The sequence below is a fragment of the Talpa europaea genome, assembly GCF_964194135.1.
Source record: "Talpa europaea genome assembly, chromosome: 5".
NCBI classification, from domain to species: domain Eukaryota; kingdom Metazoa; phylum Chordata; class Mammalia; order Eulipotyphla; family Talpidae; genus Talpa; species Talpa europaea.
The window spans coordinates 112,895,969-112,968,057 of NC_140071.1; the positions used below are offsets into that span (position 1 = coordinate 112,895,969).

The 72,089-nt window shown below is 36.7% G+C and overlaps 3 protein-coding genes across 7 annotated transcripts in view; 1 reads left to right on the top strand and 2 right to left on the bottom strand.

Moving 5' to 3' along the window:
• Nucleotides 1-2,798: 2,798 nt before the first annotated feature.
• On the bottom strand, nucleotides 2,799-46,484 carry EXOC1 (exocyst complex component 1; the record flags this gene model as incomplete). 5 transcript variants are annotated; one of them, XM_084233734.1, is made up of 19 exons in its annotated part: nucleotides 2,799-2,951; nucleotides 3,360-3,554; nucleotides 5,737-5,936; nucleotides 8,333-8,516; nucleotides 9,590-9,818; nucleotides 10,594-10,670; nucleotides 11,758-11,865; nucleotides 12,398-12,561; nucleotides 13,788-13,832; nucleotides 17,880-17,985; nucleotides 24,586-24,735; nucleotides 32,127-32,236; nucleotides 33,167-33,299; nucleotides 33,499-33,726; nucleotides 35,464-35,651; nucleotides 37,361-37,381; nucleotides 40,084-40,243; nucleotides 44,126-44,256; nucleotides 46,361-46,484. In XM_084233734.1, the coding sequence occupies 19 exons, from the start codon at nucleotides 46,482-46,484 to the stop codon at nucleotides 2,799-2,801; spliced, it is 2,706 nt and encodes a 901-aa protein (XP_084089860.1). The 5 variants fall into 5 exon arrangements, with proteins under 5 accessions (XP_084089860.1, XP_084089862.1, XP_084089861.1 ...); XM_084233736.1 differs by lacking the exon at nucleotides 13,788-13,832 and adding an exon at nucleotides 31,508-31,561; XM_084233735.1 differs by lacking the exon at nucleotides 37,361-37,381.
• A 7,384-nt stretch (nucleotides 46,485-53,868) lies between these two features.
• LOC311171299 (large ribosomal subunit protein eL42-like) lies at nucleotides 53,869-54,197 on the top strand (the record flags this gene model as incomplete). Its single annotated transcript, XM_084234028.1, has 1 exon — nucleotides 53,869-54,197. The coding sequence occupies exon 1, from the start codon at nucleotides 53,880-53,882 to the stop codon at nucleotides 54,195-54,197; it is 318 nt and encodes a 105-aa protein (XP_084090154.1). The 5' UTR covers nucleotides 53,869-53,879.
• Nucleotides 54,198-71,815: 17,618 nt separating this feature from the next.
• EXOC1L (exocyst complex component 1 like) overlaps nucleotides 71,816-72,089 on the bottom strand; it is a gene marked incomplete at both ends in the record, with an annotated part of 13,227 nt that continues 12,953 nt past the window's right edge. The window contains one exon of the mRNA XM_084232882.1: nucleotides 71,816-72,082. Coding sequence (XP_084089008.1) covers nucleotides 71,816-72,082 — 267 coding nt within the window. The remainder of the gene's footprint in view (nucleotides 72,083-72,089) is intronic.

A 72,089-nucleotide genomic window follows, 5' to 3' on the forward strand; every position in this document is an offset into this window, starting at 1 on the left:
TTATTATGGTGATCTTCGTGGGTGCTGCCATGTGGATGCCAGTAGCACAGTGACTCATGTCCCACTTCCTTTACAAAGTTTTCCTTGATACCGGCTGTCTGTGTCATTCACCTGGCATCTATCATTTATGATCTAATATCACTTATTTGGTTTTTGTGTATATAGATGTTTTGTGCCTGCATCAAAGGCACAAAGGTCTGTTTACAAGGTACTAAAGCTAATTTCAGCAAATATAAGTCTCCCCGCTCCTCCCTGACCCCAATGTGGAAAGAATATTGGGTGATTAAAAAAAATCAAAGGAAAACAGAACCACTTAACCTTGGGAGGAATAGAAACCAGGACAACTCTGGAGCTCTTTTTAGATCATTTGATAGGACCATTGGAATATGGTTTAGCTCCAAGTGTCTCATCCCTAATGTCAGGTTCCTGGTAGAATCAGATCCTGATTGGTCCAGTTCTTATTATATTTGTATGTCTAATTCTTATAAAGCATGAAAACTATGATGGGTAGTTCTCACCAGAATCCAGAGTGATCTACTGATACAATTCTATGATATAGAATGAACAACAGTTCAATTCACTTCTAGAGCATTTTTAAAAATAAATTTCATACTCCCTGATGAAGAGTCATTTTTTTTTTTCGGAAATAAAAAATAAACTATGGTGCGAAGACAGGGCTAAGAGACATTTATTTGAAAGACAAGGGACCCTGAGAATAAGCAAGAAATCACAATTCTTAGGAGGATGCCCTAAGAAAGGTATATCATTTCAGGCTTCATCAAGGTTCAGGTATTCAGTACATAGTATCTCAGTAACTATACCTCCTCTCTCTTCTACTTACTGTGATGAATTTTATGGTTTGATCAATTTTACAAGATTACTTCTGAATAAACAATTATGGAAATGATTTTTTATGAGTAGTACTTAGAAGTAGCACATTTAAAAGTATCTTTTTTAAAGATTTATTTTATTTATCCATACAAGAGCTGGGGTGTAGGCCAGAGGTGTGGGGGGTGAGAGGATTCACCAGAGACAGAGTAGGGAGCAGAACAGGCGGATCTACTGAAATACACTGCTGAGGGGAGCAGCAGGCGAGACAAAAGAGGTCTGCTGCGCCATGTGGGTCAGCTCCCTGGCCGGGGATTGAACTTGTGCTGCAGTGGCTGGCAATAGCTTGATAGTGCTGAGACTTTAACCCCTGTGGCACCAGGGAGGCCCCAGAAGTAGCACATTTATAACCATAGTTAATTTAAAGTAAACTTGGTTTATAAATTCCAAGTAAAGTTATAAAAAGTAAATTATAATGCAAACCACTTCAAGACTTTTTTTTTCAAATTCAATTTTAGACCCTACAAACTTTCTTATAAAAACATGAAGTGTTTTGGATTAAATGTATCATTCCACTACTTAGAAATCCTTTTAGAAAGTTCTCTTTCCCTAAGTGCTATAATATTGACTGGTCATTGCTGACCTCAAAGTAGGTCAGCACAAAATCAATAGTGGCTTAGTTACAGCTTGGCAAAAGCCCAACCGGTAAACTAATAAGAGCTACTGGTCCAGAAAAACCATTCAAGGATAAAGAGCTCTTTTAAAATATAGCAAATGCAAGTTATGTTACAGTCTAATGAAACAATGTAAACTTTCTTTTAAAGAACTCTTAACTCTTAGGCCTCTTTAGTATCTTGTAACAGCTTTTTAACTGTCTATATAATTGTTTCCACAAAAGGTCTTATACCTCTTATATTAGACAGCTTAGACTGCCAAAAGAAAATACCAGATTGGGTGGCTTAAAAAACAGAACTTTATTTTCTCACAGCTTTGAGGCTGGCAGTCTGAGATCAGGGTGCCAGCATGGTTGGGTTCTGGTAACAGCTCTCTTCCTGACTTGCACATGGCTATCTTCTCCCTGTGTTCTCACATGCACAGAGAGCTGGTCTGTCTTTTCTAAGGGTACCAGTTCTATTGGATCAGGGTTCTATCCTTATGACCTCATTTAATGACACACTTAAAAAGACCCTCTCTCTAATACAGTCCTGGGGGGCAGGGGTAGTTAGAGCTTCCACCTGTGAATTTGGGAGCATACAATTCAGTCCAGAGCATATGTTTTGATTGATTTAGTCTAGACATTAATATTAATGGCTTTATTTTTCTGATATTTTTAAATGTCTTATGGTAGACATGTAATTAATTTTCATGTACTTATTTTTATAAGAACTTCTTTTATCTAAAAGATAGCATATAACATCTAAAAATACTATCAAATTTCAACTTTTTGGAAAATTTTTTTATTTCAGATTCATTGCTACATAGTCACATAATCCTTAAAATCAAATTTTATAACTGATCATTACAAGATCCCTTATCCACATACACGAGTTAGAGAGAAAAAAATTCTGTACAATATTATAGTGGTTACATGATTTGTAAGCAATACTGAATTAGTGAAAGTTGAATTCCTACTACATTTACATAGGATAACCACTCTCAAATACTCTCAAATACAAGAAGGTAGGCAATAAAGAAAAATTTCCTGTTTAGTCATAGAAAAATGCTAAACGCATGTTATGATGTGATAAGTGCTTTAAGTTAGTACACAACCTATCGGGCAAATAAAATTGCTACGCATGTTGGTACTTTTGCTCTTGAAAGTTCGTAGTATGTTATCACTCATTTATCTGACACTTTACACACAAGATTTCAGGTCTGGGTTCTTAAACAGCTGCTTGATATTTTTGAACAATGTATAGTGTACTTAGGAGTGCTTTTTTCATTTATCATTTTTTTTTCTTTCATAAGGTTTAGTGGGACTGTGCAATGCTGGAGAAATAATCCAGAATATCTTGAATAGTGAATTCCATTGTAACACCAGATCCGGGATAACAGCGAGCTATCAGACCTTCAAAGTGCTTGTATTGGCGTATAAATTCATCCTGCATGGAATGCCACACTACCTATTATAAAAATGAAAATAAAAGTTGTTAAACTGTGTTAGGAAATAACACATAATCAAGTATGTAGAAATAATGTCAAGACATATTCTAGGAATTTAGCATGGGACAGTAGTTAAGAATATACATTCTGGGGGCCTCCCTGGTGGCACAAGGGGTTAACACGCAACCTATAAGCTATCCACAGCCACTGCAGCACAAGTTGGATCCCCGGCCAAGGAGCAAACCACATGGCGCAGCAGAACTTCCCTGACTCGCCCGCTGCTCCCCTCAGCAGTGTATTTCAGTGAGTCTGCCTGTTCTGCTCCCCACTCTGTCTCTGGTGAATCCTCTCACCCCTGCCCCACACCTCTGGCCTGTACCCCAGTTCTTGTATGCATAAATAAATCTTAAAAAAAAAATTAAGCATACCTGAAGTAAATTCTCCTCTTCACATAAGTGTTTATCAACCTTCTTGTAGAGGTTATCTAAACCTTTTTTCACTTCCTTTCCAGGATATTCTTTAATAACTTTACGAAGTTCTTGCTTGTTAAATGCAAGTTGATAGCTTACTTCTTCCTCTCTGATACCCTGGGCTACACGAGCTTCAACACCTTCAAAGAAATGCTTTAAGGAAATGAAAAGAAATAATGGCTGAGAACTGCTTTTATTATCGCTAAATTTTTAAAAATCTGATTATAAAAAAGTAAATACTGAGTAAAAACAAGACAATGGATAGTAGCATAAAGGATAAAGCATCACCTACCATCATACCACTTAAACATCCACTGTTAACATTTTCAATTTCCTTTTGCTCTTTTGATGTATATACAAATGAACTATAATTTTACATTTTTAGTGGTTTCCATTTAATACTATATTTTTCCTATATACAAATTTTAATGCTGCTTGATAGTCTGTCCAATGACTGAGTCAATGTATTTATTCACTCCTTCAATATTAGATATTTAATATTTTTACTTGTTCAGAGTTGGTAAAATCTACTAAGATTTAAAAACATCTATTATAAATACAGTTGCCACAAATTTCTAGGACTGTAATTCCTAAGGATTGTAATTACAAGTATTCTGAAAATTTTTCATATTACAGATTGCTTCCCAGAAAAGTTCAATTTATATTTCTGTCAACAGTCCTATCAGACTACTACCTTACCATATCATCAACAGCATTACCTCAATTACAGAAAAACTGTTGCTATTTTGATCAGCGAAAAATGTTTATTTGTTGTTTTAGTTCGCAATTCTTTGGCTGACATTAACCTGCTTTCGTGTTTAGCAGTACATTCAGAATGCTTGTCCATTTATATACAGGGATTTTAATGCCTTTCTTAGTGATTTAAAACACACAAACATACCTTTTATAGAAATATACTGCCTTTGCTATATTATCACAAATCTTCTCAGGTTGTCCTTTCAGTATATTTATCTTTTTAATACACAGTTTATTGACTCGTATGCCTTTATTTGAACACTATATAATGATTTAATACTGACAAGTCAAATACCCTTTCACTACTTTTCTCTAGAATTTTTTAGCGATTACTATTTATTTTTCATTAAAGTATTAGCTTTTTGATAATAAATTTTTGATAAGTCTATTCCTGCTGCTTTTAAGTTTTTATTTCCACCTAAGTTTTTAACTAGTTATAGCTGACAAACACAAGAAATAAACTGGTATTTTTTGGTATATTTACTTTGACTCTTGCTACTTTATCAGATACCAATAATTTCAACATATCACATGTAGCAATTCTAATCTTTTTTCTTAATTGTTTTAATGTTTTTAGAGTTTAGGTCCCCCCCCCTACTTTTTAATTGCGGCATTACTTTACAGCACTGTATTGGTTTCAGGTATAATTTCTCATCTCAGTAATTGCATACTTCATATCACACCACACCATCAAATGTCCAATCCAGGTAATTATAATCTTGACTCTCTGTATTTTTATGTCTCACATCTTATTGCACTGCCTAAAGTTCTATAACTGCTAAATAATAAAGGATCTAGCAATGTTTCTGTTAAATTTGACTTCAAAGGGAATGCCTCTGATGTTGCAGTTAAGTATCTTATGAGACTTTTTTTTTTACCTTGAAGGAACATCTGTTTTAATGTTTTATAAGGAATTGATTCTACATTTCATTAAATGTTTATTTCTTCAAATTTTTGAGGATACATACTTTTTATTTGACAGTAATTTTAAGTTAAAAACCTATGAACCTATGAAAGACAACTAATCTCACTGTAAACAAAGTCAGTAACACGGAACCATTTAAGCTTCCACTATATTATGAAGTTCTCTAAAATCATCATTTCTTAAAGATCAGACTTGCTCTAGGGAATGATTTAAGTCAAGACAGAAAGAGAAAAGAAAAGGCAACTAACAAAACAATTTTGGTCTTCCTTTGATCTTAAAAAAAACTTTTGAAGTTGCCATCTGAACTTGGGATGTAGGCTGGCTGTTTACAAGGTTAAGAGATAGTAGACTCTGGTGTAAAGGAAAAGCTGCTTTACACCATTCCCTCAGCTATGTTCTGTATTGGCTACTATAATTTCAATCATGTTTATTTATTTTCAGTTTCTTCATGACTTATAAGAATTAAAAGAAGTAATGTGTTCAGAGTATCTAGCAGTGTCTTGGCACAAAGGCAGCTTCTGTAACTGAGTTTCTCTCCTTCGTTATCCTCCTGCATCAATATATGTGTAAATTTAACATAAATGTTATTCATATATAAATAATGTATACAGGTTTAAAACCAGGAAAAAAAATAGTGAATGAAAACATACATACATTTAATTTTTCAAGAGGTTGTCCTAAAGAGTAAATGACATAAGACTGAAGGTGATCTGTGTATTTTTGCTTGGCTTCTTTTTTTTCAGCTTCCAGACATGAGATTTTCAAACGAGAAAGTGTTGCAAAAATATGGTGAAAGTTTTCCATCATAACAACATCCCTGGGGGTCTTCTGGCTTTCATTTGCTACTTTCTCCACTAAAATCAAAAAGAAAAAAATTAATAAAATTCTGAGTATGAGTATGGCTATATTTTGCTTTAGAAATAGTTAAATGGGGCCTCCCCGGTGGCGCAGCGGTTGAGCACTGGGTTGCGAAGCTGACAGCAGCCTCTGCAGCGCCAGTGCAATCCCCGGCTGCTCCCCGGCCACTGGAGGAGGGTCCCGCATGGCGCGCAGACCTCTCCTGCCGCCCGCTGCTCCCCTCAGCAGTGTACTTCGGTCCTTCTGCCTGCTCTGCTCCCCGCTCTGGCTCTGGTGAATTCTCTCACCTTCCCGCGCTTCTGACTGTACCCAGTGCTGGTATAAATAAATAAACAAATAAATCTTTAAAAAAAAAAATAGTTAAATGATTGATTTTTTTCATTTTTAAGTTTAAGAAAAGTAAAAACAATTCTAGGCTTAATAAAATACAGTGTATTGAAGGTTCTTTACATCTACCAAAGCCTAATAAAAAGTCCCATGTACCTATGGAAACAATATGTAATAAAGATTGCTTTTCAAATCAGTAGAGAAATGATGAATTACTCAAAATGCATTAGAAAAACCAGTTAGTCCTTCTGAATACACAAAATTTGGATTCCTATTTCCACATTTTTCAGGCAAACAAATTCTAATTATTAAAAGGTAAATAAGTAAATGAACACAATCATAAATACTTAGGAAAATAAAGCCAATTAAAAAAATATTGTGATCATATGACCTTTTAAAAAATGGTACAAAACTCAAAACTCATAAAGGGAAAGAGATAAATTTGACATAAATTTCAAAGTTTTTGCAAAGTAAAAAGTACTTTAAACAAAATCAATTTTATAGCTGATTAGGTTTACAAAGAATGAAAAGATTGAGAACACCTAGTAATAGTCAGCATTGTAACAGATGCAATGGGCACTTTCACCAACTGCTCATAGTATAATCTCTATATGTCAATTTAGCAAAAACCATGAGATACACATAAATGTTTTGGCCTAGTAATTTTATTTCTAGTAATTTACTCTAAGGACATTATTGGACAAGTATACAGAAAGAGATATACAAGAAATTGGACACAAGCTAAATGCTGATTAATAGGAAATTTGATAAATAATACATGGAGTACTATGCAATCATTAAAATTATTATGGTTATATTAAATGACAAGAAAAAAAAAACAGAGGGATTATAGCTCTAGTGAGTTCCAAAACTATGTTAAGATATGATAAAAAAGGGCCTCCCCGGTGGCGCAGCAGTTGAGCACTGGGTTGCGAAGCTGCCCGCGGACTCTGAGGCGCCTGTTCGATCTCCAGCTGCTCCCTGGCCACCGGAGGAGGTCCCACAAGGTGCGCAGACCTCTTCTGCCGCCCGCTGCTCCCCTCAGCAGTGTACTTCGGTCCTTCTGCCTGCTCTGCTCCCTGCTCTGGCTCTGGTGAATTCTCTCACCCTCCCGCGCTTCTGACTGTACCCAGTGCTTGTATAAATATAAACAAACAAACAAACAAACAAACAAACAAATAAATCTTAAAAAACAAAACAAAACAAAACAAAAGATATGATAAAATATTTTATACTGAAGAACACACACATACAAACCAAATAATACATATATGTGAGGGACAGATACAGAAAGTTTTGAAAGGATAAAAATGAAACATCATCTCTGTATAATGAGATTACAAATTACATTGTTTCTTCTTGATTTTTAAAATCTGTTTTATGACTTTTGGGATTGTGGAATGAACATTTCTTTACAAACAGGCCAAAAGTTACTTTGAATTTTAAGAGAAATGAACATACAAACATTCAATCATGTAATTTATCTATTTTTCTCATAGGTTTGCTTCCACTGAAAACATATGTAACTGACAAGGTGATTCCATGTCATGTCAATTTTTTAGCTTTAAAAATTCCTGAATATATATGCAATCAGATCATTTATTTCAAATTAAATGACATGTATGTCCACACTTTCGTAATTTAATAGTAGGATAAGACAGGAAGATAGTGAATTAAAGTAAGCATTGATCTATCTTACAAGACATATATGAAAACTGAGAACAAAAGAAGTGAATTGATTTGCAAAAGGTAAAACAGATGTCACTGCCTATCCTCTCCAAAAGATTCTTAGTGAAATGCAAATATAGTTCGGGAAATCATTTTTGTGTTTAAGAAACTGTTTCAATTTTGCAGTGATAAGCCCATATGAACCCTAAAATATAAGTGGTTCTTGACAAATATGAATGGGTTTTTATTTTTTCAAATTTAAGAAGTCTTTAATTTCAGAAAATTTAAACAAGATTACAGAATATGGAAAATAATTGAAGATATCTGTCCCCACAACTTCTGAATTAACAAAATTAATGAAAACAAGCAACCAAAATTTGTTTAGAACAAAGCTTACCATTAACAAAAACTCCTCTGATAAGTTTTGTGTAAGCTTTATCCAGATCTCCACGACGCTCAGCATTTTTAAAGATTGATTCTGCAAGTCCAGCAAATTCTTCAAATTCAGCAACAAATGGAAGAATTCCTACTTTACTCTTCTTTGAGATCTTTACTTCTTCCATTTGCCTTATTTGGTTACTCTAGGTTAGGCAAAAGTGACAGAGAGAAAGTCAAGCAATTCAGACACAGCCTATAATTATAAACAATATATACAGCACAGAGGCAGGACACAATTTAGTAACCATAACATCTTGGATATTTACTAATAAAGATTAATACAATAGGGATAACTAAGAATAACTGTCTATTGGTTAAAAAGTACATCTGTCTTATTTAAGTACATAATTGTCAAGGAAAAAAAGCAAATTATTTAAAACAAGATGTCTCAAGTCTTCATTCAAAATAAAAATAATAAACATTTCTACCATTTATGAAAGATAAGTATAAGGTGATTGCCCATCTGGGCAGGGCAGATACCAGAGTGCACACAGGATCTCTCCAGGTTACTTTTGGCTGGTGGCCATGTGGCTAAGATTGGGAACAATAGCTATTTTCAGTTTTCAGCAGCCTAAAATTTGTTTGGATAGATAAATTCTGGATATTTTTGGGACGTTTAAGAAGAGATAAGAGAGGGAGAATAGGCATTTCTACTATGGATTTGCATAATACAGCTTTCCATGTACCTATTAGTTACTTATTCTATATTAGTTCAACAAAGTAGTTATGTAGGATAGTGACACAGTATAAAAGACCTATTTCATGTAGACAGAATCCAGACATGGAGGTTCAAAAAGATCCATGGGATCAATTATGGTCCTGCATACTTCTTGGGAAATTTAGTCTTAGTCACAGCAAGAATTATACTTGCAAATATTGTTGGATGATTTTTCATCTTCTACTTGAAATTTCCTCGTGTTGAGATTTTGAAAGTATAACTTGAAAACCATGACATATGGATTAGAAAAGAAATGGCTTTTAGGCTACAGGCATTGATATTATAAAGCTCTATGAAACTAGTAAAGAAAATAGAATAGAAACAGTACTATCCAACAAATTCAGTTCATGTATATATTGTAGCCAACATCTTGCTTCAAAACTTTGGTGGATGTGAACAAAAGATCCCCAAAGGAAAGTTGGAAATCTCTTGATTTAAATACATTTACCTATTTTCTTTTTACAATGATTAGAATTCTGAGTTATTTAAAAAACTTACAATGCATTTGTCAAAGTTTCTTTTGACGGTCACCAACACATTTCCTAATGTAGTACTCAGAAAAGAAGCAGGGTCCACATTTTGTGCAGTCCACACATGATGACTCATTTTGACTAGCATGTAAAGGGAGTTAAAGCTATCAATTTTGTCTCCTAGTGCAATTAGGTTATTCAGTTCTGGCTCAATGCAGCGAAATATTTTAATCATCATTTGGCGGATCATATCTTTCCTGTTCAAAAGACATACATAGAAAGTTATTATATGCTTCAGGTGTATTCATCTTTAACTTTAATCCTCTGAGTATATATAAAATGATAATTCTTGATTTCAATTAAAAATGTCCAAATATGATGAACTAATTATCTATAATAGTTTTCAATATAAAATATTTTTTGAGGGGCCTCCCTGGTGGCACACGGGGTTAAGACGCAACCTATGAAACTAACTGCAGAATGAATTGGATCCCCGGTCAGGGAGCAACCCACATGGCACGGCAGACCTCTCTTGACTTGCCCGCTGCTCCCCTCAGCAGTGTATTTCAGTTAATCTGCCTGTTCTGTTCCCTACTCTGTTGCTGGTGAATCCTCTTACCCCCCGCCCCCACACCTCTGGCATGTACCCCCATTCTTGTATGCATAAATAAATAAATCTTTAAAAAAATTTTTTTTTGAAGTTTCATCACTCAAAATAACTTTGTTATTTGTAAAGGTGGGTGTTGAAATGTACTTTGTGATTTCTGAGAGATACACTGCAACTCAAATACTGCTTCCTACTAGCAAACACCAGAATTTGCCACACATTTCATGAACAAAAAAAAGTTTAAGAGTCATAAGTGGGACCCATTTTAATCCCATAAGATGTTCCAAAACATAATGGACTTGGTCAGAGCTGAGTGCTTCAGGTTACTGACAGTCATCTGAACTCTTATTGGCAAGCACTCCTCTACACCCCACTTAAAGTTTATTTTTTTCCAAGAGAAACAATAGATTGTAACAAACACATACTCAGATGAAACAGGCAGTGGTGCACCAGAATTATATTGCCGTGAAAATGTGCCTCCATCAAGGTCCTCTGCTTCAGTCTGCAAAAATCATTCAGGTACTTTACATAATAAAAGATCAACAATTTAACTAGTTTATATAGCAAAAGGCTGCTCAGTCTTATAATTCCTAGGAGAGAATATATTATGAAAAAATAATGATTTATAAAGGTGGTACTACCTATAAAGCTATATAATTTAGTATGGGCTATTTAAGAATGTTCATTAAATACTTAGATTTTACTGTGGGATGAAAAGTTGTGTTTGTGTGTGTGCATATGAGGGAAGGAAGGAACAGGAGGAAAAGAGGAGGGTGGGATTGGGAGGAAGTTGAACAAAAATTAGAAAATATCTAGAAACAACATGAGAGAATTTTAAAATTTAAATAAATCCCATCAACCACTCTAATACAACTTCAGTACTTAAAAGAATGTTATCAAGAATTTTTACATAAGCCAGCAAGCAAATTTACCACAAGCGCCACTGATAAATTCCCAATCATTTGCGATAAGAATTTTTCATTCATTTTATGACTGCTTTTTATATGTTGAGGCTTAATTTTTTGAGATGACCTTAATTTAAAAACTATTCTATTTGCATTATGCTTAATTCTTTAAAATAGTTCACAAATCTTATTTTATCTTCCTACATTTATGCCACCAGAGAGGCATGCTGAAGAGGCATTACTGTATACATTTTACAGATGAGGAAAAGCATTGGGTTAAAGTCTCATAGTAGTTAGTAACAACGTCATGAAAAAGATTCAGATATGAGGTCTCACCTTTTTTTTCTCAACCACATCTTTCTTTTTTGAAAATTATACTTTTTTCTTGATAATGACTCAAATGTTAAAACTGCTTTTAAATTTTTTCCCCAAAGTTAATGCAGGTATTTTTCTCTCCCTTACTAATTTAGAGAATATTAAGGTCTATGATAATGAGAAGTATTAAATAAGATACTCAAACTCTATCCTTGTTTTTATTACCTTGTGGTATGAAAAATTATTTTAAAAATCCTTACATTGTAAATTATTTCCTTTTCTTGTCTTAATACTGAAATTGTGACAACATATCAATTGGGTTAATTACACTAGAAATCATAAATACCAACAAATAAACTCAAGCCATACCATGGTTCCAGGCATACTTTGATGTTGCTGTAGTTTGAAAAATTTACTTATGAAGTCTTGTTCCGCCAGACATAGGGGCTCCAGTTCACTTAGTACCTGTTCAAAGATCTGAAGAAAACCAAAATGATCTTATAATGAAAATTCACTTTGCTGCAGGGACCGTAGATACATTCTCTATAATTTCAATAAACCCTAAAGACAAAGTTTTCTATGACAGACAGGGCAATGTTATCAGGGGATAACAGTGCCAGAACTTACCCAAAATAAAACCACACCAATTACTCACTTCAAAGCTAGAAATAGGAACCAGAGATAAATTTTTAAAATTTATTTAATGCATTGTAGAAAACAGCTGGCTTCATAAAAGCTGTTATGTCCTCTTTACTTTGTAGTTGTTGAAAGAAATTTGAGTGCAAGCACTTTATGATTTATAACAAATTTTAATAAAGCTGTTCTGTTATTTAATTCTTTACATTTTAGTTGCCATGTGACTAGTATTTTTTTTTCAGATTCAGAACTGGAAAGTTAGACATGGTTAATATTTAAGAGAGCCAACAGATGCCAAACATTTGAATACACTTAACAATAAACTTCTGTTAGAAAACTAATATTCATGTTTAATTATTACTCATTATTTTACCTTGTCAAATTTAGTTCTGTCAGCAACATCCAGATCAGAGGCCGACATGTTTCCCATATCCAACAAGGAAGATGACTGAGATCTGCGATTCCCTGAACTCTGAACACTGAGTTTATTTAGACTAGAAGTTGATCCAGTTAATTTCCCAGAACTTCCATGAAGACCTAAGAAATAATAAAACTTTGAAAGTTGTGACCTGCATGAATTAAAGAGCCACAGCATAATTCAGGGTTATCTCCCACTGTCTGCTAGGGCCTATATTAGTGCACATGTCTACAACAGGGACAGGTTATAAAGTGTCCTAATCTTTCATTAATATTTGTGTCCTGTTCCTGAGAATATTGTGATGAGCGGTGAAATCACACAGATCCAATGAATAGGATTGAGAGGAACCATAAAGATCATATACTCTATGTCCTGCCCAGTCTCATCAGTAACATGTTATCTCTAAAGTAAAGTATATGAGGATTTCTTTCCCTTTCAAAAGACATGAGTATGGATGCAGGTCACTGACCCCCTATGAGTAGTATTTGCTAACATGACCTTAAGAAATGTTATATCCCAATATTACTTGTTGCCATTTTAAATCAATATATTAGGTTGAATCACATGAAACTGCCAATACTCGGTCATTCTTGCTCTATAAATATAAAAAAAGTCAATTACACATGATTCAACTTAATACAGAAACTCTGCTTTTACAGTAATTGAAGAGATTACAGTTCTTTAAAAGCTAAACAAAATGAAAAGAAAAAAACACACTGAAAACTTGTTATACTTAAAATACAATTAAAATGATACATTTTTAATCACATTAATATGAAAGTCATCTGTGTTTTGGTATAATCTGAGGTATCCATCATAGCCATGAGGAAAAATAAGAACAATGTGGCTGAATAATATCCTCCACACATCAAGGAATTAAAGGATTCAAATTTTATAAGAAAATATGATGTTTTGCTCAACATTTAAATTCAACAATACTTTTTTTATTATTCTTGAGTATGTCTCAGTTAACATGTATTATTTGCTGATGATCATAAGGGACAAATGAAGAGATGATAAGGATTCTTTATGCAAAATCTGACCACATCTAAAAGATATTTATAGTTTCTAGATACAGCCTGAAAACAAAAGTATAATGATTAAGCCTTTCATAAATTTTTGATGAAAAGTTTTACCATCTGCCATATATTATGAACTATGTGTATGTATGAATTTCTTGGCTGTGGCCATACCAATGCTATCATGTTGGTTCTCCTTCACCAATACCTGGCAACTCAGACCAATCAATATTTTTGGTGTAACTTTTTTCAAGACAAACAACGAATTTCTAGACATTAAACGGACATGCATTGACAATACCTACTGATACACTAAGCATACTCACTCTCTGTTTCCTGTTTGACAGCACTCTCTTTTCGAGGCAGTGTAGCTGTGATGGATTAGGTTGCAAGCATCAAAGACAAAGACAAGTTAATAAACTGCAATTTGCACAAACCATGCACAAGAGGAAGTTAAAGCTCTAGTTTAAAAGACACATGCAAAGAACCATGAGCATCAAGTAACGAGAGGTGCAAACGTATGTTTAGTTGGTCAGCTATGGTTTGAAATATGAGAAAAAACTTTAAAAGTCTTTTAATGTACAGCTTTTACTCAAATATTCAGGTAAAAATGTATTTGTAACCCCCCCATACTTTTAAATTACTTTTTAAAAAGTGTTTGAAGCTGTTTACTTAAATTTAAAAGACTGAAAGTTTTAGTTTCTGAAAAAAACATAGTTCAAGTAAATAATTTAATACAGTGGGAATTTATTAGAATGAAGTTGTAGATTTAGACATTAAGTGCATCAATAATCTTGTATTCCCTGAAAGCTCCTGGGAATCCCCACTGCACTAAATGATTTTCTACTATATCTGATTAAAAAAATACAAATAGGGCTTTAAGAACATTTCAAAATATCAATTTGAACTACTTAGTAATGGGTTTTTTGAACACCCAAAAGGAAACGTATCTACCATAATAATACTTATTATCAGGAGATGGAGGAAGGGAAGAGTAAAGCTGCCGGAACAAGTTTACTATAGGAGTTTGAGCTTTTTAAGGGTCATTTGACATTCTTTTTTAAGATTGATTTTTTTTTATTTATACAAGAACTGGGGTACAGGCCAGAGGCGCAGGAGGGTGAGAGAACTCACCAGAGACGGAGAGGGGAACAGAACTGGCAGAGTGACTGAAATACACTGCTGAGGGGAGCAGTGGGCGAGACAGAAGAGGTCTGCTGTACCATGTGGGTATCTCCCTGGCCAGCCAGGAATCAAACCCGTGCTGTAAAGGCTGCGGACAGATTCACAGCACTGTGCTCAACCCGCTGCGCCACTGAGGAGACCCTCATTTGACATCTCTTTTATGCTAAAACTATGTAATATTTTAGAGCAATTGTAGAGACCATTTTGTGAAACATTCTGAACTGAAATTAGAAGTTAATGTGAAAAGCAAAGAAAGAACTCATAGAATGAAACAAAACTAAAGAGTAAAACCTAAAAATATAAAAACTGAGAACAATGTGTCAGCTCTCACTATTCTTGCCAAATGTCAAGGTTAAAACCCAAATATAAGCTCTAACTTGTCATATCAGCGAAATGTCTATCTTCCCAGCCTTGCCTCCCTGAAGCTCAAGGGAATATGAAACAATAAGGCTGGACACTAAAGTGGCGATTAGAGATCGTGCTGGAACTGCCAGATTCCCAGTGCTGATGGTATCTACTGGTGGCTGGAAGAGTCACTGTGTTCACAAAGCCTAATATTTCATTTGCTTCGTTTTCTCTTTAAGTATCCCATTGCAAAGGTCTTTGTTCATTACTGTATTCTGATCACCAGCAATGCTTATTATATAGTAGATAATTGATAAATATTTATTGACTTAATTTCTAGTCAGCACTGAACTCAGTCTTGTATTCAAGATTCCCTATGTAAATCAACAAAATCTCTTAGTTTAGTGAAGAAAAAAATTTTTTTAAATGATTTTGACATAAGTTTTAAAGAATTTGGAATATTAAATATGAGGGAGGCAATAATTATGTAACTACATATGCTAATAGACTAAAATAATATCTATATATCTGTATCTGTGTTATTTTAGACATAGAAAGAAAAAAAATGGTGATTTTAAAAACAATTACTAAATTTCCCCTCTCTGCCACTTCATAAAATACACTTGTAGAATACAAAGAGAAAAAAAATTACCAAAATATCAATCGTGGGGGAGAAAATTCCATACTCCTGAGGATATCAAAGTAAACCTATCAATCAAAAAAAGGCAAGGACCTACATTATAAAGTAAAGATTTTCCTGGCATTTTAAACATTATTTTGAATTATTTGGACTAAATAGCTGTTAAAGAGTCAAGAGAGGTTCAAAAGAGATTATTCCCCTACACCTCTATGATTTATACTGCCTACACAACTTTTTATAAAATACATTCAATCTGACTTTCTATTCTTATTAACCTCTATCAACCAAAATTTTCAGACCCAGTAAAAAAATAAAACTTTTATTTATAATTACTTACTTTTGATTCATTGAAAAGTCATCTTTCTAAAATTTCAGTTTTAATTTATAATTACTATTAAAAATTAATTTAAGCATAATTTGAATCACTGAAAAAATATCTTTTCAAAAATCCTTGTTTATTTAGAACTTAAGTCATTTGTGGATTATTTTTAAATGTGGACTTTAAGTTAGTTTTCAAAGATGAACCACAGTTTTCAATCCTTTAAATGCTCTGCATTATTTAGTTTTTCTGCCTTTATAACTGATAATATAATAACTGAAACTAATTTTCTGGTGCTATCAACCATCACAAATTACTCTCCTATGCCTTATTATTTAACAAATACACAAAGGACTATTTTAACACTGTTTAAAACTATATAAGAGACTTCTAATCATGTATTAGGTTAATTTAAAAATGTTTTAGATAATTTAATAAGATAATTTAAGAAATGCTCAAAAAGTCAAAGGAGGAGAAAATTTGGACTTCAGGTTAATGCAACAATACCATTAAGATAATATTGTGTTTGATTTAAATTATATTGTTATTATGCTATTTATCTCAATGTAAATATTAGGCTTGATAAACTATGATGATACTGGGATTAATGACTTTCTTTTAGAAAGTTTGCTCTTTTACCTCCAGTTTTCATAAATTGTAGAGTTCTCTTAAAATGGTTCACTAACAAGTGGTGACAAATATACTTAATGAAAACATTAAACATGTAACTGCATTAATAGTATGCTATTTACTCAAAAAAAAAAAAAAAGCGTAACATATCCACAGTGAAACATTAACAAGGATATAAACACACTGCTGTTTGAGAACAATCAACCTTTAGGATGAGTTAGCATTTCCGCTTCCAAAAGCCTATTGCCCCAAGATTTTCATTAGTATCTTTACCTAAGTGTAACATATTCATACATAAATTAGAACTTTTTCGGAAGTAGGCTAATATAATCCAGTGCTGCATTAAAAAAATGCCACCACCAATGATTTACAAAATAATAACTCTTTGTATTAAAGAAAAGGATGAAAAGATGTGCTAGCAAATTTTCAACCTTGATTTCTTTTTACTGAAGTTACTTAGGGCATAGGTTCCTTTCAACAAGCAAATGCTAAACTCATGATTCTAAAGGGGAGCTATGCAGACACACTGAAGAGTACACATTTTAGCCATTTAAGGCCAGGTTTTGACTTGAATAGGCACAGAACTCCATCCAAAAGGAAGTCCAGAGATGGGTACATGCAGGAACAGAATGTGGCCTCAGCAAATCATCTTCCTCACAACTTGATACTTTCACTGGCTATCCTTTCACATCAGGTTTTGAACTCAAATTTAACAAACATGTTACATGTACAAACAAGTACATGTTTGGAGGTAACAATGTGTAATTACAGGAGAAAATTTGGTAATATTTTTATAGTCCCTAAGCAGGGGAGGGAGAAAATATTTGCAAACTTTTTTTTTTTTTTTTTGAACCAAAATAGCCAGTGAAGTAAGAAGCCAGGAATCATTTTCATTTCCCTGTGGAGAGCGATGACTTAGATCAGTGACTTGATCTCAGCTACAATAAAGGCCTTTTAGAATGTCAGAAACTGAACCCTCAACATGTGTCGCTTAGTCTAACACTCTCTAACAAGTTGCACTTATTTTCTGACCAACTGTTTTTCCTATTAATATATAATTTTAATTATAGCATAAATATATAACTGCTGTCAGATTCACACACCAGAATTTTAATTAATAAAAACCATACTTACATATAAATATTTATTCTATTAAATACCTACTAGATCAGACCAATGCATTAGGCTTACTTTCATTAAATCTTTTTTTGTATCTTCTTCCACCTTGCTGAAAAAGTCTTACAATTATCATAAATAAAGCCATTTTAATAGGAAACAATAACAGGCGCCTAAGCTTACCAAACTTCTTGCTTTCTTTAGTTGTCCCAGTCATCTTGATCTTTGCAACTTCAAAGAAATCTTTAATTTCTCTCTCATACAGTCGTGACAAATAATCCATGTAATTCTTAAAATAAAAGTAACATGTTCTTATTAATTAGACAAATATTACAATTTCCACATTTCATCCATCTCCCAAACCGTGTCTGTTTTAAATTTTTGTGCTTGATCTATTTCACAAGATAGAAAATGTACGCTATTTTCTATTGAGCAGCCATCATAATATTAACAACTCATAAAAACACAAAATTGAATATAAGCAAACATTTTTATTTTTATGCATAAAATTTCAGATATTTTAAATATAATTGCAGCCTTACTGTGTTGGATATCTGAGTCAGAGCAATCACATTTCTCTAGCTCACACTTTAATGGCTGCACAATATTATTATATTTTGCTAATATACCACAATCTAGTAAACCAATCTCCATAATACAAGCCAATTAAGTAGTTTAATGTTTTGCTATGATAGAAAATGTTACAATAAGTTTTTCCTGTCTAATGAATTGTTTTCTTGGAATAATTTCTGAAGGGTGGAATTATAGGGCGAAAAAGTATAGGAATCTTGATAACTCTTCCTGCGTACTATCACAGTGCTTTAAACGAATAGACAGTGTCAATAGTAATGAAGAAGAATATTTATTTTATTATTTTTTTAAAGATTTATTTATCTGGGGGCCTCCCTGGTGGCGCAGGCAGTTGAGTGCAGAGCTGTGAAGCTGTCCACAGCCTCTGCAGTGCCAGTTCGATCCCCACCGGCCTCGGAGCAACCCACATGGAGAGCAGACCTCTTCTGTGTCGCCCGCTGCTCCCCTCAGCAGAGTATTTCATCAGGCTGCCTGTTCTGTTCCCCACTCTGTCGCTGGTGAATCCTCTCACCCTCCCACACATCTGGCCTATGCCCCAGTTCTTGTATAAATAAAATAAATCTTTAAAAAAAAGATTTATTTATTTATGCATACAAGAGCTGGGGGACAGGCCAGAGATGCAGGCAGTGAGAGGATTCACCAGAGACAGAGTGGGGAACAGAACAGGCAGACTGACTGAAATACACTGCTGAGGGGAGCAGCGGGTGACAAGGAGAGGTCTGCTGCGCCATGTGGGTTGCTCTCTGGCCAGCTGGGGATCAAACTCGTGCTGCAGAGGCTGTGGATTTCTTCATGGAGTGGTGCTTAACCCCTTGCACCACCAGCGAGGCCCAAGAATATTTAATTTCAATGTACCCTGTTCAGCTTAAGGTATTACTCCCAAGCAGGTTACTTTCAGTAAGAATTAATTAGTGCCTCTCACAATTTTCATAAAGAAATAGCTTATTTTTAAAAACAAATTTGAAATTTTCTAGCTTAACTGAAATCATCTATTATTTAGCATATAATCCCATTTCTTTTTGCTTATCATTATAAACAAGTATTTTAAACCCTCAGGAAAGATTTTTCAACAGTAGGAAACTCTGTTTTTCCAAATCCAAAGTTAAATGTTGTACACAGAATATGACTAAGTTTAAGTAAATCCGGAGAAAAAGCCTATAACTAGTCTTTTAAATTTATCATGGAATTTAAGCTTTAAATTTCAAATTAATATGTTCAGTTTCAGAACATGATTACCTTGTTTAACATCAGGTGCTCCTTTCAAAAGGCATACTATGCAAAATTTGTATTTTGACTGTTTGTTAGTTCATCACTAATATTCTTAGGTATTTTATAGATAGATCATTATAAAATAGCATTTGGAACAAATATAATACAGATCCATTTTTCAAATCACAGGCCATATATAATTTCCCAAACCGTGTCTGCAAGAAAAGTTAATCAAAAGGGCAATTCTTTCTATGATCTTTGCATGATTTTAAAAGCAAATGTAAATAAAAATATACCCTAAAATTGCTATTTCATTGGGCTGCCTTATTTTTTCAATGACTCAATTTTTCAAGTTCAAATTCTCATAAAAATATTGATCACTGTAAATCAGCAAATGACTGATAAATGGGAAATTAGCTTCATGCCATTTGTAAAATCCTCATCAATGGTTTCCACTCAAATCACTCAACATGGAGATTGCATTTGATACCCTAATTGTTTAAAGTGTACATTACCACCCAAGCAATTTAAACAATTTCAAGAGAGTAATTTCAAATTACCTTAGAATCTAGTAGAGAGTGACTTGGGCAAATAACTGACAATCATCCCCTTTTCCAATGGGACTCAAATGACTGGATACCTTTTCCTCAGTATGCAACAGAACTCAGTGGTGGGAAAGGGCACAGAGAGGTGTGGCCATTCATTCATTTAGTAAATTCTGATATACATCTTAGTGTGCATATGTAGTCCTTTTAGCACCTTGTATACAGCACCTAACCTAATTTAAAATTTAACTACCATGAATTTAAATATTGTTATCTCAGTCTTTTCAACTTTACTTTCTGTGGACTATAGAGTCTTTTTCAAAAAATATTTATTTATTTATTGCATAGAAGAACTGGGATATAGGCCAGAGGTACGGGGTGGGGGTATAGCGGGGGAGTGGGGGGAGAGGATTCACCAGAGACAGAGTAGGGAGGAGAACAGGCAGATTCACTGAAATATACTACTAAGCGAAGCAGCGGTGAGACATGTCTGCTGCACCATATGTGGATTAGCTCCCTGGCTGGGGATCAAAGTGAGGCCTTAGCAGTGATAGCTCTGAGACTTAATCCCTAGGCCACCAGAGAGGCCCTGGACTGTAGAGTCTTACACCAAAGCTCCATGTTTTACCTTTTCTTTATATCATGGGGAAAATTCCACAGATGTAGAACTGTGGTTAAGAGATGTCTAAGTAATCTTCAAGACTATTATCCACAGGTTAGTAGGAGAGGAACGTTCACTTCCTACCCAAGCAAGGATGAACCTTCTCTATATTAGTTCCTCTACATGCATAACACAGAACCATGGAGAAGGGTCATAGTCCCGGGAGGCAAGAATCTGGGAATTACTGCTCATACGTGACCAAGGCACCCCTATTTTTTCATTGGCTCTAGTTACATATACCAAAAATCAGAACTTACTTAGATTCAGTCATAAGTAGAATGGGGGCAATGGTTAGTGATAACTTTTGGCTAAATACTTTGGAACAAGCTTTTCCTAGTCCCTGCCAAAAAGTGTGATTTATGAATAACAAAGCCAGCTTTTAAAATCTCTCTTTAGGTACAAACCCTCCCCAGTTTATTGCAGAATCTTTTTGGAACTAAAGCATTGGTCTTGCCTCACACTTTGCAGTCTTTGCTTGAGTAGTTTATGCTGATGAAACAGGAAATACCGTATGGTAACAGATACATTATTTCCAGTTTGGAGGTAGTTTTTATTGTTGAAAGTGCCTCTGCTGAAAACAACTATAAAATTTAAATCTTACTGATTAAACTCTTAAAGAACAAAAACAAGCCCACCCCTCACCCCTAGAAGTGTGATCTGCATACACCCAACCAAGCACAAATAAACTACCTAGATTTAACTGTTTTTTTTTTTCTTACTACAGAAACACTGGTTTGTCTGTTTTCTTTTTTCATATCTTTTTTCCTTGTTCTTTTTAAATAAAATTTCTCTTTGATAATAGTTTTGCAACCAAATTAGATTATGAGTTAAAATACATAGTCTGTCAAAAGTTCAAACCACAAGATCAAGTAACATTCCTGGGAAATAAAGTCAATTTCATTAAAAAAAAAAAAGCTCATTAATATTGTCAATCAAAAGTATACTGTGAGCAGAGATCATTCCATAAATTATCACTAGGTTGGCTATAATCTTATTTCTTTACTTTAAATTACATTCATGAATACTGCATTACATATAAGGATAGGCAGTAATACTCACTGAGACACAATTAGGCAAAAAGCTTATTGATTACTTATTTGAATATTCACTAGGGGACAAAGTACATGCTGGCACAAAACTCTTAAGGAGATATAATAATGTTTAATTATTCAAAATAATAATCCTCCTAAAACTTCAAAAGGCAAACAATTCCAGTAATGTAAATATTTTTCCTTAAGATATCTCCAAATCAGAATTCTGTTGAATGAAAACAAAACAAAACAAAATATAACACAACAGTAGAGTTGCATAACACTTAAACTAATTCTGAGGAACAAAAACAATCTTATCTAAAACAGCTAGCCAGATAAGATGTAATATAGACACCTCAGGATATTTATATTCTTTTTGAAAAGTATTTTTTAATTATAATTTAAAAATACCATTTATTTTACCAAGGTTTATGTCCCTTTTCTTGTAACATCAGTTTAGAAGTAGAGGGAGCCAGATTTTACCTTAAATGGAAAATGCACTTTGAAGAGAGAATACTTGAAAACTGATACATAGTGAAAGTCATATTGCCAAATAAGTTGATATTGATACACTGATAGGAATATGCCATCTGCCCTTTTCTTACTATCACACTCCATAAATTTCTACCTAACTCTCTGCCTTCTCATGAAGCATAAACCTATGAGACTGGGTAAGAGTTGAAATAATTAGCACTCTCAAAAAAAGCACCATTTTCTTAATAAAACTAAGCAAAAATTAAGGAAAAAAATCCCAGCAAATAAAATGACTTTACTATTTAAATTCTCAGTATGAAATTTTGGTTATAAACACTAGAGCGGGGCAGAAGAGTCTTTTTACATTAACATTCCAATATTTTCACTCCAGAGAGACAAACCACATCACTCTAATTCAAGAACATCATTTAAGGTCATATGTTCCACCTAACTAAATTATTGCTAATTTCTAAAATACCTTATGCATTACTTGGATTTTGTATTTTAAAATTTCAAATTCATAAAAACATAGATACAATATTTTAAATGTTTCTCAGGATATTTCAGAATTTTAAATACACTGATCTTATATATAAAAAATATATATATTTATATGTATATCACCATTTCTAAGTTTAAGTCAAATAGCAATTCTTTAGCTCCATAAGTGACATAGTCAATCCCAATACTAAAGGTCACAGAATACATGCCAGAAAAGTACTGTACTCATGGTTTCCTGCTATAAAGGCCACTTATTAAGTCTAAGTCAGATCATGTCATTCCACTTTTGAAAGTCCACCAGCACTCCCTTTCCCTTACCTCTCTCACAGTGAAAGCCAAATTCTTACAATGGTGCACGGTCCCTTCCAGATCTGCCCTGCCTAATCTTCTCCTGATCTCTCTCTCCTGGCCTTCTAAGGCACACCCCAAGATAGCTGTGCTCCAACTACATTAGTGTTGCTGTTCCTTAAGCATTCCAGGCAAGCTCTTGCTGTAGGGCACATGCACTGTGCCTACAACTTCCTACTAGTACTACTGCTCACTGCTGCTTATTTCTAAAATATGTGCTCAAATATTAATTTCACATGATGTCTTCGCTGCCCATCCTGTTTGAACCCCAAGTTGTCAGTCCCTGCTTCATTTTCTCCAGAGCATTCAGCAGCATCTTCTAATATACTTTGTAGTTGACTTTTTGGTTAGTCTTTCTCCATCAGAACATACATTCTGAGAAGTCGATATTTGCCTTTTTCCTGCAGTGCTGAAACTCCAATACTTACTTAGTATTAGCATTTAACAGGTGCTCAACTGTTTTGTTCAACGTATGGATGAATGAATGACTCTTCTCTTCCCCAACTGCTGATATTTAGTCAGTGATATATACTATGGCTCTACTCATCTCCAACCCTAGCAAGTATGGCATCATCCAGTACCTTCTGTCTTTGGAATCTCTCTTTTTGCTTATATTCTCTCCCTATCCTTACTACCATCTTCCTGGCTCGAGATTTTATTTCACTAAATTATTACATGAATTAATCGCCTCCATCTAGTCTTTTCCCATGTGTGAGGTCTCATGGCTGATCTTTTCCAACATAATTTTTCACTGCTCCAGAACATGAAATTTCTGCTTTAGTTAGGCCTGCCTCCTCATTTGCCCTGGGAAAAACGCTTATTTTTGCACCATTGTCTGCACATCTTGCTCCTTACCCTTTCTCTTATTTTGGTTTATTTAATTTCACTCATTATTTAAAACTCAATTTAAGTCCAATATCTAATGTAGGTTTCCCCACCATGGCTTCAGGGTATAGCGTTTCCCTTCTTCAAATTGCTATATCCTTAAATTCATTTCAATTTGAATTTTTTCAAATTGACATAAAACTGGCACAAGTTTTATATGTGTAATTGCTCTTTTCATTTAGGCTTAAAGCTCCTTAGAATTAGAGGCTTGTTTGTTAGGCCCCATGTGCTTGAAGTAGTGGAATGCTTGTTTAATAAAGAGGCACTCTGTACTTGCTTAACCAAAGAGATAATACATTCTTAGAGGGAAAATGCCTCACTCACACACCTTCATACTATCTCCCTAGTTTCTATATTGCACATAAAGACACTCAGAAAACAATCACAGTATGCAGCTAAATTGAATGATGCTTTAAGCTACAGCATGACCTAATATTTATTAAACTTAAGTTCAAAATTTAGCTCTTCTTTATTCAAGTAAATAAAATAAATGTTCTACCTGGTTAGTAAGCACTCAAAAATTTACTTCCTGCTTTATTAAGAATGTACTACAAATATCAAATATCACTTGGAGAACTGAACATATAACCTCTTGATTATTGAAGATTCTTCTCTATGGTCAGTAATTAATGTTGAATCCATACCTTTGTTAGTCCCTCATATTTTCCATAGTCTGTACTCTTTAACCACTCCATTAGCTTGGCATACCGGAGCAAGTCTCTATGAAATGGATGATGATTGGGTAAAGTGAGTTCAATTGAGTGTTGAGCAAGAGTTGAACTCTGATCATGACCCTACAATGAGTAAATATGTAAATAAATATCATTGACAATACAAACTGCTGTTAGTGAAAATTCTAAACAACAATTAAATGTGGCGAAGCAAAACTGACTGAACACAGAGAAATAAAAACCAAGTACTTATCTTTTATCATCCTGTGTAAATCAAATGAACATAATCACCATAAAATAATCAAAATCACGACAATGGCACTCTTAAGTCAATTACTCATTTCATCTTCTAAAGGACTTGCGATTGAATGTTTTTAATCAAAGTTGTGTCTCCCATACTTTATCATTTTATAATTTACTAAGAATAATAATTTTACTAAAATAAATTATGATACAAAAGCTATTAAGATACCACCAAACAGGGAAGTCATTTCAAACATGTCAGCTACATTTACTATTTCCAATGGAGTCTATAGAACAACAGACAAAAAATATGAAGGATAAAAGAATTTTAGAAATAAGATCTATAGGATGACTATATCCTGGGCTTTTCAGGATACTCCCTAATAAGAAAGCAATTTTAATTGTCCTTTAAAAGAATTTGTTAAAAAAAAAAAAACTACACCTGATTTTATTTTTATTTATTTATTTTTAAAAAAGATAGATTTATTTATTTATTTATTTATTTATTTATTTATTTAAGCACTGAGTGCAGTCAGAAGTGCGAGAGGGTGAGAGAATTCATCAGAGCCAGAGCAGGGAGCAGAGCAGGCAGAAGGACCGAAGTACACTGCTGAGGGGAGCAGCGGGCGGCAGGAGAGGTCTGCGCGCCATGTGGGACCCTCCTCCGGTGGCCGGGGAGCAGCCGGGGATCAAAACGGCGCTGCAGAGGCTTTGGGCAGCTTCGCAACCCAGTGCTCAACCGCTGCGCCACCGGGGAGCCCCTGATTTTATTTTTAAATCTTGAAAGACTTAACTCTATAAGCATGTTAATAAGTTATCAAACAGTCTTAGATGACTTATCCTGACTTTTCTTTTGGAAAATACAAACCCAGTAAATCATCTGATCCAGTAACTATTCTTCAATTATTGAAGAAGAACTAGTTATTTTCTAGTTACAGAAGAAGAAATTGAAACTTCAAAGGGATAACTGATTTGCTCAGGTAACACTGGGGGAAAGAGAGAATTGTGTGAGTCTCACTTGTGTTTTCTTTAAAAAAAGATGTCAAACAAAATCAATGTAACCAAATATGTCAACTGCCTATTGGTTATTAATATCTACAAAAAAAAAAAAAAATTCCTCCTAGCTGTCTTTTGAAACAATCTGCTCTCTTCTCTGTGACTTAGTCAACATTTGTCAGGGGATCTAAAGCCAGTGTCTAAGAGATGGGGAGTTGAAAGATTAAAGTAGCAGGTTCCTCCTAAAAATAGAAGTTCCCAAGATTAAGGAAAAAGTGAAAAAAAAGAGAGAGACAGATTTATTTATAAGTCATTCTGATTCTATCTGATTTGCCTACATAGTCAGAAGTTATTTGTTAGCATTTGTGAAAACTGTTAAAATGACAGGCTTGGAGTTTTGGGTTGGTTAACTCATTTCTTGGCAAAGCTACCAAAAGTTAACTAAATGTGTATTATACTAGTTGGAATGCGTTACCTTATAAAATTCTGGATTTAAATTTAAATTCTTTTAATGTAAAAGAGATTTTTTTCTTCAATCTAATTAATATGTTTTCTATATACACAAAATAAGAACATAGTGGTTATAGATTTTTTTTAATAAGCAAGTTCTTTCAAAGACATAGAATACAAAAAGAAAAGTTTCTGGCCTAGAGAAATGAAGAATTCTCTATCAATGGAGAAGTATCTTTAGAGTAAGAAATATGGAAGTACAAGATATACCAAGTAGTGAAACTAACATTTTCCAAGTCTCTTTCTTCGTTAACATTTTCCAATTGGTCTGTTGGGGAATTTTCTTGTAAGACTATATCCCCAACTTAAAAATGAAAAAAAGAAAAACAAGGACCCATTATACAGAAATTACATATGAAACTGTGTAGAACAATCAATGTAGTTACAAGATTAATTTCACTAATATCTCCTTAGTTTAACTTGGGAAATCAAACCAAAGATACAAGAAAAGTATAGGAAACTAGATTAATTCAAAATAACAAGAACCAGAAAGTAGCGACAACAGCAGTAAGTATTCAGACATACAAGATATAATATGTATAAAGGACCACAATCCCTTTGCGTACAATTCTAAAATATAAAAATCTCTGAAACTTCAGTTTACGATTGGTGCCAAAACTATTTTGATAGCAGAAGTGACCTTAACTGACACGAGGTTTTTTTATAGCGTATAAGGCGACTATTCACATTTTTCACTATAGAGACATCATGTGCTTGGCTAGAGAGCCCTGCTCTAGACCCTGCTGGGATGGTTATATAATGCACAGTATATGCACTATAGTACTTTTTTCTAAAAGGAAGATGTCTTTAAAACAAAGCTAACTCTAAGAGCTTTGGATATGAGAATTGGAGAGCTGATTGAATATCAAATGATCATATTTTCCAAAAGAATGGAAGAGCTATCGAAGGTCTAAGAGCTATATACTACTGAAAAATGGAACTATTCTGTAATGCCTAGTACCTATTGAAATGCCTAGGTACCTATACATCTTTTCTGTAAAGACTATAAACAATAAATATGAATAAAATTGATACTAAATAAAACATAGGAATTACACTGAACTATATACTCTATCTCTATAGTTACAAAAAGTCAAAACATTACATTATAAATATTTTTTAATTGTCACATCAGAAGGATGATTTAGATTGCATTAAATCACAAGTATTAGATATTAATCAGAGAGATACTATAGTTTAGTTGTCTTCATGTTGCCAAATTGTGTCTTAATCAGTTCCAGTGATTAAAAAGAAAGAATATTTGACAGACTTGTTTTAGCTTATAGATGTTTTTTAAATATTCTGTCATTATTAATATCAATATTAGATACTTTCTCATTATTCAAAAGAATCTTATTAATTTTCCTGAACGATTCAAGACACAAAAGTTATTGTATGTTTTTCTTGATGGCCTGTTTACTCAGGACCATAATATGTTGAGTTATTTAATTTAGTGTCAAGAAGGCTCTTCAATTAAAAGCTTTTCTCCTGAAAAACATAATAATTACTCATTAACATTTGTAGAAATAGCATATAAAACTTTGAAATAGTTTACTACCAAAAGCTTTTTCTGCAAACAGTATTTTAAGATCACCATCACCTGAAAAATTAACTTCTAAGATAGAGATTATTACAGGAAAATCAAATATTTAAATTGTTTAATTTAATCAACAGTATAGATAACTATCAAATCTAGAGCTTTAATGTGCAAGGAATGTCATTCTTTATGTACTTTTACCATAACCAAACACTATTCAAAGTGCTAAACACTATTCAAAGTGCTGAACATTAATCTGCATAACAATCCTATTTTTATTAGTCCTGGTATTTAAATAAGACAACTAAGATAGCCCAAAGAGATTAATTAACTTGCCCAAGCTCATCAGGAAGGAAGTAGCAAAATCAGGATTTCAAATCCAGGAAGTTTGGCTCCAGTATATATAGACCCTTAATCACTTAGCTATACTTACTTTCTAGCAAAATCATACATTGACATCAAATGTTGAATAAATTTTCAAGTTCTGAAATCTCTTTCTATATTATGTTTATTTTGTTATCTTTTTTTTAAAATTTTTTTTATAGAGGCATGTTTTATTTATTTGTTTGTTTGTTTGTTTTGTTTATACATGCACTGGGTAGTCAGAAGCGCGGGAGGGTGAGAGAATTCACCAGAGCCAGAGCGGGGAGCAGAGCAGGCAGAAGGACCGAAGTACACTGCTGAGGGGAGCAGCGGGCGGCAGGAGAGGTCTGCGCACCATGTGGGACCCTCCTCTGGTGGCCGGGGAGCAGCCGGGGATTGAACCGGCGTCACAGAGGCCACAGGCAGCTTTGCAACCCAGCGCTCAACCGCTGCGCCACCAGGGAGGCCCTTATTTTGTTTTCTTGAAGAAAATTTCAGCAAACATCACAGAAACCGATGTTAAATAACCACAATTCTTTCCAAACTTTTAACAACAGATTACCAATCTATGTTTAGAAAACTGTAAAATGTGGGCCTCTCCTGGTGGCACAGTGGTTGAGCGCTGGGCTGCAAAGCTGTGTGCAACCTCTGCAGCACCGGTTCGATCCCCGGCCACCGGCGAGGGTCCCACATGACGCGCAGACTCTCCTGCTGCCCACTGCTCCCCTCAGCAGTGTATTTCGTCAGTCTGCCTGTTCTGTTCCCCATTCTGGCTCTGGTGAATTCTCTCACCCTCCCACGCTTCTGACTGTACCCAATGCTTGAATAAATAAATAAATCTTTAAAAAAAAAAGTCACTTAAAAAAAACTGTAAAATGTGCTTAAGGAAAGAATTTTTGTGAAATAAACTGAATGTTGGTGGTCTGTTACATAGGTTTTATTTTACGATGATTTTTCTATAAATATATGTTGAAAAAATTTCTAAACTTATACATATAGCAAAGAACGCCTGCCACTTTAGTTTTTTCCTGGATACATATTTAGGTTATGTCATAATCAAATCAGTCTCATCATGTTGCTAAAGGAAAGTATAAAGTCAGGAGGTCTCTGTAGAACAAAAGGTAGGAAGTGGAAAGAGTACAGATCAGTAATCCTTTTAAGACAAATCTTTATAAAACCACCAGAATTTTTAAAAGCACATATTCTCTATGCAAATATATCCTCAAATTTACTAGCCTTAATTAGACAGCCTGCTTTTAACATCAGTCTCCTAATTAGTGTGACTGACCTGATGATTCTCTTAGATGAATATCTTTCTAGACATCTGAATCCTAATAAATGCAAAAATTATGGATAAAAAAATTCTTTCAATGGAAGCTGAGTGCATAAGAAGAGCTAAAAAAGCCAAAAGAATCTAGCCAATTATTCTCATACTATATTATAGGAAAAAGGAAATATTAAATAAAAACTGCATTTTAAGTTTTACTAAAATATACCTAAATAGAAGTATTAATGAGAGTCGCATCACAGATAGCACACTTTGGATCAGGGATTTCATATGCAGAGATGTTTTTACTGACCACAGTAATAAGAGAAAAAGTAAATGATGGGAGTGAATTTTTCATAAGGATAGAGAGTTTTAAAACTCTGATGATGTTCTCCCCTGTCTTTTAGTGCCAAAATATTACTTTAAAAATGAAAAGATAGTGAGAGTCAAAGTCAAGTATTTATTTCTGAAAGTTTTAACTTGGCAAGTAAAAAATGGTGACTTGGTTAGCCTACTAATTTTCTTTTAATTTTATTGATGTGTGAATTTTAAAAAGTCTGGGAATCAATGCTTTTAAGTTACTGTTAGGTTGTGTTCAATAGATAATTTCCACTGAATTCTTCTGTACCATAGTTATGTCATCACATCTATGCATTTACTATAAACTGTATTTCACAGACTGTTCAGTCCTGTCCTAACTGTATTAGCTATAATGCCATATATGACTATTGAAATCCCCAGGAAACTCACTTTTGGGTAAATCTCTCTTTCTCTTATACATATGAATACTATGTATGTGTATTTATACAAATTAATGTACATATTGCTGTAGAGCTCTTAAGCACATTAGCTTTAATGCCTCCTTAAAGCTGGGATCTTCAGGGTGGAAGACAGTTCTTATTCTTGGTGTTTTTTTTTTTTTCCTTTCTTTCTTATTCTTACATAAGGACAATGGTGAGCACAAAAAAAAAACTAACTCAGAGACTGACAAAGAGATGTACCATAATGTAGTAAGTAAAATTTTCGGCTAGTTCATCCCATAATTGGGGAAAGAAATACCCATGTTTCCCAACACTTTTATAATGAATTCAACACAAAGAAAATGTCTTTTCTATGCTTGGGAAAACCTCCCCCACATTGTTCAGCACATCTCAGGTTGTTGCAACATTCAGGTTTTAACATGCATCACTCACATGTAAGAATACATGTTAGATTTGCAGAACTGGGAAGCATTCATTTTTATCAAAACCATTAGTGTACAAGGCAAAGAAGCAAAATCATGAACTGCAAGTTACAACAAACAACAATGGGTGCAGAACAGACTAGGGGTATTTTTGTATCACCTGTAAGTGTGGATAATATCACTGTCAGGGTCACTGACAGTGTTAATGTTAAAAAAAAATCAATGTCATTTTAAAAATCTAAGAAATGATGTAGAAGTAGATATTACTCAAATGATAATATAATAAAAATGTGAATCTTTCTCAGGAATTTACTCTTTTCTTAATACTCTTAAGGTCAAGTAAAATGTTAAAAGTCTTCCCTGACATCCCCCCACAAGCTTAGTTAGGTAGTCTTCCTTTATGTTCCCACAGTATTACTATCATAAAATTTATTCTTCCTGCGTATACTTGTCCGTCTCTCTTTCCTAGCCTGGGAATTACTCAAGGGCAGATTCAGCCTCTCAGTAAATGTCTGATATGCATCCCTGTCAATTGACAAATAATATCTAAATAAATGAAGGAGTAAGTGAGTGAGTGAAAAAATGACAGGAAGAAAGGCAAGCAGAAAGATATTAAATGCCTTTTTGGCCCAAATAAGCTTTTTGGCATGGGACATAAACAAAAACTGCTATAAATATGGTTAACAGGTAGTTTAAATCAGCAAGCTATAATCTCTAGAGATTCTGCTGCTGTTAAGTTTAGCAAATAATATAGAAAAATAAATAAGAGAAGATTGAGCCAAATTCATGTACTCACAGGCACGGAAAGAAAGTAGGACCTGTTATAGAGTTGAAGGAGGGCCTGAGTAAACTAATCAGAAATAAAATACAGTGAATACAATTGTTTCAGAATACTGCAATATGAAAACAAAGTAACAATCAAATGTTTTAGACAGCATTTCCTAATAAGATTTCCCTCAATTTTTTTGCTTATGAAAGAAGGTTCCTTTCTCATGTATGTAAGTACACAAAGTAAATGAAACATAAGTAACACTGAATCAAGTCTTAGTTTTTACCTCAAAATTTTGAAAAATGAAACAGGCCAAGTTGTAAATATGCAGTAAGTTTGAACTTATTTTTATAAATAAGAATGTCTAAATGGTATATACAATAAGTAAGCATAGCTATTTATTTAATTTGTAGAATTAACAGTTTTAGCTGAAAGGAACTAGACTACCTAAGGAGGAAGCTGAGGTCCAAAATACATCTATGAGTAATCATACACATACTTAAAATTTTAAAGTCATATAAATGTGTGAAGGAATACACTGTGACCTCAATTAAACAAATTAATTTTTTTCCTGTTTGGGAATTTAAGCTTAAGGTAAATGAGCTTAATAGTAAGAATATGTTAGTTTTAAAATAAGATAAATTACCTGTTGAACAAAAACATTGTTGAGGTGACTGGCCAATCTCCGGGCAAATTGCTCTCTCAAATCACTGAAAAGCTGCTGTTGGTCTTTGACTGCCAGAAGCATGTCATGACCTGAAATTAGAATATTTTTTGACTGATTTACTGGGTAAAAAGGATTTCCTTGGCCTCCCTGGTGGTGCAAGGAATTAAGACGTAACCTATGAAGCTATCCACAGCCACTGCAGCACGAGTTTGATCCCTGGCCAGGGAGCTACTCACATGGCGCAGCAGACCTCTCCTGACTCTCCCGCTGCTTTTCTCAGCAGTGTACTTTGGTTAATCTGCCTGTTCTGCTCCCTACTCTGTCTCTGGTGAATCCTCTCACCGCCCCCCACCCTGCTTCTGACCTGTACCTCAGTCCTTGTATGCATAAATAAATCTTTAAAAAAAAAAATCTTTAAAAAAAAAAAGATTAAAAAAAAAGATTTCCTTGCTGTTTATTACATTTATGCTGGCATCCATATTTCAGTTTTGAAGAATCTAGTCTTGCTGGCTTATTCATTTGCTTAATAAAAGAAAGGTAAGCAGGAGGGGAAAAAAAGAATACATAGCACAGTCTTCTCCAAGTGTGGTCCTGCTTCATTCAGTATCATCTGGGAATTTGTTAGAAATGTGGATTTGAAGGCCTCAGCCCAGACAGACTGAATCTGAGGGATAGGCCAGGCCATCTATAGTTTAGCAAGCTCTCTAATGATTCTGATGCAAACTCAACTTTTGGATCTACTGGTCCAGCAAAACCTTATGCTCTTTTGCCTAACCAAAGCATCTACTTTGTCCTAAGGATAGTACTAAAGAAGAATCATGGTGTTAACTAGTCATTGATGGTTAATCAGGAGAAACTGAAATGAAAAACTTATTGGCAAAAGAAAAATGTATGGAAATAAATAAAACTTGAGTAATTGATAACAGAACTTTAAACCTCTTGCCCCAAATATTTCTCATTTAAAGTCTGATACCAAGTTCAGGCTTAGTCTCAGATTTTATCATTTCCAATGAGCATACCTGGTCGAAGAGCTACATTCATACACTGCAGGAGGGCATCAGCAGCATTGGTGCAGGCCTCAATGCCTCTGGAAGAAGCAAGATCTCCATCCTGAAGTGCCTTTATATGACCTTTGGCCAAGTCCATGTGGTTCTGGAATATATGTAAATATAGCATTTGCACATGTAGTTTTAGGATATTTATAGGTAAGACGGTATTCAATTCTATCAGTAGGTCTTTGGAATTATTTTATTATTGGTGGGGGGTTATTTTAAATCTTGGTTTCATGAGAAAAATAAGAAAATGTTTACAAATGGTTTCTATGTTATTGATAATTTAGAATCAGACTTACTACAAGGAACTCTATCTCAGACAGGAGTTTTACGTTATTAGTGTTGCTAAGATGAATTAGGTGGTTGCTTTCAGAGATCTGATCCATTTGTTCTTTGACACTTTGGAGCATTTCCTCATAACTGCTCAGTTTCGATTCAATTTGATCCACCTCCTTTAGAGCCTCATCCAGCAACTTCATGAGGATGTTCACTTGCTTTTCAGAGGCCATGATGGACTGGATGTTGGCCTATGAAATAAAAAACAAAAGTATTACTTCATATTTAAACGTGTACAAGAAGTGTAAAGATGAAAGACTGCTAAATCTCTTTAGCAGCAGAGTAACAAAGATTGATACACACCAACACATCTATTTTATAATGTTAATATTTATTATGTTAAAGTTCTTCTTTTTACATAATATTTCAAGAAAATACACTTGTGCCTCTATCATGGTTAGGGACCATGTGCAAACAGGGTTCTGCCCCCAAAGATAACATCAAGAACTGTATAATCTAACTTCTATAAATTAAGGGGCATTTAGACTATGTCATTGCTAATATTTCTTTCAATTGTACAGCTATAGAATTTCCCACACTTCTTAAAAACATTTACGTAAAATTCTAAATAGAAGCATAATCATCTATGTACTATCTTAAGAGGGCAGCAGTGACATATCAGCTTTTTAAGATTACATGGAACTAATTTGTAACTGTAGTTTTATTTATGTAACAGGATACTGAAGAGCATATGGCCACTGGACAGCTGGTTCCAGTGTCTTTTTTCTTTTCTCTTTCATTTACAAGTACATTTTTCCCAGGCAAAGCAGTAAAAAGCCACCATCACTTTATCACTGCTTTCTAAATGACTCTATTGATTCTCAATTCCCTGAAATGGAAGCTGACAAACCCAAAATTAAACTGCAAAGCAATATAATGATTTAGAAATATATGCAATATTAATTAGAAAATATAACCCACTAACCTAATTAAGAAGGCAGGTAAACTGGCATGAGAAAAGAACTGTATACAAGGAATTAAAAGCATATCACTGTACAACTGAGCTGTAGTCTCACATGTTCTTTCATACACTATTCATAATAATTCCACTGTAAGTGCCACCAAACTGTAAGAGTGAGCAGCAGGGCTCAGAAACACTGAATATGCTATTAAGTAGTAAAGCTGAAACTTGAAACTGTTTAGATTCAATTTCCACCTTCATATTTTGAAGTCTCTTCTAAGCTTTGCTTCCAATGAGTTTTGAAACTTGTAAACTTGGACATTTCATGTAATCACTGGGCCTCAGTTCAACTTCTCTGCCTTCCATGTATAAACTGCCAAAATTCCTAAAGTCTTTAAAAATATTCTCTGAAAATTTTTCTTTAGTGCTTGTTTACATAAAGTGAAACAAAACCACAAAGTTCTTGTTTTAGATATTTCTCACCTAAGTGGTACTACTCTTAGTTCTTTACTTTCTGAAGATGACACTTACAGACCTAGAAACTGTGTATACTACAAATTTAAAGGATCAATCCTAAAACATTTAAGCAGAGAAGTTTCTCCAGGTTCTCCTGTTTTCACCACATTTATTCTGGTTCCTTTGGACAAGTGATTCATTTATTTCAGCCCAATTTGTCTTTTTCTAACTTGTACCTATTTTTCATAAACCACAAAAATGCTATTCTTTTACATTCTGAGGTATTTCAGAGGCTGGGAGAAACCTACCCCCAAGCTGGTTACTGGCAGGCCACTTTTTTCTCCTATGACTTCTTATCCAGAATTTTCCAAATTCAGAACCTCAGCCAACTGCCTGCACTGAGCTGACTAATAGGAATGGCTCTGTCTTTAGAACAACAGTGAAAGACTGATGGCAATGCAGTAATATTCCCACTGTGAAGCCTTAAGAGCTGAGTCAGTCAAACAGGAACAAAACCTGTCTTCTTGATCCACTGTGAAGTACTCATTCATAGATTATAGGAGAGTCTTACCCCATCTAGCACCTGCAGCTCTCTGGACAACCTTTCTGCAAAGGCCTCAGCATTAGAGATTGCATATTCACAGCCTTCCATCATTATTTCAATATCCTGCTCTTCTCTTGCATTTAGTTCCTGGTATTCATCTACTGCTTCTTCATCACCTCCTGTGACACTCTGATTTTCTCCACTTGGAACAGATTCTTAAGGGTAAAAATTAAAGTAGTAAGAAAAAGTAGGAGGAACAATAAACATGGTACTTATAGATAAGGTCAGTTATAAGCACAGGTCAAATTTAGTAGCTGAAAAATAGGAAAGAATGGTTCAAAATATATGAAAAATAAAATCCTTATTTTTATAAAAACTGTATATGTTAATATGTTTATTATAACAAAAAGCATGCAATCTAAATCACTGACTAATGTTAAAACAGGTGTTAGTTACAACTTCTCCAAATATAAACTAAAATACAAAAACAAAAACAAGCACATGGAAACAATCCTAACATTTTTTCCTCCCTGAGGTGATTAATGTTCTAACAGATTATAAATTCAAAACACAAGAAAACAATTTGCTTTCCTTTTTCTCCTATGTAAACTTTTTCTCTTTTTGTCCATCTTTGCTATTTTTTGAAAATAACTTAATTAAAATGAAAAAACATAGCTATAATTCACAACTTATTTTGGGCACTGAAAAAATATTAATGAAATCTTCTACTTTGTTTAGAAAATCTTCACATTCATTGATTAAAATTGCTACAGATCAGCTATTGAAGTTTTCTCAATAATGCTATATAGTAAGAGAAACAGAAACTAGGTTGTTTGAAATGAAAAAATTGAATGCTTCATAATGAAAGACCAAGAGGCCAAATCTGAGGTACTTTCTGATAAAAGTTTCTGTTCAGTTCTTTGAGAGAATACATTTAGCATGTGGGGATTTCATATAAGGCTTGACGTTTGGAGAGATAAAATGATAAAAAAATAAATTTTAACCCCTAACTAAATTTCAAAATAAAGTTACCGATTTTCATAAACTTAATGGAACATGATTAAAATCACAAACACTGATGTTTTATCATTATTTTGTATGAAAATGCATCTTTATAATTAGCATGACTTGACATGTTAATTTATCCTAAAACAAACCAAAAAAAAAAAAAAAGCTAATTCAAAGCAACAAAAGATTTATTCTTAAGAATAATTCAAAAAGATGGGCCTCCCTCGTGGCGCAAGGGGTTAGAACGCGAAGCTGTCCGCAGCCTCTGCAGCACGAGTTCGATCCCCGGCCAGGGAGCTACCCACAAGGCACAGCAGACCTCTCCTAACTAGCCCACTGCTCCCCTCAATAGTGTATTTCAGTCAGTCTGCCTGTTCTGTTCCCCACTCTGTCTCTCACCCCCTGCACCTCTGGCCTGTACCCCAGCTCTTGTATGCATAAATAAATAAATCTTTATTAAAAAAAGAATAATTCAAAAAGAAAAAAGGTAGTTAGGCAGGTGTAGATAACATCCCTGAAGAAAGAAAAGGGGACTGAAACCTTTGACGCAGACAATTACAGATTACAGTGTATAAATACAAATTATTTCGAGAAGTATCACCTAGCTTCTAGTCCCTTGAGTAAGTGCATTTTAGTTCATTGTGGAAATGTTAAACTGTCATGTGTGACAGCTATTAGCTTCTAGCGGGCAAATCAACAAGTATTTTAAATGATCATAACTGCTTCCAAAGTATTTTCTTATCCACAACACAGTTCTTTGGAAGTCAATAATGAATTAACTTTATTACTATATGGATTTTGTAGCCATAAAACTTATCCCTGTACACAATTCATAAAATAATGCAACCGACAGTACATAACAATGGCAAGTAATAAAAATATATGGAATAGAGTAAGAAGAAAAGGTGTTACGCACCTTCAGTAACTTTAGGCAGTTCTGGAGAGTAAAAAGGTATGAAAAAAGCAGAGGAAAGTAAGCAAAGAATATTAGCTGGGTAGAAAAGTATACAGGCTTATAATTTTAAAATACTACCCATATTTCATTTGAGCTTCATGCTAAATTAAGATCTAAAAGACAATGTCAAAATCAAGTATAAAGTGGAAAGATTCATAGAGGTTAAATTTCCACAGTTCATATTTTTTTTTAAAATTCACTTTCTTGACAGTTACTAAAAATACAGTTATCTTTCTATTTTCTCTCAGTCTTTTCAAGAAACAGTACTGACTAGTCTTTGGAGAAGGAAACTGGGAAACAGGTGACTTCCTTGATATTATTTTTAGGTGAGTTGTGACTCATGCATTTAATCCAGATAAGATATTTTCACTCAAGGCCCCAAACCTTAACCCAGACATTCCTTCACAGTGGATTAGTTATGACACACTGTTAGAAAGAACAAGATTGAGGTGATTTTAAAACACACAAAATATCAGTTCAAGCTGGCTTTTAAGGATTCAAATCAGAGACTTCTTAAACATTTGGTTGTAATAGTAAAAATGAAAGGCCAAACAAAAACTTCACTCTACTTCAGTTGCTAAACAAGTTTACTTTTAAAAACCTTATTCTATTGGGAAGCCCCAATTATTAGAAGGAAACTTCAATTGTTACCAATAAAAAACACTGACGCTGTTACTGCTAGCATTCACTTCGAACAGCCTCACTTGGATCTCTTAAAAGATGGTGGTAATTTCTCATTTGTTTTCTAAATCACCCAAAGCATAGAGACATTTATTATTTTTTATAAATAGGTCTTAATGGCCATAATTTCATATTTCATTAAAACAAGTTTGTAGATATAAAAAAGCTATTTTCTAAACTCTACTGAACCTTAGCAACAGTTACTGACTTATAGAAAGTGATCTTAGCTCATGTTGTTTATGAAGATGCCCACAATTTTGCTTTATATCCTGAACAATTATTTTATTTTTCTCAAAAACAGCAATAATCCCTTTGATTTTGGCAATATTTCTTAATGAAGTAAACACAGATAGGGTGATGTATTTTTCCATATTATAAGTTTAGTAAAATATACTAGCTTAAAATACATCTTAGGCAATAAGAAAGCACTGAAAATACAATATTTGAAAAACTAAACAGCAAGTTTGCAAATCATTCACTCGTCAAAATATTCAACCTTGAGATAGTAAAAATATATAAACCACTCAAAGCAAATTAAAGCACCAATCAACGCATGAAAAATAACTACAAATTTAAAGGTCATTCCTTTAACATACTCAGTAGTCCAGATTTAGGGCCATATGATGCTAAGACGGCAACTGAGGGTTCCTACACAAAGCCATCCCCACTGGCAGAAGGAACACAGGTACTGACAGATGTGATTTGCCTCTGCCAGGTACAAGCTTAAAGCCTGAGTTCAACAATGGGCTCACCAGTTAATAAGTGTTGGAAAAGAATACAGAGAGAAAAAGACCTATGGCCATAAAGAAAAGAAACAAGTAAAACGAAATAGAGAGGACAGAGTCAATGAGTAAATGAGAGCTTGAAGTGTCTGAAACTGTTATTTTTTAGGTCAAAATGTTTCAACTTGGTAGCATATTTTTATAACTTAGCAAATTTAAGTTTTTTTCCTCAATAATAAGGAGCAATAATTATTTCTCAGTAAAACTAAATTTTAACCCTGCTCACCTGCATATTGTTATTTTAACTGCTTTCTTTGAGATAAGGAATATACACAAATAGCATCCACACGGCATACAGAATCATTTTCTTACAATGTTTATGAAAGATATTTCAAAAGAATAAAACCTCAGCATACATTTTCAATAATTAACATTAACATTTTTATCTAACAACAAAATATTTTATAACATACATAATACAGATCAAAAATACCTAAAAACCTCATGTGTAAGGATTTTACCCTGATAATATAATAATGGCTGACATTTAAAGAGTACTCACTATATACTTAACATTGTTCTAATCACATTCATTAATTAATTCAACCCTCACAACAACCCTAAAGGGTAGGTACTATTATCATCTCTATTTCTGAGATAAAGAAAACCAAAACATGGAGTTATTCAAGGCCTCATAGTTACTATGTGACAAACAGGATTTGAACTCAGCCAGAGTTGTGTTCTTAACCTTTACACCTATAACTGGCACAAAATACAGCTACAAGGATATTCGTTTCAGTGTTGGTTAAAATAAGCAAAGATTGGAAAATTAAAAATGATGAATTATGGTATATCATACAATGGAATACTATGGTACCATTAAAAATAAAGACAGAAGAAGTATTTGATAACATGGAAAATGTTCATGCTATATTATGTGAACTGTGAGGCAACAGAATGTAAATTTCTTTACATAAAAATTTAAATATACATAGATAAAAGACTAGAAAAAGATTTAACAAAATGTTATACTAGTTACCTCTAAGGATTAAGTCTACGGGTGATTTTTATTTAACATTGATTTTCGATAATGAACAAGCATCACTTCTGCAATAAGAAAAATGTATTTTAAATTCCTTTACAAAAATAATGCAGTATTCTAATTACTATGAATAATATCAAATTATAAATTCACGTATAGAAACGCTTGATTACATTTATATACATTATGTATACATTTATATACATAACATTTAGAAATACATTTTTATTTAACTTTACCTTCTAATAGCTGTGAGCTAACATTGACAAAATCAATTTTCTTCCGGAGATATCGCTGATTTAATTTCCAAATACATGAAATGAATGTATTCTTTTCAGCTGTACTGCTGGCAACCCATTTATATATTTTTTCAAAATGTAAATCAAATTCTGGATTTTCCTGAAATAAAAATATACAAAGATACTGTTTTTTCTCATATCCTTTTCATTATTCTGAAAACTGTATTTTAATAAAATGAAGTTGAAACTGTTATTGGAAAAATCACTATTAAAGATTTCTATTTGCAGAGATGTATTCAAAGAATTCAACTTATAGTAAAAACTTTGATTGCTTAGCAAAAGACGCTAGATAAAAAAAAAAAACAAAAAAACACAGTATTTAGTAATTTCCTTTCTATACCCTTAACTCTGTGAGAGGAAATATAGGATATCTATTTAATGGCTTTATGTATCAGTTTCCTACTCTGTAAGTTGACAGTGGTCTCCAGTATTGAATGTGGACCTAATTTTTCTGTTTAAATTGCCTATAAGGTTTTAGAGTTATATCTCTTCTTTAATAATGTACTATTATTCATAACAGTAAGTTGATAATAACTTCATGATAAAGAGTATATATTCTAATTATAACATATGAGAAAAAAATACAATCTATACCCTGATGTGGTTTCCAAGAACAAATAATGTGAAAGCAGGGACTGCTCCTAGTTTCAATTTTGAAAATTCAGAATGATTAAGGGTATTACAAAAGTAAAAATAATACTGAGGGGGCCTCCCTGGTGGCACAGGGGGTTAAGCGCAGCACTATGAGTCTGCAGCCTCTGCAGCATGAATTAGATCCCCAGCGGCCAGGGAGCAACCCACACGGCGCAGAGGACCTCTCCTGTCTCGCCCACTCTCTCCTCAGCAGTGTATTTTCAGTTGATCTGCCCGTTCTGTTCCTCACTCTGTCTCTGGTGAGTCCTCTCACCCCTCACATCTCTGGGCTGTACCTCAGCTCTTGTGTACATAAATAAATAAATAAATAAATAAATAAAATCTTAAAAAATAATAATAATACTGAGGTCCTTAAAAGTTTTTTCAAATGAAAAAGATGTAAAAGAACTGCAGTATGCTCTCCACATACTTCTTAGTAATAATTTCATGCCAAGCTAGTAATTCTCCCTTGAGTAGAATGACTTGATTATTACATAATGGATAAATACATATAAATGGATACTTTCTATCACATTTGAGGAAAAATATGATCAAATGTTTTTTAAAAAATATTTACTTTTAGCTGAGGTAGCATAGGGGTATCCCCATCAAGTACTACCATCATAGTGAACCCACTACCAACTCAGCCATATTCCACCACCACAGACCATTATGCCCACCTCCCTACCTGTTCTTTCCCTGACTCAACCCCTCCCCTTTGTGCCTCAGTCCTACAGTTAGTTATCTAAGGTTAGTTTTTCAGCTTGTCTTTATCTGACTATTTAGTTACTTTATATTCCACATACTAGTGATACCATCCAGTATTTTTTCTCCTTCTGATTGTTTTGCTTAACATTATCCTTTCAAGCTCCATCCCTGTTGCCACAAAGGGCATGAATTTATCTTTTTTGAGGATCAAATGTTCTTAATGTGGATAAAATAAACATTACGTTATTATATGTAATATATCTTATATATACATATATGCATTGTAATATATAATATATATACAATAAATAATAGAAGACTAATAATATGTTGGGTTAAAGTGTTGAGGACAACAAAATGTATTGATATAGGCCTTAAAAGAAAGGGATGTTATATCAGACTTTTACTATGAAGGGCAGGGGTAATTTAGGGATCAGGACTTGATCTTTGGTACAATATAGTATTACAGTAGCCTGGAACTACTAATTAGTTTAATTTATAGCTCAATAGGCAGAACTGATGTGTCAAAAGATGAAAAAGTCTCATTTACAATGAAAAGGTAATTGCATTATTACTTACAAAAAAATCTAAGAGTATTGGCAACTAATAAGAATCTTGATGGGAAATGATCTCTTCCCTGGGAATATTTCCCATAATGCCATAAAAGAAGTTGAGTGCTCCAGTGGCAACACTTACACAAATCAATGTGTGATACTAAATGGCTAATGTTAGGTTACTTATAAAAATTTTATGTTTTATATCCATATATAGTGTACTCACCCAAGGGTGTCTACATAAAATGAAGGAAAAAACAACAACAACAAAACAAAGTCCATTAAGCAAATCAGCAACAAAGCAAAGTTAGCTGTAAGAAATCATTCAAGTAAGCATTCTGTAACCATTAGTGAATTATGCAAAGTCAATGGGGTTATGAAGTGCAAAACTATTGAGGAGGAAAAGGCTTTTTAATAAAGATGCATTTCCAAAAAGTCCTTAAAGTCCTGTCTCTTAAACACATATCTACCAAAAAGGTGTCTACTCTTGAACTTTCCTTTTTGGTAACGGGAATTACTAATTTAGTAAGTGTTAAAAAAAATCCCATATTCTTTCCAAATAACACACACACTCAAAGCACCCATCAAATCCTGTTCCACTCTCCAAATTTCTTTAGGGATAAAGCAAAAACACAGTTTGTCTAAAATACCAAAAGACAGCTCTGTACCTGGAAGAAATCTGAATTCTATAGATAAGCAGGATTCTCCTAAAGTTTTTGTTTCCTTCATTTAAAAAATGACATCTGACTTAACTACTTGTCATTTTTCTCCAGCTTTTAGCTCCTCAGAGGTTTGCACCAGGTTAAGGGTAAAGACAGACTCTTATTTCACTAGATTGCTCTACAAAGTATACCTATCACTACATAAATGTAAATCTTGCTATTCGTCCCCCCAGTAGTACACATGGGAACAGTTCCTAGAATTCTGGATGTGTTTTGGGCTGCAAAGGAAGATGAAGAACAGAATTAAGAGGAGGAGGAGGAGGCACTTAATTTAACCAGACGAGTGCTACCTGATACCTTTGAAAACAAGGTATTACTGTGAAAAGCCTTAAATTATCAGGAATAAGGGTAGTTCTTTAGCAGTATCATATCCAACCTTTTTGTGCTTTGAGTATAGGTTAAGTGAAAGGTGTAAGATTTACATTCTTATCTCTTGTTATTTATATTTCTTAAATTAAGGGGGGTAATTTACTATCACTTCCTTTACTTGAGTCATCAAACTATGGCCTCAAAAGGTCAGCCTGGTTGCCTACATTAAACTGTGAGAGCTAAGGAAGACTCACTTTGGTTATAGTATAAACAAGATTCTCAACTAGGTTTTACCAAATCAATGATTTTTTTTAAAAAACCACTCACATAACACACCACTTTAAAATTCATACTAGGGCCTCCCCGGTGGCGCAGCGGTTGAGCACTGGGTTGAGAAGCTGCCCACAGCCTCTGCAGCGCCGGTTTGATCCGCGGCCGCTGGGTGAGGGTCCCACATGGCTCACAGACCTCTCCTGCTGCCCGCTGCTCCCCTCAGCAGTGTACTTCGGTCCTTCTGCCTGCTCTGCTCCCCGCTCTGGCTCTGGTGAATCCTCTCACCCTCCCATGCTTCTGACTATACCCAGTGCTTGTATAAATAAATAAATAAATCTTTAAAAAAAAAAGGTGGTTATTAAAATTGTATAATTAAAAAAAAATTCATACTAAATTTATATATAATATAAATTTATATATAAATTTATATATAATCCATAAATTTATATGTGTAGAATATACATATAAGAGAGTGTGTGTGTGTGTGTATATAATCCTGGTTATTTTGCTCTAGTTTATGTAGCTTATGTACAAACATAACTGTAGTCCACAAAAAGCAAAATCAATAATCAAGTATATATACATATATACTAATTTTTAATAGTCTGAGAGTGGAGAATGGGAAAATGAAAGATTGGATAATACATTTTTAAACTAATTCTTGGTTAGTTGGTGGACCAGTAGATCACAAAACAAGTTTAGATTACCTTAGAAGGCATAATACTATGTTATAAAATGAAAGACACTTTCTGAGCACAGGTCAAATAACTATGAAAAACATACTTTAATGGCATCCTTAGCATCTACCACAGCAAGATCTCGAAGAGCCCATGCAATCTGTCTTTTGTAGAAATCTCCTTTATCAGATTTTTTGACTTTAACCACCTTCACCTGCACAGGGCGTTCAGTAGTCACTGTGGAGCAAAACATACAATTTCATTAGAAATATTATTCACTCATTCTTTATTCTTTCACTTATTGCAAATATAGCTGTCAGGTGGCTTTATGTGATACCAAAACAGAGCTGTATTTTATAACACATACTATAACTGAGGAATGTACAGAATACTAATAGGAGCACCTAAATCATACTAGAGGGTAGTAGGCAGATTTCTTGAAAAGTAAAAGTTTCAGACCAGTTTTAAAGGAACAGTAAGATAAAGAGAGGTCTAAAAGATGAATGACAAATGTATAGCCAGAGGGGTTTGGAAAAGCATAACACCACATCAGAGAAAAATAGTTAAGTAGTTCAAGATAAATTATACATGTAATAAAGTGGATGGAAATGAAATTACTAAAAAAGATAGAAGGTCAGATCATAAAGAACCTTTATTTGAAGTTATGGAAATGCTCTAAGAGGATTTTTCACTAGGGAAATGACATGCCCTAATTTTCAGTTTTTAAAAAATTACTCTGGAGGCAGAATACAGATGGACTGAAGTGAATGCCAATACCTTTGAAAACTCAGATAAAATGGCTGAATTTCTAAAAAAAAAAGTAATAGAAAATATGGAAAGTTCCTATAAACATTAAAGAAATGTGTCGCTAAGTAAAAAACTCCTCCCCATCTCCAAAACTAGTCAAACAATTTTATTGGTATCTTTTGCCAAGCTTTTCAAGGAATGAAAAGTGCCAAATATACACAACTATTCCAGGGTACAAAAACAAATGAACATTCCCAACTACTTTATAACTTTGGTTATAAAGTCAGACAAAGATCATGTGAAAAAGAAAATTACAGGACCTTGAACTAAAGATAAAGAACATGGATGAAAAATCTTAAATACTATATTGACAAACTTAATGCAAGGATATACACAAAGACAATATTTCAATTCTTCAATTCCAAGATGTACATTTCTTTTCACACTTAAAAACCCCTAAAATCAGGAGAAGTTTGAAAACTGATGCAGTACCATAGCATATTTGTAGTGGTACATAAAATAATATGTGCTGACATGAGGTACATGAGCTTATTCCAGGATGTTAATTTGTATTTGACAAACCAAGTGTAATTATTCAACACACTAACAAATTAAAGGAGAAAAGTATATGATAATCCTAATGATTTGGAAAAAAGATAAAATTTAGCATCCACTCTTGATAAAAAAAGAAGGAAAAAAGGTAAGACAGTAGGAATGAAGGGAACTTCCTTAGCCTTGTAAAGGATAGCTACCAAAAAAAAAAAAAAAAAACACAAAAAAAAACCTTGGAGTAACTGTCATACTAAAAGGTGAAGTCATTCCTATGAGATCCAAAACTATTGATGGTCCTAACCAGCAGACTAAAGTAACAAAAATAAATAAAATGTATAAAGGCTATAAAGGAAGAAAACATCACTACTTACAGAGTCTATAGGTAATTGTAATAGATTCAGCAAGACTAATAAAGAAATTGATATAAAAAACAACTGTATGTCTAGATTCTAACAATAAATAATTGTAAAAGTATATTAACATTCATTAAAATTTAAACGTCCTGCTTTGAGTAAGACAGTATCAAAAGAATTATAAGACAACCCACAGATGAGGACAAAATATTTTCCAAAGATACATCTGATAAAGAACTATATCCAGAATATATTAAAAAAAAACTCTTAAAATTCAACAATAAGAAAACAAGAAACCAGATTTAAAAATGAGCCAGAGGCCTTAACAGATTCCTCACTAAAATACATGCAGATGGCAACTAAGCGTATGAAATGACACTCATTATCATGTGCTATCAGGGAAAGGCAAAATAAAACAAAAACCTGTTAGTATAGGGAAATTCCAGAACACTGACACCCCAAATGGAGCAGCAGGAACTCTTATACATTGCTGATGGGAATGTAAAATGGCACAGTCACTTTGGAAGATAGTTTGGCAATTTCTTATAAAACTAAACATACTCTTATTATATGATTCAGCAACTGTGCCCCTTGGTATTTATTTACCAAAAAGAGTTGAAAACATGTCCACATAAGGAACACAATGTCCTCATAGGGAATTTGAGAACTTTTTCTTACTAGATACCCACCTGTGGCACACAAAAAACAGTTTTTTTTCTTTTTTCCTGCTTTGCAGACATTGACAATACTCAGCAAGCGCTCATCATTGGGTGTAAAAATGTCTCTTTGTAGTGCATGCTTGATAGCTGTCATCTTTACTCAGCTAAAAAATTCAGAAATACAGGTAAGAGGTGCATTCTTAGAATGAGTCTATCTTATATTATTCAACTTATGATTTTAAAAATGACCTTATTTATGGCTAACAGGACTAGTTCACCAGTTTATCAATCTCTATAAAGTATTTTTCTCTCCACTTCTCTTGGGCAACCTATCATATGCCACTTAAAAAGGCCCCATGTCCACGTTCACTGCTTCATTACAAATACTATCTGCAGCCTCTGCAGCATGAGTTCCATCCCCAGCCAGGGAGCTACCCACATGGTGCAGCAGACCTCTCCTAACTTGCCCGCTGCTCCCCTCCACAGCATATTTCAGTTAATCTGCCTGTTCTGTTCCCCAATCTGTCTCTGGTGAATCCTCTCACCTCCCCACCACACCTCTGGCCTGTACGTCGGTTCTTGTATGCATAAATAAATATTTAATAACAACAAAACCAAACACTAAATCCAAACTTTTATGTTGATCAAAAGTTTAACAATTTCTTTAATGATTCCTTCTCTTTTTCCCCATCAGTGTTGCTGCAAGCCCTTACTTCTCCCCTTTAGCACCCAAATGTAGGGCCAGCCTCCTCCCTCTATGCAAATGATCACCTTCTACCCTGCAGAAAACATAGAAGCCATAAGTACAATTCTCCCCATTTGCTATTTTCTCCATCTCTCTACTCTCCACTCATCCGAACTTCTATTCTACCCAACACAAAATGTTCATGTTACCGATCCCTTGATATGTTCTAGGGTCTTGGTATTGTGTTATAAATTCTGCTCCATCTTATGCTCAAGACACACTGGATTCTGGCCAGTTTACTTTGCATCTCTGGGCTTTTGTTCTTGCAATTTCCACTTCCTGGAATTCTTTTCTCCCTGGGAAATTCCAACTCATTCCTCAAGATCCTACCAAGATCTCACCTCTTCTTTGAAGCAGTCACACATGTACAAAAAAAGTTAAATACTTTTCTACTTCTCCAACATTTTCCTTCTACTCAGCTAACATAACACTTATAGGCATATTTTTCTAGCCAGTTATATTCTTCCTCTCAACCTCCCCACCCCTTTAAATGTAGTTCTTTTCAGGCAAGGACCATGTCTTATTCATCTTTGTATTCCTTGGTAAAGACACAGCAAACATTTAATAAATTAATGAAAATGATAGCACCAAATAACACCACTAGTTCCCCTAAGATTCTCCCTTTCCAACTCTCATATCTGTACGTCCATGTTCAAAATCTCTATCTTTGTATATAGGAGATCTGCTATCATATTCTGCTAATTTCTCATCTATACATAATTTATTCTGTCTTTCTTATTTCTCATACCAAAACACTAACCCAGGTTCACAACTATATCTATCTAACATTAAAGTATCTGGCTATCTCTTTGCAAACTTCCACAATCCCCAATCCCTTGATACATATTAAAATATAGTTTTCATCACAAAACACTGTTATTCAATATTTTCAAACGTTCCCAAACACAAACCTTCCACTCCAAGCCCTCTTATTTTTTCTGGGAGTTAAATCTTTGCTTAGATGCTTTTCCATGTAGGGATTATCATCCTCTCCCCATCCAAACTGTGATTACACGTCATGGTTTATATGGAATCAATAAAAACCTTAATCAAAATTGATGTCTCCTCTCAGTTGCTACAGCACTTACTGCATTTACTAAAAAGTCAAGCACTTCCTGCCTGATCACAAGCTCCTGGATCTCAAGAACTCCCCTGGGAGTGGGGGTAGGGGAGGGCAGAGAGACAGTGACAGGAGAGACAGAGAGAAAGATGCTCTGTATTGTGTTCTTAGTATTAGTAGGAACTCAACATAACCTCCTGAAGTAACCTGAACTGAAAAGTAAAATGAATCAAAAAGTCAAATAAATAGTGTCCAACCTTTACCACACAGTAGTCAAATGCAAACACGGTGAATGTTAGGTGGTATTTAAAAAAAAAAAAAAAAAGAGGACAGGGCATACCTCATAAAGGAGTAAGGCATGAGGAAAAACACTATGACTCTCATTCACTCCGCAAATATTGATGCCTACTGAGTGTGCAGCACTATGGTCCAGGTTACTGTGCTGAGTATGACAGACTATGTTCATAAAGACAGAAAGGGCATTTACATTCTGCATTTGCATTCCAAGGATGCAGTGATTAATTCTCCCGTCTTTACAGTGCTTCTCTATTAAGTCAGTGAACAAGTCACTAGAGGTCCTTTAAAACTATATTCTAGGTTTAAGAACCCATTTCTGACCCAGTTCCTGAGCCTGTGAGCCACTGCTTCCCAGTGTTAGTTCTTGTTTCCTTAAATTCATTCAGCCGGGCCATCACACTGCGTGACAAATAGCCTGTCAATGTCAGTCCCCGTGTGGACTGAGCCCCGTATCTACATCGAGACGTCTTAACGCATGGAGCACTGTCCTCCAGAAGAGACAGCGGGGCACGCAAACAGGGACTTCAGAGGTTAAGAAAAAAATGGGGATTTGGAAAATAAAAGGCAAAACGCTGTCCCGTCTTCCTGTCCTGGTCCACATCAAAGAACAAAAACGCCTTAAGGCTGGTTTGCACAAACGAAATCTGGCTCCCACCGCGGAACTGAAAACGGACCTGTGAAGGTGGCCCCGCAGCCCCCAGGGCGGCCAAGGGGCGGGAGATGCTCCCGCCGGAATCTGTGCTTTAGCCAGACCGGCGGGGAAGGGGACGGGGCCTGACGGCGGGCGGAGAGGCACCAAGCCGGGCGCAGGGCAGCAGGGCCGTCGAGGCTGCACGTCAGAACCTGGCGCCCGCCGGTCCGCCGCCGCCAGGACTACTGGGCAGCCGCGGCCCATCGCTTACCCGCAAGGCCGGACCGAGCCCGGCTGTGCCGAGGCGGGTCCTCTAAGACGGAGAACGGGTGGGGCTGGGACGGCCACCGCTACTAAGCTGCGTCCCCTTAATGGAACCGTAAACGGGAAGCGACCGTTCCGCCACCACTTCCCATATCCGGGCACGTGACAAGGCTCCATGCCGGAAGTGACCCCGCAAAGAAGGGCGGGGAGGCGGTGGGAAAAAGGCAGCGACCAATACACGCGGAGGGGGCGGGGCTCCGCCCAATGGGCCTGGCGAGGTCTGGCCAGTCCTCGCGGGAGGGGTGTGTAAAGGAGGAGCGGGCGCCTTTCCCGTGGAGTCTGACTGGGGCCTTGGGGATTTGGTGTGACGGTCTCTAGAAGTTACTTGTTGAGCTTTTCGGCAGTTGTTTTCTTTTTTGCATATGTAGAGCTTTGTTGATTCTAGATCCTTGCTACTTTTGTCATGGGAAGCGTAAATGAGTTAAAAATCTCTAGGAGGGGCCTCCCTGGTGGCGCAGGTGGTTGAGCGCAGTGCTGTGAAGCTGTCCGCAGCCTCTGCAGCACTGGTTCGAATCCCGACCAGCCGGGGAGATACCCACATGGCGCGGCAGACCTCTCCTGTCTAGCCCGCTGCTCCCCTCAGCAGTGTATATGGGTCCCTCTGCCTGTTCTGTTCCCTGCTCTGTCTCTGGTGAATCCTCTCACCCTCCCACACATCTGGCCTGTACCCGGGATCTTGTATGAATGAATAAATAAATCTAAAAAAAATCTGTAGGAGAGGGACCCAGACATCAATGTTTTTTATATAGTCCAAGATGATTCTAATATGTAGCTAAGGTTGAGAAGGTGTAGTGACCTTGATATTCAAAGTGTAAACCAGCTGCTTGGGCATCATCTGAGGGTTTTGCAACAACAAAAAAAGACTAGAGCTTATTTCAGATACACTGAATTGGAATTTGAATCTTAAAAAAATGATGCCTATGCACATTTATTTGAAAAGCACATGATGTTGCTGGCTGCAAAGCAAGTGATTCATTTATTCCATATTTCTGGCACCTATATTATGCAAGGCACTTCCAGATCCAAAGGTGAATTGACTGAATCCAACCCTGAACAAGTTAACAATACAGTAGGGTTAAACAAGGTGTAGATACATATACATATAATATGTACAAAATAAGTGGCCAGAGAGAGTTACAAGTCAGATGAGGGTTGAAAATTCAAAGGAGTGTTTTCTTTGCTTCACAGTCCTTTCCAGGGGTTCTGCTTTGCAAGGGTTCTGCAGGGATCGTTTCATGCAAGCATTCACTTATTTTACAACCAACCAGTGCTGCATTTGTGCCAAACCCTGTATTAACTGCTGGAGATACAAAGACAGGAATTCCACTCAGAAGGGAGGGCTTTCTCTTTAGGGAGACAGTGTTAATTAAATGGATAAATTATAATCCAGTGAGGCAAACTCAACAACAACAAAAAAGGCAAAATGCCATGAGAATACAAGAGAGGGAGTAACACTGTAAAAAATGTCATTGAGAAAGCGATATATGAACCATGCAAAGTATCTTTCAGTGTTTATCTGAGATATAATATGCTGAGAAAATCAGCAGAAATAGTGGGGGCCTGTTTGCTAATGAGATAAACATGCTGTAGTCAACACTGCTTGGGATGCTTTTCAATTTCATTGAATGACTTCTCTTTTAAAAGCAGGATCTGTATCTAGTCCTGTCTCTACAGAGACCCTTGAGATCCTCCCTCCCCCCACGGTATGTTGGGGGGTGAATTGCATTTCAGAAGCCTGGACATCTTCTCAAAACTCCAGATTTGTGTATCCACTGCCTCTACAATATTTCCACTGGGGTATCTGTTAGGTATCATAAACTTACACGTCCAAAAATTAAAAATTAAATTCTCCTTTCTCCTCCTGGATTTCCCCAAAAGTAGAGGTTAAAACAAACTTATATGCAGTAATTTCATTGGGACACTGGCCCAAGGGAGCAAAAGTGAGAGAAAGGGAAGGATAGTAAAATAAGGAAGAGGGAAAGGTCATATAAGGATGTATTACGGAGTTGGCTGCTAGCATGTTTGAATGTTATCTCTATCCTTTACAACCATTTGAGAAGCATTCTGATATAAATCTCAAAACTATCCACTGAAAACTGGAATGGTGGAAGCCTTTACCTGTTAGCTCCTGTGTAAGTACCATTCACTAACCGATTGCCTTACCAGAGCTTCTATCTGTTACTTCCTGTCCATCTTTGGTCAACGGTTACTTCTCTGAATATTAACTACTCCACACCTTCAAATTGCACAATTATGAATGTCCTGCTGACTCTCATATCAAAGGAATCCAGAGGCAGGAAGTGAGAGGAGAGGTTCTGTCGTGTTGCACTTGCTGAATCAGCTCATGAAACTGTTTAGAACAGGTGCTGCAGCAGTAGTTGAAGTGAGACCACAGGGATTTGAAGTAATGACAGGAGGTACACAGAAGGACACAGAAGGTGTCCATTTCAGCACATTTCTTGCAAACCCTGTAAATGTTTTTTATTTTAGGTTAATATTTTCTATACATAAAACAAACAATGAAGAATATTGCTCCACACTCTACTAGGAATTCCCCTTCACCTTTCTTCTTTAGAGCTTGCAGTGAGTGGGAATATAGTGCATCAGCAGACCAATTTTGCTCAACAGTCAACATAACACGCCAGCCCATGTGTGTGCCACCTTGATTTTTTGATTCTGTGTTAGGTAGTCACAGGAAACTCCCAAGAGTCCACAGGAGTAAGTTGAGGAAGAGATGTCACTGCTATAGAAGTAAGTGCGAGGGGAGTCTGAGTTACCTACTCATGATATTTGTGTTTTCTGCACCTGCTCTGGACAGATTCAACCCTATACTATTTCATACTTCAATTGATTACCACTACCCCCATGCACTTATGACTTGGTGGATCTGATAATATTTAGCTCATGAAAAACAGCTCTATTTTTCCCAGTGGAGAAAAGTTCTCTGCCTCAAAAGGCATGACTTGCAGAATGCTACAAATTTGTGCTGCAACTTTCTTACTTGGGGCTTTCCAGAAATTTCATCTAGTGCTCTTATCCATCAGAGATCCCTCTAGGACCATTACTTCTGCTAGAACAAATGGCCTAAGCATTAGGCAACTTGCATCATAGCTGTTCTGGGCAACATATCCAAGTAATGGATACTTTAGTTTCATAATAAGTTCATTACTAACATCCTTACTTCTGGGAAAAATGTTCTAATGGTGGTTCTTTAGTCTCACATAATAAATTCATTATAACATTCCTGCTTCCCTGAATCTTTCGAGTCTTTTCTCAATACTTGTTCAAAATTGTTCTAACATCTCATTTAACATAGGCCTTCATCAGAACCAAACTTTTAGGAGATGAGAATGCTGTGTATTAGGACTAACTCCAGATGTCCTCGGCAAATATTAAATTCACAATCACAGGTAAATGGCCCTATATGACAAATTCTTCCCTATTCATCCTTATAATGATTCCTCTATATTAACACTCTAAACAGTCACTCTCACATGACTTCCCCTCATCTCTAGTGGTATGTTTGCCAGTTATTCAAATCCTTTAGTTAGTCTAGTTCGGTGGTTATTAACTGGGGATAATTCTGACCCAACATTTGGTAATATCTGAAAATATTTTTGCTTGTCATTACTGGGAAGGTGCTACTAGCATTTAGTGGACAAATACCAGGGATGCTCCTAAACAACCTACAATACACAGGACAACCTGCCACAACAAAGAATTACCCAAATGTCACACTGTCAATACTGAGAAGTCCTGGCCTAGTTGTCCTTTGATTAGGGAATTGCAATTCTTTGTAGAGGTTGTGTGACCCTGGTTAGATACCTTGAGGTAATGAGAGTAATGTGGATAGACATTGAGGAAAATAAGGCTATATTCGGAAACGCTTGCCTCATGTATTCTTTAGCATATTTCTGACAAGGAAAGGAGACTGTCTTTTTCAAAAGAAAAACTATTGACATAGAAGATACCAAAAAAGTCTAGGGGTTGAAGGTTACAAGCCATGTCTACACAAGTATCCTCATTCTAGATCTCAAAATCCCATCATTTTCCAATTAGGGCCCTGATTTGACATGGGTGATATTTCCAGGCTGTGCATTCAGACTTCTTGACAGCTCTGCCCCCCCCCCTTATATTGCTAGAGTCTCGTATCTCTTAATGATGAAGAAAGTTTCTGAGAAATGCATCGATAGTTTATTTCATCGTTGTGTGAAAGTCATAGAGTGTGATTACACTAACAAAGATGGTATAGCCTATTGCATACACAACTCATAGAGCATAGCTTACTGAGACCACCATTGTATATGCAGTCAGTCAATGACTATATACTGTGAGGGATTTTTAGTACAGTCTGCTCAGTGGCTACCCTGCCCTAGAGGCCTTCTGACTTTCACAGTGCTCAGTGATTGAATTGCTGGCTGAACTGAGCCTATCCTTTTCTTGTGTTAAGATTTACTAAGCGCTTTTCCATGCGGATAGCGCTCTCACAAGCATGGTGAACATTCCTAAAACCCGCCAGACCTTCTGTAAGAAGTGTGGCAACCATCAGCCCCACAAAGTGACACAGTACAAGAAGGGCAAGTATTCTCTCTATGCCCAGGGACGGCAGTATGACAGGAAGCAGAGTGGCTATGGTGGACAGACCAAGCCAATTTTCCTGAGAAAGGCTAAAACTACAAAGAAGATTGTGCTGAGACTTGAATGTGTTGAGCCCAGCTGCAGATCTAAGAGAATGTTGGCTCTTAAGAGATGCAAGCATTTTGAACTGGGAGGAGATAAGAAGAGAAAGGGCCAGGTGATCCTGTTCTAAGCGTCATCTTTTATTACAAATAAAATCTTGAGAATTACGTTTACTTCAAAAAAAAAAAAGATTTACTAAGCAATTAACTGAAGCCAGCCCACCTTTCATTTTTTTAAGATATATTTATTTATGCATACAAGAGCTGGGGTACAGGTCAGAGGTGTGGCTGGGGGCAGGGAGGGGGCAGTGAGAGGATTCACCAGAGGCAGAGTGGGGAACAGAATAGGCAGACTGAACAAAATACACTGCTGAGGGGAACAGTGGGCAAGACTGGAGAGGTCTGCTGTGCCATGTGGGTAGCTCCCTGGCTGGCCAGGGATCGAACTAGTGCTGCAGAGGCTGCAGACAGCTTCATAGGTTGTGTCTTAAACCCTCACGCCACCAGCAAGGTCCCAGCCCACCTTTTAATGACCATTGTTTCCATAATGCTCGAGCACCACAGCCACCATATAACCTTATATGTCATCTCCTGTCTTTATCTCATTCCAATCTGCTGCAGTTGAGAGTTTTGGTAATTGTGTTGCTACTTCACACCACCAATTATCACCATTTGCAATTTACCACTAACCACTTACCACCAGCAGGGGGCCTTATTGTCTTGCTATCAGTGTTGTGGGTTCAGCATCTCAAATCCCATAGGGAAGGTTTGCTTTTTCTAGAGCTACTTTTTGGTGCCTTGGGATCCCCTGAAAGCGCAAAACAAAGGTTTATGTGCTGGTAATTTATTTGAGAACGTGAATTCTGGTAATAGAGTAAGGGAATCAGGGAAAATAAAATACAGAGGGAAGAAAAGCTATTACAAGAATGCATTATTGAGTTGACCCCTGCTGTGGGCAACCAGTTGATTGATCCTCAGTACCTTTGAGAATCCTTATGAAATGTATCTCAGATTTCTGCACTGGAGTGAAGAAGAAGAAAGGAAAGCATTTCCTCTTTCAACCATTGGTCAAGGTCACTCTACAGGCTTCTAGTTGTATATGTCCATGGAGGGCTGCTTTCTACAGTTACCTCATGCAGGGGGTGAGAGAGACAAGGTGCTGTCGTACTGATCTTGAGAAAAGCTGATGAATGCCTATCCAGAACTGGTCACTGCAGCAACACCTAACATAGAGGTGACGCTGAAGAGACCTAAAAGGATGCATGTAAAATTTTGAAACATTGCTTTGCTCTAGATTTCTCTCCTTGGGTGGATGGTATCTCTATCTTTTTAGCTGCGCAGGTCAATCCTTGACTCCTCTCTTTCAACATCTAATCTTTGAAGAAATCTTATTGCTTCTGTCTTCAAAGTTATCTGGAATCTGACCACTTCTCACTCCATTTCTACTCTTTATTATGTCACTCCTGATTTACATTTATGTTCCAAATGGTCCTTTATAGCCATCCATACGCTGTTTTTCTAACCAAATGTTCTTACAGTCTATTCTTAACACAATTGCCAGAGCGATCCTTTAAAAGACATTAGTCAAATCACGGTATTCACAAAACCTTCCAACAACTTCAGAGTAAAAGTCAAAGTTCTTACATTGACTTATAAGACCTTTGACAATGTGGCCCTTCTCCTAACCAATGGTCTTCATTTTCTCTTACCCACCCAATCTCCTTCTGTACTACAGTTTCTTAGACCACCTTGTTGTTCCTTAAAAAATTTAGGCAAACCTTTGCACTGGCTTTGTCTTCTCTTTGGGACAATTTCCCATTAAGTATCTGCATATCTCACTATTGCATTCATTTGAAATTTTCACTCAAATATTACCCCATGAGACCATTCTATGATAGCCCTATTTAAAGGTAGCATTTTTTATCTCCCTTCTTTGGTTTGTTTTTCTTCATGGTTCTTGTTACATCCTGAAATATATATATATATATATATATATATATAAATTTTTATTCTATTTATATTTTTACACCATTTTTCATTTTTGTACAATGTATGCATTTTCATCTTGGTTATAGTCCCTGTAAAATTCCCATCCCCCTTATTTTGATCCTACTCCCTTCTCCCCCCTCCTGTAGTGTGTCTCTGGTTTATAGTTGCCTGGTCCCTTATTTAGGTTTCCTAAATTCCTGCTATGAGTGAGACCATCGGTATTTTTCTTTTTCTTTCTGGCTTATTTCACTGAGCATGATCCCTTCTAGTTCCATCCATGTTGCTGCAAATTGCATGAGTTTATCTTTTTTGATTGCTGAGTAAGATTCCATTGTGTATATAGACCACACCTTCTTGCTCCAGTCATCTATTTTTGAGCATTTGAGTTGTTTCCATAGCTTACCTATTGTAAATAGTGCTGCAATAAACACAGGGGTGCAGGTGCCCTTTTGAATTAATGTTTTTGTGTCCTTTGGGTAAATACCTAGGATTGGGATTGCTGGATCATATAGAAGCTGACCTATATATTTTTTGTTCCTTTGTTTACTTGCTCTTTCCCTTTCTCTAAACAAAGCTTTATGAGGGCAAGGACTTCTATCTGTTTTGCTTACTGATTTATTTACAGTTCCTAGAACTCATGTCAATGAACTTTATTATGTTCTATATATTACTTGAAGTCTTTTACTTGTATTAGCTGATTTAGTTCTCATAACAATCCAATGAGGTAGAAGTGATTTAGAAATTTTATTATCCTCATTTTGAAGAATAGAAAACAGGTGCACAGATTACTTATTTAAGTCAAAGACACATAGCATGACTGTATCTTTATGTTACTATTGTCTTCTGCATAAACAAGGCTTGGGAAGAAGACCTGAGTTCAAATCTGATTTTTACTTATTCAAGAACCATGGGGCACTTTGTTTTTCTGAACCTCAATTTCCTCATCCTTAAATTCAAACTGAAAATCCCCATCTTCGGGGACTATTGCAATTTGCTGAGATATTTCTTATGAAGTCCTTGGTATATAGCTTGGCACATAGGAGTTACTCAGTATATGGTAGCTATTATTACATGCAGTTTGGTTTAAAAGATTAAATCTTCTATGTTCTTGAAATCATAATAGTCACTTAGACCCTGAGGCCCTGCTTCCCTTTCATAGACAGAAGGTCACATGTATTAATATATGTCATATATGAGGTAATCTTATACTTGGATTACATGAAATAGTTTTTCGATTGTTTACAGGCTCCAAGGGTCAAGATAAATGAATATTGATGATTTAACAATATTGGCAATATTATTAAAGTTAATTGTTCTTTCAGAGGAAATCACTCTTGAAACTGTGCTCCAATGAAAGCAGGGTGTGAAGCTTGTGGAGAGCTGATGTGCTCAGCACACTCAGGGTAACCAGCTTGCATTCCACTCTTTTGGAGGGGGAAAGAGAAGGCCTCTCTTCCTCAGCTTGAAAGTCCACAGAGGGAATGGAAAAGAGTTTCCTACTGCTCCAGGCTCTGCCTAATAAAGCACCAGTGGGTGGGTAGCTCCACTGGCTTTGGTATAAGAAACCCAATTGGGGGGACTCCCTGGTGGCACAAGGGGTTGAGATGCAACCTGTGGAGCTAGCCTCTGCAGCAGGAGTTCCATCCCCAGCTGGCCAGGGAGCAGCCCACATGGCCCAGCAGGCCTCTCCTATCTTGCCCGCTGCTCCCCTCAGCAGTGGATTTCAGTCAGTCTGCCTGTTCTGTTCCCCACTCTGTCTCTGGTGAATCCTCTCAGCGCCACCCCCACACCTCTGGTCTGTACCCCAGCTCTTATATGCATAAATAAATCTTTAAAAAAAAAGAAACCCAATAGATCTCACAAAAGTGGACTTCCATATGGTTCACTTTTACTGCAGTTCACACTGTCCCTTAATTTAAGTCTGATTGCTTTTTTTTTTTTTAAAGATTTATTTATTTATTTATTTATTTATTTATTTATTTATTTATTTATTTATTTATTTATACAAGCACTGGGTGCAGTCAGAAGTGCAGGAGGGTGAGTGAATTCACCAGAGCCAGAGCGGGGAGCAGAGCAGGCAGAAGGACCGCAGTACACTGCTGAAGGGAGCAGCGGGCGGCAGGAGAGGTCTGCACGCCATGTGGGACCCTCCTTCGGTGGCTGGGGAGCAACTGGGGATCAAACCCACGCTGCAGAGGCTGCGAGCAGCTTCGCAACCCAGTGCTCAACCACTGCGCCACAGGGGAGGCCCAAGTCTGATTGCTTTTCAGTTGAGTATAAGCCAAGAAGTCTTTAAATGTTTGAAGAAATCATATGGGTTTATATAATTTTATTTTTCTCTTATTCTTAATTTTGGGCACTTTTATTACATCAGTTACTTTGGTTTGTCTTTTTTCTATTTTTTTTTATTTTTTTTTTAAATTTCTTTTTTTTATTTTTATTTATTTATTTATTTTTAATAGAGGCATGTTTTTATTTATTTATTTATTTGTTTGTTTGTTTGTTTTTATACATGCACTGGGTACAGTCAGAAGCGCGGGAGGGTGAGAGAATTCACCAGAGCCAGAGCGGGGAGCAGAGCAGGCAGAAGGACCGAAGTACACTGCTGAGGGGAGCAGCGGGCGGCAGGAGAGGTCTGCGCACCATGTGGGACCCTCCTCTGGTGGCCGGGGAGCAGCCGGGGATCGAACCGGCGCTGCAGAGGCCGTGGGCAGCTTCGCAACCCAGCGCTCAACCGCTGCGCCACCGGGGAGGCCCTGGTTTGTCTTTTTTCTATTTTTTAGCATTGTTTTCTTAGTCAATTTTGCACATTCCTATCTGAGAAAGGAAGAAAAACTTTTCAGAATGTCAGACTATTGGTATTGCAACCTCTCCCTGTCCTATAACAGTATCAACACAAAGACAATTATTATTTGAGGTTGTGAGAATTACTGAGCTCCCCTTTCCAGATTCTTTCTTTATAAATGTCTCTCACAGTGCCAGGGTGAGAGAAGAGTTCTATTGTTATGCACATAAAACAATGGCTGTTTGTTTTAGATTTCATTAGAAACCTTTGTAAACATCCCCATGCAAGACCTTTCATTTCTTTGTAGCTATATCGGTCAGGGAACCACTGATGAGAATGGTAATTAACCTGTAGCACCATTAGTTTAATTGTTTAAAAGAAATATTAATTAGATCATAGGTGCACATTTGAGCAACATAGAAAAGTAATAAAATAATATATACAAATATAAGAAAGGCAAAGTTTGGCTTGAAAAATCACATTGTATCTCAAAATTCCATCTATGCTGCTGCCTTTTTTGATGTACAGAATGAAAGGTGCTAAGATTTCTATACACTTTTGAGATTTTTTTGCAGAAGTATAGAGGTCATCTCTCATCTAATTCTGAATCTTTTCTGGGAAATGGCTACTGTACAAAAATGTACATATTTTGGCTAGAAGTAAAGGTTAATAACTCTCAGCATTGACTTTGTAATACACTTAGGTCAAGCGCCAGACACAGGATTTCTCCACCTTGCACTTGAGGAATTCAGGAGCAATGTTGCTGGCAAGTCTAGACCTGCACCCTGGAAGTGTAAGCAAATCAAGATAAATATAAATGACTACGTGGGCTAGGCTGTATTATATTTTATTAAAAAATCAGATTTAATATTGAATACTCTGCTTTAAACTTATATTCCTCCTTTTTCCCAGAGAGTTGTTAAATTGTTTACCATTCATATGGATAACTATATTTTCACACATGCAAAATAGTAAGTAAACAATAGATTGTAAACAGCTTTCTGGTGAGTAGCACTTAAACTATACAAAGATCAGGCTGTTGTTACTATTGTTGCTTAGTGACATGTAGCATAGATAATTCTTTTTTTTTTTTTAATCATTAAGGAAGGCCCTCAAGGATGAGGACTTCCTAGAAGAGGCATGGAATCAATCCCTAGAACTGTTGTTCCCTTAGAATTGCATATAATCAGTTACTTCTCTAATGTACTTCACTTAATCTTCTATCTTTCAGGCAAACTATTTGAAGTTGGTAGTAGTCAAAGAGGAGTAGACTATCCATAAACATAAAATTAAAAGTAAAAGTGAATGTAGTAAGTCATCCATCCTGGAATTTTTTAATGTGCAAAAATTTGATGTTAGGGGGCCTCCCTGGTGGCGCAAGGGGTTAAGATACAACCTGTGAAGCTGTCTTCAGCCTCTAAAGCACGAGTTTGATCCCTGGCCAGCCAGGGAGCAACCCACATGGCACAGCAGACCTCTCCTGACTTGCCCTCTACTTCCCCTCATTCAGTAATCTGCCTGTTCTGCTCCCCATTCTGTCTCTGGTGAATCTTCTCACCACCCCCCCCCCCCACACACACACACTTCTGGCCCAGCTCTTGTATGCAAAATAAATAAATCTTTTTTTTAAGATTTATTTTTTATTTATACAAGAACCGGGGTACAGGCCAGATGCGCGGGAGGGTGAGAGGATTCACCAGAGCCAGAGCGGGGAACAGACCAGGCAGACTGATGAAATACACTGCTGAGGGGAGCAGTGGGTGAGAAGGAGAGGTCTGGCTTGCCATGTGGGTTGCTCCGAGGCCAATGGGGATGGAACCAGCACTGCAGAGGCTGCGGACAGCTTCACAGTGCTGCACTCAACTGGCTGTGCCACCGGAGTGGACCAATAAATAAATCTTCAAAAAAAAACTTGATGTTAGGATTAGTCATCAATAAAAGGTTAGTTTATCTGCAACAAATTTCCAGCAGCATGTTTGAAATAAAAGATTAATGGGCCTCCCTGATGGCACAAGGGGTTAAGCACAGCACTATGAAGATATCCACAGCCTCTGCAGCACAAGTTTGATCCCTGACCAGCCAGGGAGCTACCCACATGGCACAGCAGACCTCTGCTGTCTGGCCCGCTGCTCCCCTCAGTATTGTATTTCAGTCAGTCTGCCTGTTCTGTTCCCTGCTCTGTCTCTGGTGAATCCTCTCACCCTCCAGCGCATCTGGCCTGTACCCCAGTTCTTGTATGCATAAATGAATGAATCTTAAAAAAAAAAAATAAAGAAAAGATGAATTTCTGAAAACTGTGGGTGTCTTCAAAATTCACTCTATGTTTTCTTGCCAGTGAAACATAAATGGGACTTGTCAATATCTGTTTCGAGGCAAATTACAAGTATTTTTACATAACTTATTAATTTTCAGAGGACAGCTTATGATTTTTATATTGTTAGGCAATTTAAGGGTGGGGAAATGTTTGAAACTGCAGTGAATTGTTTACTTTCTTAATATTTTCATGGATTTTCCCCCAATTTTAAAAATCATGGTAAAAATACATGTAACATAAAATTTTCCATCTTAACTCTTTTTAAGTGTCCAGTTCAGTGGCGTCCAGCACATTCAGATTGTTGTGCAATCAGCACCAACATCGATCTCAAAACTCTTTCATGTTGCAAAAGTGAAACCCTATACCCATTAAACTATAACTGTCCATTCTACCCTCACCCTGCTCCTAGCAACACTATTGTACTTAGTGATGTTTTCTTTTAATATGATTTTTGGGTATAGAGAATTAGTTTTTAAAACATTATATAAGATTTAAAAGCACTTTAAGCACTCTTACAGTATCTTTGGGAAAGAATTATATTAATTAATATTTTCCAGGTTCAAAATTCCCCAAGAAGGAAAAACATCTGCTCTCACCTCATAAATTAGTTTCTTTCAGAAATTATGGAAACAAGTAGCCAAATTATCCATCAGTTCTTTTGTAGCAGCACCTGGTTCTACTTACCCCAAACATAAAGTTTTTAAGCTTCCCCCACAACCAGTCTACAAGGGTAACACATCAATGGACTTGCAGGATATTTGCTTGCAATTTGCTTAAGGACAAAAAAGTGTGTATCTGCAAATAGGATGTTTGACAACTGTCAATCAAAGAATTACCTTTACAATTTAGATCTCCTTGTTCCAAAAAATAAATCTGGTCTTTCAAATGAAACCTCATGTCTATGAGGAACCCAAAGATAAACCAGATTTCACCATGACTTCAGCACTTTGGAATGAAAAGTGACACTGATTGGACATCTACCTATGGGATTACCACTTTCTTGCCCATGCAATGCTTTCGTGAGAATGGGAATGAAGCTTTGCTTTTAATTTTTTTAAGTAAAAAAAATAATATTTAAGGCAGTATAGTATTGGATAACCTGAATAACTCCCCCTAAGGGAGATTTCCAGAGTGCAGGCAGGCAGAATATATTGTGCTACCAGTCTTCAGGTGGACTCAGGCCACTGAATAGCAGGTGAGCAAGAGAAGCCATCTGAGAAGATTGTTAGATTGAGTTTTTCGTCTCTATTATTCCATTGTATTCCTATTATACATTCATATCCTTGATATGACCTCATGGTTTGTAGAGTAGGCATCCTTGTCCTTTGACTTTGGACTTGGCTTGCTGACTTGCCTTGATCAGTGGGGTTGCTAATGGAAATGGTGCAAGCTGAAGTTTGATATGTGCTTGAACCATTAGCCTTGTCCTTTGTTTACCTGTCTTTGACTGTAAGAAGAAAAGGTTTTGGGCAGTAGTTGGTCCAAGGAGGAAGAGAGATGTGAAGCAAACCTTCACTGGACCTGAAGCTTGGAGCCCAGCCCAGTCCAGCCCAGCTCAGCCCAGTTTAGGTCTGTGAACCCAAAGTTGCATAAGCAAGTGCTAAATGCTTTATGTTTTTAACCCCTCAGATTTATAGTTGTTTGTTATATGACGTTGTTGTGAAACATCTAGTTGACACATAGAGATGCTCATAATGTAGTCCAAAAAAGGTGTGGGAGTTGGGATGTGAGGCTGAGAATGCCACCAGGTGTCCTTCCTGAGTGCTGATGAGGTCTGTGAAAGAGGGAGCTTACCGAAGGCTCCGGATCTCAGAGGGGGGTCCTGAAATTACAGGTTATCTAATTGTTATCTAAATTAATTTATGACTATGATAGGAATTTTTCTCCTTTACATGTAGCATTTGTGTGGTGTACAACGTGAATGCCTGTGGGGTGACTCTGTCAGTCTGAACAACCAGGCCCTAGAGTTTCAAACTATTTACAGTGGCCAAAGCAACAGAGGAGGGGGTAGAGGATACCTAAAAAAAGATATTGTGACTTGCAGAGAAATTAAAAAGAGTAGGGGGAAAAAAGAACATAGAGAAGCCAAAGGGGAGAGAGGATAAACATAAAATAATGCCAAAAATGATCAGGTTTTCGGTACATACCTAAAAAGTCTGATTTCCTTTTTAAGGATTACATGCCTCCTGTGTACAATCCAAGGTGATTAAGATACTATCTTTCTTGTCTCTATAAATCCATCACTCCAACATTGGAAATGGCCACTCATCACATTCTGAACTTTTTACCTGAAAAGCAAACACAAGGGTTTTATGGGTAGATTTTTAATAGGTGGAGAGGACAATGCAAGACTTGGCATGGGATATGTGATTTTTCTAACATATTGAGACAGGGCAAGCTAGGGTTATTAGGCAGTTTTAGGGATAGTGCAGGAGGGGACCTCTGAAAAATTTAGGGAGGCTTCAGAGATAAGGACAAGCAAGGGAAAGTAACCCATTCCATTAGGAAAAACAAACATGCCAGGACCAAGGACAACATTGTTAATGCTGGTCCTGGTTTCCTTCAGGTGGTAAAGGGAGGCCGAGATTGGAGAAATGGAGAGTGGTTTAATTTATGGTCACATTAGAAGGGCAGCTGTTTAACTTCAATGCAGGGATGCCCATCCAGAAGACTGGGCCATAAATTTAAAGATGCAACAAATGGGGAAAGAGAAAACTGTTAGATAAGGAATGTGAAGATCCTGCACTCAGTAGCAAATTAAGTGAGACAGCCGAGAACTAACCAATCACAAAGAGACTGGTGAAGTTTTAAAATAATGAGGGAAAAAAGGTATATATTCCCTAAGACACGACTCTACTTTGGCTTCCTTGCCCCTCCCAGGCCTGGTTCCCTGGCCTGGGAGTCCCACTTTATTTCTGTTCTTTTTTCTCCTCAATAAACTTTTTCTTTCTCTAAACAAACTGCCTCTTCTCGCTTGCTTGCCTGAGCGTCTGCGAAGTTCCTGCTGCGGCTTCGTGAGACACCAACCCGTGGGGGTCTAGCGGCTGGGGCTCAGCACTGCCCTGCAGCCTGGAATCCAATCCCGGCTGGGAGACTAGGCCTGACAATTCCGGTATCAATATCATTTGAACACCTGCTTTGACCAAAAAGGTTATTTCTACTTGTCCCGGCTACAGGGCATTTCATGTTGAACTTAACTAGCAACTAGATGACTTGGTTTTAGGGTGTGAGCTGCAAGTAACTCACTTTTTCCACATTTTGCTTGTTGTCTGCATGTGATGATCTTTATCTTGTAGCTACTTCATAGAAATCAATTTAAATAGGTCTTTCATTTGGGGGAAGGGGAGGAATTTAGCATCAAAAAGCAATTGCAAAAGGAATACAGAACTCTTCCACACGTGCCCTGCCCTCCTTCCCCCAGTGCTAACATCTTGCATAACCACAGTATATTTATCAAAACTAACAAATTAACCTTAGTATAAAGTCATTAACTAAATTACAGACCTATTTCAGATTTCCTTCATTTTCCTACCAACATTCTTTTTCTGTTCCAGGATTCAATCCAGGAGCCCACAATACATTTGGTTGTCACGTCTCCCTAGACCTTCTCCAATCTGTTCCTCAGTGTAATGGGTTGAATTTTCGTCTCCCCCTCTGCTAGTTGTATGTTTAAGTCCTAATCCCCAGTGCTCGCAGAATGTGACGTTATTTAGTGATAGGTTCTTCTTAGAGGTAATCAAATTAGGTCATTAAGGTGTAGGCCACAGGCATATTGTCCTCATAGGAGGACACAGATGCAAGCACAGAAAAAAGATGATTTGAACACTCTAGGAGAAGACAGCTGAAGAGAAATGCCTGAAACAGTTCCTTCCCTCTCAGCTCTCAGAAGGAACCAGTCCTGCTGACATCTTGGTCTTAGACACTGGCATGCAGAGCTGGGAGACAATTAACTATTCTTAAGCCACCCAGTTTGTGGTACTTGGTTTTAGCAGCCCTAGCAAACCAATACACTCAGTTTTTCCTGAAAGTCCATGACCTTGACAATTTTTTGTTTTTTACTATTTTTAGGAGTTAACATTGGTTTAGAACACTGTACATGTTTTAGGAGTACAGGTTCACACCTCTCCAAATGTATGTTACCATACCACACCCACCTGCAAAGCACCAAAAATCCTGCACCACAATTCAGGTTGCTTACAGGTGAGAATCCCTCTTTGGTGGTGCTGTGTACACTTTACTGCATCACATGAGTGTGTCAGGCTGACTGCCCCACTTTTAATGATATTAAGATTGTTCATTGGATTCAGACAACTTTTCACCTATTTTAGCATTCTTTAGTAATCGTTACCTAAATCCATTATTTCATTAGCAATTGTAAATGGTAGGTTTTTAGTTCTATCATTCCATCTGCATTAATTTTTTAGAATTATTGGTGTTTTGTTATAGGGTCCCTGAAAACTGGTACTTGTTTGTTACTTTACTTTCCTGTTACTGAGTTAAGTTGGTCCTTGTTTGTTTTGAAAACCACAAAATGCTGGCCCTGGTGATCAACACCATAAAAGCAGGACCCCTGCCTCTGGCTCAGGACAGCTACCTCTCACCTGTTGTGGGATCCACAATAAATGCTTCTTGCTTGAATCTTTGTTTAGGTTTCTCTCTAAATTCATTAATTGCTTTCATCATATCAATAAAGTCAAACAAGAAATCTAATGCTGGGCCTCCCCTGGTGGCGCAGCAGTTGAGCGCTGGGCTGAGAATCTGTCCGCAGCCTCTGCAGCGCCAGTACGATCCCCACCACCGGAGGAAGGTCCCACATGGTGCGCAGACCTCTCCTGACACCCGCTGCTCCCCTCAGCAGTGTACTTCGTCAGTCTGCCTGCTCTGCTCTCCCCTCTGGCTCTGGTGAATTCTCTCACCCTCCCATGCTTCTGACTGTACCCAGTGCTTGTATAAATAAATAAATTAAAAAAAAGAAATCTAATGCTTTGGTGATGGGTATGTGTAGGGTAAAAAAAAGTCAGGCTTTTCTGCCCTCCCGCCATCAGGATAGATGATGGATCCTTGAGGTCCTGAATGCATGCCTGATGGCGGGCACCTAGAGTAGGGTGTGGGCATAGGTGGATGGGATTCACCTGGGCTGAGGCTGTGCTTTTAAGGGCGGTGTCACGGGGATGCCAGGGGAAGCCAAGAAGCCGAGCAGCAGCAGAAGCCGAAAGAGAAGAAGCCCGAAGCAGAAGCAGAGAACACCAGAGAGCCCAGATAGAGTGAAGATTTGCTGGGGGCTGGGAGGACTGCCAACCTCCCAGCCCCCCAGTCCCCCTGCCTGCCACGTACCCGTTGAACCCAATAAAAACCTGCAAAACCACTGAGGACTCTGACTCCTCCTTTACCAGGTCTGCATGGGATTAGAAAACCTGCTCAGTGGCCAGTCCTGCCTTACAGTATGGTATAATAACACATTTGAAGGGGTGTGAACTTTTCAATCCCTAAAACATAAACAGAATTGTAAACCAACATTGCCTCACTAAAAATAATTTAGTTTAAAATAATTTCAAAATTGAAAAAAACATTTCCCTGTTGTAAAGGGCAGGACAGGACACAGTGCAGGTTTTCTGATCCCATGCAGACCGGGTAAAGGAGGAGTCAGAGTCCTCAGTAATTTTGCAGGTTTTTATTAGGGTTCAGCGGGTACGTGGCAGGCAGGGGTGCTGGGAGGCTGGCAGGCCTCCCAGCCCCCAGCAAGTCTTCACTCTATCTGAGCTCTCTGGAGTTCATTCTGCTGCTTCTCGGCTTCTCTTTCGGCTTCTGCTGCTGCTGCTGCTGCTGCTGCTGGTGTCCCCCAGTGACGCCGCCCTTAAAAGCATAGTCTTAGCTCAGCTGTATCCCATCTACCTATGCCCACACCCTACTCCAGGTGCCCGCCATCAGACCTGCATTCAGGACAAGGATCCATCATCTATCCTGATGGCGGAAGGGCAGAAAAGCCTGATATTTTCTTTACCCTACACCTGTCATCTATTACTTAGCACACAGGTCCTACAGGAAAAGCAAGAAAAATACTAAGACTTTCTGTAGGGGCAGGAAGTGACACTGAGCAGATTTTCTGATCCCATGCAGATGGGGTTGGAGGAGGAGTCAGTCCTTAGTGGCTTTTTTGCAGGTCTTTATTGGGATTACCAGGTACATGGAAGGAAGGGGTGCTGGGAGGCCGCCAGTCCTCCCAGCCCCCAGCAAATCCACACTCTCTCTGGGCTCTCTGGCGTTCTCTGCTTCTGCTGCTTTGCTTCTCTCTTGGCTTCTGCTTCGGCTTCTCTTTCGGCTGCTGCTGGCGTCCCCGTGACGCTGCCCTTAAAAGCCCAGTCTTAGCCCAGGGAATCCCATCTACCTATGCCCACATCCTACTCCCAGTGCCCGCCATCAGGCATGCATTCAGGACCACAAGGATCCATCATCTATCCTGATGGCAGGAGGGCAGAAAAGCCTGACATTTTCTTTACCCTACACTTTCCTTTCTTGACTTTCTGATGTTTCAATTAATGACCAATGAGGTGGTTTTTTTTTTTTTGTTTTTTGGTTTTTTTTTAGTATTTTGAAATGCAAGGACTTATATATTCTTGCTGTATTTCATTTCATTACAGTCATTTTCTTTGTTATGCTCCAGCGGTCCCATCTTACTCCATTGAGAGCTACTTTAACTTGGTTCCTCTGTCCTTAGACTCTAATAGAGTTTGGTAGCTTCTTTCTTCCTTATACATCAAGTTGTCCCATGATTACAAGAGAAACTTATTGTAGGGTAAGGAAAAATGTCAGGCTTTTCTGCCCTCCCACCATCAGGATAGATGATGGATCCTTGCGGTCCTGAATGCATGCCTGATGGCGGGCACTGGGAGTAGGATGTGGGCATAGGTAGATGGGATTCACCTGGGCTGAGACGGGGCTTTTAAGGGCGGCGTCACGGGGACAGCAGGAGAAGCCGAAGTAGCAGAACGAATGCCAGAGAGCCCAGATAGAGTGAAGACTTGCTGGGGGCTGGGAGGCAGCCAGCACCCCTGCCTGCCATATGCCTGGTGAACCCCAATAAAAGACCTGCAAAAAACCACTGAGGACTCCTCCTTTACCCGGTCTGTATGGGATCAGAAAACCTGCACCTGCACTGTGTCCATTCCTGCCCTTACACTGATGTATACCTTTTCTTCCCCAGACCTGGAATCAGTAATTTCTTTAAACAGCTTCACACTTTCAATGGGAATGGTATTTATAGACCATCCCTAAATGCTAAGATATTCATTGCTCCTGGAAGTCTTTGCTTCAAGGGTGTAGGGTAAAGTAAAAGTATCAGGCTTTTCTGCCCTCCCACCATTAGGATAGATGATGGAGCCCTGTGGTCCCGAATGCATGCCTGATGGTGGGCACCTGGAGTAGGGTGTGGGCATAGGTAGATGGGTTCACCTGGGTTAAGACTGGGCTTTTTAAGGGCGGTGTCACTGGGACGCCAGCAGAAGCCAAGAACGAACAGAAGCTGAGAGAAGCAGAGAGAAGTCCAGAGAACCCAAATAGAGTGAAGACTTGCTGGGGGCTGGGAGCTCTGCCAACCTCCCGGCCCCCCAGCACCCTTGCCTACCGTATGCCTGGTCAATCCCAATAAAAGGCCTGCAAAACCCACTGAGGGTTCCAGGACTCCTTTACCTAGTCTGCCTGATCATAGAAAACCTGCACTGTGTCATTCTTGACCTTACAAAGGGGATAAATGCAGTTTATTTGAATGAGTTTATGCTGACATTAATACCTTCAGTTGGATTTATTATTGCAGGTTTATTTTTTTAAAGATTTATTTATGGATACAAGAGCTGGGGACAGGCCAGAGGTGGGGGGGGGGTAGAGGACCCAACAGAGACAGAGTGGGGAACAGGACAGGCAGATTGACCTAAGTACACTGCTGAGGGGAGCTGCAGGCGAGCCAGGAGAGGTCTACTGCACCATGTGGTTTACTCTCTGGCAGCCGGGGAATTGAACTCGTGCTGCAAAGACTGGATAGCTTCATAGGTTGCGCCAGCAGGGAGGCCCTATTACAGGTTTTTAACTTTGATTTTATACTTGTATAGTCTCTTAAGCTTAAAGTATTGTTCCTAATGCTCTATCTTTTAATAATACTTACATAATAGGGTCAAAATGTTATAGGGCAGCCCCGATATCGAACGGGTTGCCTGGCTGTGGGTCCTCACCCGCGCGCTTACAAGGGACTTATGAATACTCCACTACAGGCACACACAAAAGGTTAATAAAAGGTTTATTTACAAGGGAAAAGGAAATAAGGAAAATGTACAACTCAGGGAGAAAATAAGGAAATAAAGTCTTTAATGCATCCTACCTGATCCGCCAACCTGGAAACCCAAAAAGCACTCTCAGAGCTGGCCAGACATTGCGAGCTGGGGGAGAGTCAAAATGGGGGACCCCTCCAAAGCCCACGTGTCTGCCTTTTATATCCACCTGGCTGCTTAACCCCACCCTCAGGTCCCAGCCACCTTCCCTTTGGTGGTGATGGGATTTGGAGTTCCCGGTGTCTTTGGCTTTGGCCTGGGGTGGGGGTGGAGTCCACAAAGTCTGTATAGAATTAGCTTTAGGACATCCTTTTCCCCTAACAATTATAGCACTGCCTATATTACCACTAACAAACTTCTGAGTAAGGTTTTAGGTTCAATGACTTTTGACTAGTGTATAATGACAAGTAACCACCACCACAATCAAGGTGTTTCTAAATACACAAATGGACAATGACCAGACTATATGTAAAAATAGAGATATTGACTCACAACCTTCAGTGACCAGCCCAGTAAGTCAATCTCATATATGCAGTAACCAGTCAAGGAAATGAAAGTACTACCTGTAGCAACCAGTCCAGTCAGCCAAATAATAACCCCTGGAGCAAGGGGCTCCAAACAGCCAGGACTTGATTACCAACTACAGCTTCCTTCATTTAGGCTCTGCTTCCAATTTAGGATTAACTGGAGTAGGCCAAATACACATCTTTAACCAATTACCTAAAATGCCCCATTTCTAACTGGCCTGCCACCCCAGGCCAACAGCCTCCAATCAGGGAATTTGTGTAGCCTTCCTTATTTTTCCACTTTTTACTGCTGCATGTGCCATAATTTGTTCAATTCATCCTCTAGCGATGGCTTTTTGGGCCACTTGAGGTATTTCGCACTGCTAAATAATGTCACATGTCTGTGCATGTGTCTTTCTATATTTTTTGCCAAGTATCTTGGGATAAAAATCTAGAAAATGGGCCTCCCTGGTGGCGCAGCGGTTGAGCACTGGGTTGCGAAGCTGCCCGCAGCCTCTGCAGCGCCGGTTCGATCCCCGGCTGCTCCCCGGCCACCTGAGGAGGGTCCCGCATGGCGCGCAGACCCCTCCTGCCACCCGCTGCTCCCCTCAGCAGTGTACTTCGGTCCTTCTGCCTGCTCTGCTCCCCGCTCTGGCTCTGGTGAATTCTCTCACCCTCCCGCGCTTCTGACTGTACCCAGTGCATGTATGAACAAGCAAAAACAAACAAATAAGTAAATAAATAAAAAACATGCCTCTATAAAAAAAAATTAAAAAAAGAAAGATCTAGAAAATGAAATCAAATTGTTGGGTTAAATAGTAAATACATATGTAGTTTTTTTTTTAAAAAATGTAATTTTCTTACATTCTTGACCCTTTGTTCGGTTTCTCTATATTCCTCCTTTAAGTGAAACCATTTATATTTTTCTTTTTCCTTCTGACTTATTTCACTGAACATAGTCCCTTCTAGCTCCATCCATGTCGCAGTGAGCAGCATGAGTTTATCTTTTTTGATAATACATATGAAATTTTGCAAGCTATTGTCAAATTCTTTTTCTATGGAATTTTTACCCTTTTTGCATCTCTAACAGCAACACAATGAGAGGGACTGTTTTCCAATATTCAGTGAAATATTGTCAAGGGTTTGGAGTTTTGTCAATCTGTAGGTGTGGGTTTAATTTTAATTTCTCTTATTATGGACAAGGCAAAGATATTTTCATATGTTTAAATATCACGGACAATTTTTTTCCTATGAATTGTCTCTATTTCATTGTCTATATGTCTATTGTTATGCCAGTGTCCACTGTTTTGATAAATACAGTGTTATAACAGGTTTTGAAATCAGAGGTGAGTCTCTAACTTTGTACTTCTTTTTCAAGATTGTTTGACTATTCAGGGCCCCTTAAAGTTCCATATGAATTTGAAGACCCAACTTTTCCATTTCTGTCCCAAAAAAAAAAAAAAGCCATTGAAATACCACCCAACATAGTCATTTTGGGTGGTATTGACATCTGTACAATATTAAGTCTTCTTATTCATGAACACGAGATATCTGTCCATTTATTTAGGCCTTTCAAGATACTCTTTAACACTCTTTTGTAGAACATTAATTTAGACAAAACCATAGAACTCCTTCCAAAGTTACCAAGGAACATATAGGTGAAAGTCCCAAAACTGAATGATTGCATTAAAACATATTCACTGCAATTCACAAAGCATCAGTTTATTTTCATAAAAATAATAGTTACTACTGTAGAGAGAAAATAAAATAAAGATTATCAATATTTACTTAGGGATCCATTTTCATAGCACACCGATGAAGGACATGATATATATCTTCAAAGTGGCAGAGGACACAGGGACAAGCACACAAGATTGAAAGCATAAAAACATATTCTCATAAGAACCAAGCAATCTTTGTTGTTGGAGGACCAAATGGAATCATCATTAATGTAAGTAGAATCAAAATTCACAATCTGTAGGTCCTTCTTAAGATATGCATGATTCAGTTTATTTACAGTTCGAGCAAAGGCATATTTTGAAGCACAACTATAAGCTTCCAAACAGTACACTTTCTTGAAGTGCAGATCAAAAAATGGATTGTCCTAGAAG